The following is a 72,089-nucleotide window of genomic DNA, read 5'->3' as shown; positions in this document are numbered from 1 at the left end:
CAGGAAAAATGGGAAGGATTACAGTAATATCTCTCAAATACTATGAATGTAAAATCACAAATATTGATTTTTAACCCAGACTGGGAATTCATGTCATCCCCTTCACACCGATAATTAGTATTATTTCTTCCACTAGATATTGTTGCTTCTTCCTTCATGCTGCTGTCATTTAATAATCTTGTTTACCTGCAGCCCTCTTCTCTTTTTCTTTTGATCTCCTCAATGCAGGGTACTAGCAATCTCTCCTCACATCTGGTGATTTAATCACCTGGAACTATCCCTTATGACAAGTCCAACAACGAGTTTATTGCTTGCATATTTGATGGTTTTGATGCTATACTAATGCTAAATATTGGTCAAAAATATTGGTTTTTTAACATACTTCAGTCTGTATATAGGACAACCTTCAATTCTAATGGCAATGCATTTTAAATTATTTCCATACCCTTATGTATATCCATAAATAATTACTACATTGCTGGCAGTGGCAAGATACAAAGACAGCACATGTTGTTGACAATAGCTACATAATTCACAAGTTTTTACTTTAGAAACTCCTTAAGCTTCTCTTAGCATTTTATATTACATAGGAAACATTTGCTATAATTCTTTCTCGGATTTTTCCTTCTAAAATTTCCTACCTTACATTTTCCCACAAGAAATGACAAAGCCCATGTGTTTAGTGGTTTCCAGTCTGTCCCAGCCACAACTGAACATCACTGAAATTATAGCTGTGTTTCCTATAATGCTTCCTGTTACCTTCTCTCCTTTGTCTGGTTTTGTACCACTTAAATTTTATGGCTGTTAAGTTCTTTTTACCAGCCTATTAAGAAAGAGAAAATTGCTCTGTTTATGACCCTAGGACCTATGATATTCCATTAGTGACCTCCATCTTTATCAAATCGCTTCAAATGCTGAATATTGCAAAGCTTTAATATATAACATACTAAGTTTTAGAAGCCTCTGTCGCCACCGAAGCTCCATAAGCGGATCTATACAGAAATCAGTGGTGGGGTTCCTCGGGGCACCAGCTCTGCTCTGACTGATTCCTCTGCTCCACAGCAGTGGTCAGAGCTACTCCTGAGGTCAATGGAGGGACCCAGGAACCTCTCAAGTGTGGTTCGTTTTGTGTCACACTGCTAAATCCGAACCCCATGTAATGACAAGTAACTTCAAATAAGTAAATTTGGTATTAAACACTAAACCTCCATATGTGAAATACCCAACGAACCCTTCAGAGAGTATTGGACTCGGACAATTACAGGTTCTCATATCCGGTAACATTTTGCTCTTTTCATTCTTTCCTTTTACTGTACCTCACCAGAACTGGCCTGGCTGCTCAACCTTCTTCAAATTCCTCATCTCTCAGGATGTTTGTTTTGAAATAATGATTGTATACAAATTCTTGGCAACAATGTCCCGGTCTACTATTATCGTCTATTAAATTCAAACTCAGTATTTTTATTTCTTAATTCTTCTTCTAGGATAACGTTTTTTATTACTGATAATGATAGGGGAAACATCAAGCAGCACAAACCAAGTATTAGCATCATTGTCTCTTGCCATCAGCTGATGACAAAACCATTTTCTGGCATCTGCCAATCTATCACAGTTCCATTCTTTGTTGAAAGACAAATTTAATTGTTCATCTTTTTCAACTTATGACTTTTTCTAGCACGTACATTTGAATTTTTCAGCGCACTTTTCACATCATAAAAAAAACCTCATCAGGAGCTCATTACTACATAACAACTATTAATACAAAAAATAAAAAAGTATTAACAGTCCCAGATCTTGCCAAACAACCCCCTTGTCAGATAAGAAATCTTAGTGGAGAAGAGACCTACAGTTGTATAAAAGAAATTTCTTTTCTTGCTCGTAAAGGTTTCTCTTAAAAATGTTCAAAGCATCTCTTCTTTTCTTGGAAATAAACTGTTCAACAAATAAAGTCTTCTGCCAGGAGCCAGGGAGCCAAATTCCCATTCCTCTGCCATTTACCTACTATATAATCTGAGTAAGTAATTTCACTGTGTTTCCTTTAAGGAAGACAGTTTGTTCAGTTTAAGGCTGGGAACAGGGTATAAGAAATTAAGGAATGCAAGCAAGAACTAGAAAAAGACAGACCTAATTGTTCAGTGCAGGGATGAAGGTGGGGTCAAGTCACATGCTTTGAGTTGTGTAAGTTTTAATGGATCATGTTTCTAGACCTGGCTGATAATTTTAGCCTTTTGTTCTCCTTTTGAACTTTCTCCTGTAACTCATGTTGGAAAAGCAGATCTTCTTTTCCATTTATAGTTCTTGTCTAGACTAAATTTATGAAGAACTTTTCCTAAGACATTCCAGCTGACATAATTGATAAACTTTTACAGTACAAGGTAACAGGACTCAGCTACTCAGTGATGATATTTACCCAAATAATTTTTAATATGCCCTTTGAAAATGCACGGGTGAACACATTCTCATAGCAAAACTTAAAATTTTAAGCAAGGTATAAATTTGCCTGTCCTGCATAAAAATAACCACAACTTCACAAACCCAGCTGAGTTCTAGGCTATCTTTTGGTAACTCCCGGTTAGCAGGCTAACCAAGCATTTAATTTTGAAGTTCCATCAGCTGAATTATTTATATACATACACGATTTCTGTATAAATAATTTTCAATTATACATACATAAAATCTGATGTTTGTGAGGCCACCTCTCTACTCTGTCCCTGATTTTTACAGGATATGAAAATGAAAATATAATAACACATATGTATAAAGGTTTGCTAATCTTTTAAGTACTGACTGATCTTCATTAAAAAAGGAGAGTCACATGCAAAGGTCTTCCTTTCTAGAACTTCCTAAAATAGGCCAGCATTGGGGAAAAAAAGGCAAAAAATAAAGGCAAAAAAAAAAAGGAAAAAAAGAAAAAGAAAAAGAAAAAGGAAAAAAAATCCTTCTGACAATAAAATGAGGTAGTAAAAATTTAAACAGACAAAACCAACAGTCTTTAAGCTATTCCCTATGTTCTTGAAAATCATATACATAATCTGCAGCTTCTGAGGGATTAAAATGAAGAAATTAATAAGTATAGAAAGAAAAGAAAGCAGATTATAAGATTTCAATTCAAATTAAGCTGTACAGACACTTTCCAGACTTGCAAGATATAAAAAGAGAGCAAATCAATGTGTTGGATGTTTACTTGAGGCTGTGTTGTCAAACCTCTCCTCTGCGTCCCAGGTATGAGGTGGTGCATAACTGCATAAGGAGAGCTCAGCCACAATTCCTCCTTTGCTCCTGGGACTGCAAAGGCATTAATTTTCTCCCCCTTTTCCTGAACCTTGCATACGCTTCAGTCCATACTGCCTCTTGATATTCCTGCTAGCACACTGAGCAAGAAGCTAAAATATTATTTTTCTCACTGTCGATTCATCTTGGAGGAAGAACATCTAGTATAACCTGCGACTGAGATACACGGCAGGCTAAAGGGGGCTGCGCAGAGCAGAGCCTCGTTAGGCATTAGGCACAGTCTGGCCCTTACTTTTTGTTTCCTTTCCACACTAAAGATTACATAAACAATAATTATAATTATGTTGTTCTTGTTGCATGTGAGCCAATAGTCGCATGCAAAGCTTGCACCACAATTGAAAGTTGTTATTTTTCTATCTGGCCCTGGCAATCACTATCTCATTAAAGAAAGGAATTGTCTTGTTAGTTACACTGGAATGGGCCTCAAAACCAAACCTAAAGGATCAGTTTAATGTACCAGTATTATCTATTTTTCCCATTGTTTAGTATTAAAGCTATTTGTGTGGAAGGAAAGCATTTCCCTCTTCCTTCAGTCCTGTTTTTCCTACTACTTAATCCTGCAAGAAAGAACAATTTTTCTATTGGCAGTATCAGTCTATTGGCATAAGAAAAATAAAAATAAAAAGGGAGATAATGTTAGCAGTTTGACATAAAAAGTTTCTGTAACTGTGCAGGAGAAGATAAGTGTCATGGGGTGAAGCCTTTCTGAAAACACCCTCAGGTAGGTGACATCTTAGAATCATAGAATCATAGAATCATTAAGGTTGGAAAAGACCTCTAAGCTCATCGAGTCCAACCGTCAACCCAACACCACCATGCTCACTACACCATGTCCCTAAGTGCCTCATCTACACGTCTTTTAAATACCTCCAGGGATGGTGACTCCACCACTTCCCTGGGCAGCCTGTTCCAAGGCCTGACCACTCTTTCAGTAAAGAAATTTCTCCTCATGTCCAATCTAAACCTCCCTTGGCGCAACTTGAGGCCATTTCCTCTCGTCCTATCGCTGTTACTTGGGAGAAGAGACCAACCCCCACCTTGCTACAACCTCTTTTCAGGTAGTTGTAGAGCGCGATGAGGTCTCCCCTCACCTCCTCTTCTCCAGGCTAAACACCCCCAGTTCCCTCAGCCGCTCCTCATAAGGCTTGTGCTCCAGACCTTTCACCAGCTTCATTGCCCTACATCTTGACTACATCTGCCCCAGTCTAACTCATTGAAAGATACTGGTGTCTACTGGGAAAGCTACAAAGCAGAGATAATTGCAATGATGAAGCTTGCCCAAAAGCTCTGAACTATATCTGCCATGATGTAGGGATGTGCTGGAAAGAAACAGATGCACTGAATTGTTAACGTATTTAAGCCCTTGTAACACTTTTGGGGGAGGTCACTAGACAATGATAGTGATTCAGGTAGAAAGCTGGTAAAATAGTGAAATAGTGAAAACAGCAAATCCTCTTGAGGAATATCCATGCATGGTTTTCTGACATCTTTTTAATGGCTGAGTTGGCAGTGGGACCGTTACGTTCAGGGGCGAGGCCACCAGCAAGGATAAGACACGTCAAGCAGTGGATGTGAATGTCCTGGTCCCCTGGGTCCACGATGCTGGTCCTAACCAGGCTGGAGGAGCAGAGCCTGGGGTGGTGCGTGAACTGTGTAAATGTTGAGAATAAAAATCTTAGAACAGAAATTGTTATGCGCCAGCAGTAACCCATCCTGCTTTACAAATAAACTTTAAGTGAGTTGTTCTTACAGCAGTTTCCACCATGACAAAAATAAAATCCGTGTTTAAACAGTGATGAGTCTGATAATTAAGGAGAAGGGAAATTAAAAGTATGTGTTAAAGTTAAAATGATTAAGTAGGTATGTATGGAAGTTGAAGGTTTTAACCAGTGTGAAAATCTCTTTTAGAAGGCTAACGGAGGCACTGCTGTGGAAGCAGAATCTGTGGGATCATACTCAGTGTTTACTGTAAACTTTATCTTGACCATCTGCCACCACTAATCAGATGCAATTGGCACTTTTAGTTTGAAGGGAAACATACTCAAGACCTGAGATTCCTCCTGGATAGCAAGCATCTAAAAGTTTATCTACACACAACACTTCATTTGAATTTATTTACCTCTGAGTAAAACGATTAAGAATGAAGCATATGTTTTAGCAAACCACTGAATGAGTTCTAGGCGATAACATTAGAAACAATTTCCATTGGTGAAAATAAACCAGTGAAACAAATTCAGATTATGTTGAACAAGCAGGTTCTTTCCTAGCTGCAATATTGTGCCGGCTAACTTGGAGGCAGGTAAAACAGACTTCATCTCTCTCTCCTAACACTGGTTCAGGGTCTTACTTCCAAGAGTGTCAGAAATTCTATACTGAAACTAAATATCAAACCGCATGGTGATGATTCACCATTCTCCTGCTTCTATTTTCTGGGATTAGGCTTGAAATGCCAAAGTGGTAAGTGAAAAGCTTCTCTGATTCCATAACTAGCACACTATGTCTAGCTTATGTAACATTTTCCTACTCACTGCATTAAAAGACTACATTAATCTTTTATCATGAGAAGTATTTACTGTACCTGCATTTTTTTAATTTATTATGTATAATGCAGTTGTATCTCTTCACGAAAATGTGATATTTTAATCACACAGATAAGAGATATGGCATTTAGATTACTATTTCTTAGTTAGTTACCCTTGTTGCCTTCTTTCTGTCAGCTGTAGGTCTTACTTTGTCACAATATACGTGATAATTTTTTGATGGGAGGTTTGTCTGGTTGTTGGGGTTTTTTTTGTTCTTTTTTTTTTGTTCTTTTTTTCTGTATGAAAGCAAATGTTTTGAAGACCGAAAAATGTGAACAAACCTTTTGGAAAGAGATGGTCTGACTGGAACTGCAACTCAGCATTCCTCCTTGTGAGGTTATCTGTGATATAACACACAGAAAAAAAAGAAAGAAGCCAAAGGTGGGCTTAATCAGTGAAAAAAAGAGGATCATGAAACAGATTCATTCTTTCTACATAAAGAATATAAATTAAAAAAAAAAAATCAGCTAGGAGTTGACTAAGGAGCCATCCAATTACATTTCTATGGGTTTTCTTACAACCTATTGTTTGCAGATTCTAACTTATTTATTTATTTATTTATTTATTTGGTTATTGGGTATTATTTGAGAAAAAAGGTGGATTAGGATGAAAATAACAACGTGAGACTGCATTGCATCCACAAAAACAGCAATTTGAAATATTACAGCTTCATCCTTTTACAAGTGCTGCTCTTTCGGGAATACTTCCCCTGGACAGAAATAAGGCAGTTCCTCAACTAATGGAAAAGATACACTCTATAGCTGTTGCAAACCCTGAAGAATTGCACTTACCACACCACATTTTTAAATTTCTTTACTTAAACTTCTTGGAGAATATCAACATCACATCTGACAGGACACCACAGTCTTTCTTTCATCATCTACGGGAAAGAACTGTCTCTGTCTAAAGGTAGGGAAGGCTAAGACAGGAGCTGTGATTTTTTTGTTTGTTTGTTTGTTTTCCAAAAAGAAACTATTTGTGGGAAAAAAATACCTAATATTTTTAATTATTTTATTTTTTCTTATTTTGAATGGCATTTTTGGGCTGAATTAAGATGAAAACTTTATGAAAGACTACTGGAATTTAATGATGGTGTATTGTTCACTAAGGGTATTTATTTTTCCAAAAGGATGTCCTGACATTTATAATCAGACAAAGCTTTAAAAAAAGCAAAAAAAACAACAACAACAAAAAAGCAAGGTTTTCCTAATGAAGGATTGTTACTTTTAAGTGGAGGCACTAGAGGTTTAAAATTCACAAATATATATTAATGCCCTAAAAGAAAAGGAATAGGAGGTAGTAAACAATGAGGATTAGCAGGTTTTGATTGTATTTAATTTTATTTTGACATGTCTGGAATGCAGAAAAGATTTTAGAGGTCTAGAGCATACGAGAACAAATTCCAATTAAGAGAAGACCAGAAAGAGAGAAAATAGCATACAAGGCTCCAATCTAGATGAAGACTTTTTTTTTTTTTTAAATTGTATTTTTTTTTTTAAGCACAGCCCTTGAGGAAGTATATTCTAGTCTGTGCTACTTTTCAAATAAATGAATTTCCATATTTGAACTCAATACTTTGTCATGCAAGCATGAACAAACAGATCTTTTTGAATGGTGTGGAAGTATAAGCAAACATTTCCTAAATAATTATTGCCAAGTCCCTTTTGTACCAAATGTTAATCTTCACCAAAGAGATGTGATTTAGAAAAGGCAATTAAAAAATCCAGCAACGTAGGTTAATATTAATAGGAAAAATACTAATATAGTTGTTAAAAACTGCTGCAGCTTTTTAAACACTATATCTGGGAAAAAAAAAATCCCAGAAAGAATGTGCCGTCTTTTCCTTAACAACCATCAGGAGTGAGTATCAGTAATATAATTCTAGACCTAGATCAAGATTTCCATTCTAGTGCAATGGCTGTTAAGGAGAGGTGATACAATAGATGTACCCTTATTCGTCTCTCAGGGGCAATATTTCCTCAAAAACTGTGGTGGGGAAGCAGAAGCAGGCATCAACCAGCAAGATCAACCTGCTCCTCCTCACGCCTTTTGCCTGCACCAGCAGGATCAAGGAGATACCCCCACAGCCTTGACCTTCACCCACAGAGCCTTGTAGTCACTCCTGATGCACTCAAGGTCCCTCCACTGGCAGGACCCTCTGCAGAACCAGAGGTAGAGAAGGAGATTTACAGGTGTTACCAAAAGTAGGGAGTTTCCAGCCTTCCACATCTCAGGAGTTTCCATTTGTCAGCTGTCCCCTGCTTTTCTCCTTCTTAGCAACACAGGCTTCAGGTTCTTGGCCCTGTTGCATTTCTGCAAAGACCCTGTTGATCTCCTTGTTCATCCTCCCCAGCGATCACCACTTCTCACAGCTCCTTCACCTGGTGCATCAGCACCTTGACTAGAGTGCACCTCCCACAGATGAAGCCAGCACTGTCCCCAGTGAAGCCAGCCAGCACACCCTGCAGACAAGACCTGGACATCCACATCCTCTCTCAGGACCTCTTTCTGGTCAAGGTTTGTGGTGTGCTAAGGACACTCTGTGTCTCCAGCTCAGGTTGGCCACAACACACGGCACATCACTGTGCTACGCAGCCTTTGGTGGAGAAGGTGCAGGCTCTTCCTACCCAGACAGCAACGAGCAAGGCTCTCGTCTTGCTCAGCACACTGCAGGAGCGAGTCCTCACCCCCAGCAGCCACCAGACGTCCCTGAAGAAGAAGCCTGGAAACTCTGCAACAACTGCTGTGGCTCTGTGTGCTGCTCCCAGGCTTAATAATCAGACTTAATGATCTTAAAGTATTTCATGTGAGGTGCCTATCATATTAATCAATGTTTAACAAAGGCAAAAAGTGCTGCTCACTGAATATAAATACTTGCACAGAAAGATTTAGCATTTGTTTAGTGAGCTTAATTAAAAAGCTCTACTTGATGTGAGTGGTGCCCTTTTGAGGATCTAAACTCCTGGATAAAGAAATAAGCTGTTTTCCCTCCCTTAGAGCTTCCTTTTCTTCGTAAATGATGAGTGGTTTCAAAGATCAAAAAGTAAATTCTCATCTGCTGTCTTAATTTAAAAGCTATTTTAACATTCTGATAAGCCCAGGAGTTTTGGAAGGCTTCGTTTTGTTTGCCTCACTAGTCGATGAACAAACTTAGGTTAATTAACCGAAGTTAGATATCTCAGAAACAGCCATAGTCTTTGCATTTAGCACAGGAACATGAAAATTTACATAGGAAAGACCACATCCACATCCACTAATGATTAAACTGCTTTGTCTACTGTTTAATACAACTGACTAATTTCAATGAAGGTCAAGGTTGAGAGAAGGCGGCATTGTACTGCATTTAGATTTAATCACGTAGAATTTTAAAAATGGAAAGCATAATCAATAATCGAATTATGTGGAATTAAACTCTTCAGATAGAAGAGAATTTGAGAACATTTTCCCATAGCTGCAGCTAAGAAAGATCCTCAAGTTCTCTGAACAAAGACCACTTGATTACACTAAGCAAAGTTTCCGAATCTTTCTGACCGTGCAGTTTCTAGTATTATTTGCATACAATGTTTTGCATAAATACAAAACCTACACCTGTCTATGCCAAGCCTGTGATATGCAACAACAAAAAAAAAAAACAAAACCAAAACCAAAGTCTTTTCATGTCATGTGAATGAATTGTCCCATAGTGTCAGTTGTGTCAGTTGTCTGACTCTTATTTCGGGAATAAAGTTATAGGATATTAATGTCCAGGATTAAAGGCAACAATGTACTTGGTATTAAAAAAAATCCAGAAGTTATGGGGTAAATGAGGAAACTAAAACTCAGTAAGATTTATATTGGCAAAGAGTTTTACCATGGGTTTACACAAACAGACATGGCTGGAATTTCTACATCTCATTAGAAACTTCTCAGAAAGCCTTTTTGGAGATACTGATGACTTGTCTAAGGTGAAAGAAAGTAGAAAATCTGAAACTGTAAAGTATACAGACTGAACAATTGCAAAAGCAATTATGCCTTTAAAACGTTCTAGATGTTGACACAGATATTATTATAAAATCATAATAAAATAATAAATAATAATATAGTACTGCAGCAAAATAAATTAGTTTAAATCTATATTAATACCCTATATTTCAAAAGTATCAAGAGAACATTTAGATTTATCAAAGCTTACTTTTTCCCCACTGTTGGGTAATTAATTATTTATTTATTATTTATGGAGCCTTGCTATGAGAATTCTCAAATTTTCCTGGAATGGAAAATTATTTTAATCTGAGCTTAATTGGTTTTCTTTTTTTAGCTTAAGCTGCCAGCAGCATTTAGGGCTTACTTCTTCTCTTCATTAGGAAAAAGAATTTATGACAGTCAGGTATTTGGCATGGGTCCATTTAATTAAACATAATGCACAAAATTTCTATTTGTCTTAACACCAGAATAAAATAATTCTAGATGGTTCTTCTGTGCAAAATTCAAAGACCTTGTCAAAGTCCTTGTTATACCATCATTTACCTGTATGGAAGCTGACTAGCAACCCAAAAGGATTTTATGACCCATTGGTCAAATTCAAGTCTGCTTAATGTCAACTAACGTCCTCGTGAAAGGGAAAGTCAAACTCATAGACCAAAACCTTGATCCAAAGCCAGCTGAAGACACAACACTTTCCATCTCCATAGTGGACCTGGGAAATGCTTCCTATAGTATTACTGGGGGAGACTCTTAATGTCTGGTATTTTAAACCAGGTTTTGTCATAGAAAACGGTATTCGTGCAGCTGGATCTAGAGAACCATGAACAAGTCTGTGGCTTCATTTTCTAAACAGCTGTGTCATGGCAGCTACAAACTCACAGAGATTCCCTTTTCCAAAGAACTTATACAGGACATACACACTGAACTAAAACTAAAAGTGAGTAATAATTACTATTATTTTTGCAGCCATAGAAATGCGGCCTAGTTAAATTTCTTCAGGAATTTCATCCAAGCTTATACTGGAGTCTGAACCAAGAACTATAACTTTTCACTAACATTTTTTGGCACATCAATATACCCCTCCTTCCCTAACAGATATTTCAGACAACATAGACTATTTTGGAGATATTCAGATTACTGGAAATCGGTAATGACTCCCAGTTTTACTGATTACAGCAGTAGTAGATTTTCTTTTTTTTTTTTTTTTTTCTGCTCTCAGAAAGCTAACTATCCTCTCACAGCATGCTCAGGTTAATTTCTGTATTTTACTGTCAGGGTTCATTCTTGCTCATAAATGTTTTTTACCTCGTAAGCTTCCCGAGCAAAAAGGCTGAGTAAATAGGGATGGGTATATTCTCTTGGTGCTATCTTCAGTCTCAAAGTTGTACTGAAGAATAGGAAACTTCCAACATAGACAGCTAATCTCTTCCTGCCCCCTCCAAGGACACCGAAAAATAGACTGTCAAGCTTTGATTTATATTTGATTAAAAATGATGAATCAAAATGCAGACAGCTCTAACCCTATCCAGTCCCAGTTGCAGTTAGGAAAGCCTCCTCTCCTGATTAAAACAGAACATTTTGGTCCATTGTTGCTGAAACCAGTGAAATTATTAACCATCTTTCACTGGCTGGTTTTGGCTGCCATAGCTGTTCATTGGGACCGGAGGTAGCGGACGAAGGAGGGCTGGGAAGTCAACAGCTTCAGGCAGCCAGGTCAATTATAACGTGTCACTTGGAAGATTTGTTTTATTTTCTTGGTCACATAGCTAACAAATACCGATTTATCTTTATATTATTCTAGTGTATCTCAAATGCCACCCAGCATGACAATATCTTCCTTCTCACACCATAGCAAGAGATCTGTAAAAATCCACGGACTTCAGACCACCCACAGAACACAGATGTTCACTCCTTCTTGTAGTCAGCTCGCAAGCAGCCTCTGCAGGCAGATTGTACAAATTCTGACACAGTGCTAACACCCAAAATAGCACCAAAATTTTTTCATGTAAAAGGTACCTCTTTATGCCTCCTTTCAATCTGCTGCCTAATAATTTTACTTAATGCTCCCTGTTCTTGTATCAAGAGAAGTATGTTTTTCTCTATTTTTTTCCATCTGATTTTTTTATCCTATAATATTCCTTCATTTTTTTTTCTTTTTCTAGTTGAAGAGGCTAGTTTCTTTGATTCCTCTCTACGGATATCATTCAGTATCTTTGTCAACTCTTCTCACTCTTCTCTTCTAGTTCTACTATAGCTTTCCAAGAAGTGAAATCACTGTGTTTCAGACTCTCGTGTTAGCACCACGGCATAACTGTTAAGTTATGCAGGCAAATGACTATGCCCTGGCCTGAGTTTCAGCTAACTGAGCAGACCTTGGGAAACTACTGCAGCTGACATGAGAAATTGCTGGGCACAGCAGAAAAGAGAGAGAGGAGCTCAGAGGAGTTACAAAGAGCACCATGAGGGATGGCCAGACCTCACAGGTGGTGGAGGGGGGCTACGTGTGGGAGTGACAGCCAAGCTTCATAGCTAATTCGAGGTGAGCATTGGGAACCCTTCAGGGGTACGATCTTGCAAGGCCAACAGCTCCTGGGTAACTGTACCAGTGATACCATATAAGGCCAAGATGACCTTGGTAACAGTATCGTAAATACCAAATTTCAATGTATCAAAACTGAGATCGAATGGGAAGAAGTAATTAGGGGTGTGATACGGGAGACAAGGGTGGAGAAAGGGGGAGATGAAAATCAATGAGAGGGAGACAAAGCATGGCTAAATGCAGAGAAGAGGGATGAGAGGGGCCAGTGCTATGTGGTCAACCTGCTTGTCTGCCTGAGCCCTGCACCTCATCACTGCCATCGGCTCCATCTTCTTGTACATCCCAATTCTACGTATTTCCTGGGTGACCTCACTTTCTACCTGGGGAGGGGGGAAGAAGATCCCTAGGTCTGGGTGCCAGCAGCTGGTGGGACTGAGGTGCGGGGGTGTTTTCCCGGTGAACTTCAGTCATCTGTGTCCGTGTGCATGCGTGTGCTTGCATGCCTGAGCATGTTTCTCTCAGGATTACATGTTCATCCTTGCTCCTGGTCAGACCTGCAAAAATATATTTAAAAAAATACATAAGAACATTGAATCTCCTAAGATTGTCTTGTATTTTACAGAAGTTTGGAGAGTACTTAATGTGAATTCTATTCTAAAATGCTTACAGAGTCTGGAATGTTTGGCTGTTACAGAACATTAAAATGATGAACAAATAACAGCAACTATTGCAAATGATCCTTCATTCAGCAATGGATCTTGATGTACTTAACATCATGTTTCAGAATGATCTGTGAAAATTGTTATTGGTTAGATTGATGCCATTCTGGTTTTGCTGGTGAATAAACATTAAACAAAAAAACCCCAAACAAACAAAGAAACAAACAAACAAGGACTAATCTGATTCTCAAATGTTGGTGGCTAAAAGGAAAGACTAAAATAATGAGTCAGTTTTCAGTTTCCAAGTATGTACAACGTTACCTCAAATACACAAACATAAACATATAGGTCATAACCTTTATCCAAACTTATTTTTTCTTCTTCTGTGTACAAAACTGTATAGAACTGTCAAGCTTTACTCAGTAGAATACCAAAACTTTCAGTACTGAAAACTGAGGAAACTATTATAGAAGCATCAAAAACCTAAATTAGCTTTATCGATTCAGATCTGTAAAAAAAAGATTTGAAAAAAGTACCAAATGCTACAGTTTTAAATTTTTGTTACTATGTAACCACTTTGCTCTGCTGACTAGAAGAATACGGATATTGCCAAGCTATTCCTGCACTGTTGAAAAAGATATAGCTGCTAATCTGAGTGGCCCTTTTTTTTTCTGCTTTCTAAAGAGAGCTGTTACCAACTGTAACTTCTAGAGAAAAACTGTAAGACGATCAAGGAAATTAGACCTTTAGGCTTTCAGAAAAGAAGAATAAACCTGAAGGCATGGCCTCTGAAGCCGTCAAAAGTTGAACCTGTCTGCAAACAGGTACAGGTTTGCACATGGCTTGTACTATATGCAAACATATGATGTAGTTCTCTATACAGTCTTTCCCTGAAAAGGAGATGCATGGGGAAATTTCCTTTTTACTACCTCTTTCAAAAAAAAAAAAAAAAAAAAAATTTCTATTACTTCCTGAAGAAAGTCTAGTGCTTAGACAAGGAACAAGTGGTAGTCAGAATTAAATATGTAGACGTTATCTTATCATTAAAAATAGTCTGCTCCAAAATTTACAGCAAAAATCAAGGCCAGTTTTCCATTCTGTTCTCTCTTCTTAACTGACATATTAGTCTATTAGTTTAGCTCTCTTTTGTGGTAGGGGCCTAAAAAGATAGCTTTCAATTTTTTTATTAAAAATCACAAGCCAGTCCCAACAGGAATGGGTGCGGTTTTTTTAAGCTGTAGATAAGAAAAAAAAATAAGTAAAGATTTCTATTGAGCCCATTCCCTTCAGCACTCAGCAATGCTTCAGAATCCTGACACATCATCACCTCTCCAGCAGCATATAAAGATAGTGTGGTGATACTCTTTAATGCTATTCTCTACTCAACCTAATGAAGTATGTTTTGCTATTTATTTTCAGCAGAAGGAAAAGTGATGCTATAGGTATTATTTTTTTTTTTGGTAGTGTTCTTTATTGCACTACAGCTGCGATACGAAAATACTGCATTCTTCCTCTCCCCACAATGCCAGACCCCAGGGAATTGGTTATTAACTCTAAATGAGTATTGCAGGACTGCCTTAAAAGATTTCTGCTCTTAAATGTTGAGATGGAATGAAAATGGAGTGCTCCCGGGTGCCAAGAATTCCCACACAGCTGTGCTATGACTAGAGCAATGAGCAAGCTAGCTCTGAAGGTTTGTAGGGGGGATGCTATGACTTACATTTTAGCATCAGTTCACACAGTATGTACTTCCTGAGTCAGTAATATTACCTGCAATAACCAAATTTGGTTTTCATTTTAAGACTGAGATTATGAAAAAAACATCCTGTTGTAATTTTCACTCCAAATCACATATTTGTCCCTAGTAAAGTTGGAGGGAAATGAGCAAAAGCCCATAAACTTTGAAACTCATTTCATGTTCACTGAAAAATTGATATATTTTCTTGTAGCTTTGAAATAAGTATAGAGCAAACTTGGTGTTTATTGTATGACCTGAAATTAGATTCATTTTTGAAAGCTTTATTGCAAAAAATTATGCATTGCTATTTACAATACAATTGCTAAAATTCCTGGGAATAACAGATTGTCATTTTACAAGATTTTCTGAAAAGGCAATGACAGCACCAGAACTCTGCATGAGGCACGGTATCACTACAGCTTGTATGCATCAATAGGGATTGAAATAAGATCTCTTCAGTTCACACAGAATGCAAATGCATTGTCTTCTCATGGCATCCTTGATTTGAAAATTCCTATGGTCCTGTGTGTGTACACTTCATCCATGCTTATGAACTACCTTATTTACTCAGTGTTTGGCAACTATGTTTCTTCCTTTTTTGTTCCACAAAGGCCCAGCATCTTACCCGGGTTATAATACAATTTGTCTTCAAGTAATACTACAGGAGGAAGAGATCTTAATCTCAGATAATGTTATTGCAAATACTAGTGCTAGCTAATAAAAGAACATAATAAAACATGGATATCCGCAAGGAAGGACAATTTAGGTATCATTAAAACATTTAATTAAATGTAGTCATTTTGGTTAGTTTTTATCAGATTATAAAAATAAGATATATAGTTATTATATTCATATGCAATCTAATGAAAGTAATCCGAAAAACACAGAAACAGAACCCGGTATGTTCTTCAAACAGAATGTTTTGACCTTTTCCCAGTATAACTGAAAAGGGTCATAGAAACTAGCACACTATATTTTTTGACAAAAATATCAATGTAATTAAAAAAAATTATATCAGAAGTACTTTGACCCACTCCCATCCCTATCTGCATTCTACCGCAATGCCATTAGCTCTTAAAGACACTAACAGGTGCAGGAAAATATTAAATGTGACTATTACTGAAAAGAAATCTTGCAACTGTATTTTTTCTCTTCGCTTCCACGAATGTTTCTTTATTATCTACACATTTTTGTCAGTATTATACAATTTTATGGTGCAAACATGTTCTCGTCTCAGGTATATAACCCCTCCCTAGCATTGGCTACCAGCTGCAATCACAGAATTCTGGGGAAATCCAGGTAATTCTTTCATAGAATCATAGAATCATGGAATCATTAAGGTTGGAAAAGACCTCTGAGATCATAGAGTCCAACCACCAACCCAACACCCCCATGCCCACTAAACCATGTCCCTAAGTGCCTCATCTACACGTCTTTTAAATACTTCCAGGGATGGTGACTCAACCACTTCCCTCTCCTTGCATAGCAAAGCTAACATCAGCTTGTTACGATCCACCTCTTCTCCATTTTTTTTCTGCAATTTTAAAATTCATCTTTCTGGTACATCAAAAATATCAAGTGAGCAGTCAAGTATCACGAAAGCTGAAAACTACCCAAAGACCACAACTAATTTCTGTTAATAATGGTTAAAAGACCCTTTGGAAACATTTGCATTGATGTTTTTAGAAAACTATGTACTGGTATCCGAGTTTCTGTGTGTTCTAAGCACAATAATGGAAATTTCAAACAGGAAAAGGCGGTAAAATAATAAATGAAAATATACATGGTTACTTTCACACATAAAAAACCCAAAACAACTAACCAAAAAAACCCAAACCCTGAGTATTTCACTAGATGGTCAAACCGTATGTGTAATTTTAAGACTGCAATCATATCCCTCTAAGCGAGGGCCAGCCACCTCACACCAGTTTCACCTACCAGGTGGAACAAATCCCAGATGTAATGAAAAAGAAAATGTAACACAAAAGTACCAACTGAAACAGTTTTGTTATGTCTTATTAAACAAAAATCGGGTTAGCCAGGTTTCAGTATTTGTTAATCCTGGGTTTATCTAAAATATGTCAGGTTAACATGAAGACAAAAGTAACCTTCTTGACGTAACATTCCTGCTTCATGTTACTGTGTGAAGAATGGGAGGCCCTTTTTGAGTGGCTGACTAAATGTCTCTGCCATTCAGAATGGCAGAAGTGAAGGAAACTTAGGGCTTCCTCTTTTTGGAAACTGAGAGAGTGTCTTATTAACTGAAAACAGCATCTTTTGTAATTCAAATCTTTCTACCACATGTTCCAAATGTCTTTCACCAGAAAGAAGCATATCGTGCAATCAGAGCCTTAAAAAAATCAATGTCAGAGTAATTTTTGAGTCAAAAGTGTGTGCCAGGTTGAATACATATTTGATTAATTACTTGTATTTATAGTTTTTGTTGCATTTGATTTGATAGGCGTTTTTTTATGTCTGCATTTATATTTTGGATGCCTTATTAGTTTGTCTGTTGGGTATGCAAACAGAAAACATGGATTTCCAAGCTAGATTATTTATTTTACTTAAAGAAAACAAGAGCCCAATAGTGAAGAGACAACACATGATGAAGGATTGATCCATTGCTTCTAGTGGTTCCATTCTGGTTTGCCTGAAGTCTCTGTGGAAGAGAAAGGATGGTTACTTGCTAGTAAGTGGATATTCTTTGAGACTTTTTGTCCGTATGCGCAGTCACACTGTACAGATGAATATTCCCATGCACTGAAGGCAGAGAACTTCAGCTGCGGCTGAATTTCCTACATGCCACAAATGCTGTTAAGAGGCACAGTACCGCAGTCCACTCTCAAATCCTCTTATCATAGTATAAAGAATAATACATAGCAAAAGCAAGAGAGATTAGAAGCAGTAAGAAGAGGTTGAAGTGTGAACATGTTGGCAGCATGTCTCAAAAAACATCCCAATACTGCTTTCACTTTTTAGTGACTGTATACTGTCAAGATAAAGCTTGTTAATTGAGACCCCCAGGATCTGAGGCTCAGCCGATGGATCTGACCAGGAAAAAATACGTTTCAGCCTCTCCTGCTTCTTTTTTCTGGCTGGTGAATTAAAGAATACATTTTCCACATATATATTCTTCCACAAGAAAGGAAAGGCATCTGGTGAGTCCTTCACAGAGGAGAGACCATAAGGAGGAGAGAATTTATTTTCTTAGCTGGGGAAGACATGATGAGCAAAAACAGAGAAACAAATAAAAGGAAAGAAAACAGGAGAAAAAATCAAGGAATAGAAAATACAAAAAGGAAAAACCTCAAAGAATTATTAGGTCTGGAAGAGCCATAGAGGAAAAATTCCAACTCAGCAACATGGCTGAGAGAAATTGAAGACAGGATCAAACTCTTCACCCTTCGATTTTCGTGCAGAGGAGATGTGAGCTCCAAGGTACATTGCTAAGGGTGAACATCTCTCTCTGGAGTAGCTGGTCTATGAATACAAACCATGAGTAATAACTCAAAGACAATATTTAAGTATCTCTTATGCAAAAGAGCTTTTCTCTTCAGCTTTTTCACAGCTTTATCCCTTAAGAAAAAGAGCAGATTTCCTGTACATGTAGGTATATACACACGCATCAGGTAAAATAGATTAATAAGCATGTGACAGGCACACAACACTGCGCCTGGTGTTGACGAGCATCAACATTTAAGTGCCAGCTTGTCCTCGTACATAGTAGTTCTGATCGACACTTCAGATTTATCAAGGCATAAGTGATCCCTTCCAGGCAGAATCACTTTATGATACAGAGGCTGTGCAAGTGGCTGTGTGGAATTGAGGTGAGAAAATCACTGACTTTCTCAGCATGCTCCTCCTTCACGTTCAGCTCTCTAGGAACATGTTGTCTGCGAGAGACAGCAACATTGCTGGGAGCCACAGAAAATGAGAAGTTAAAACCGAAGGTAATAAGGAGAGCAAAAACGATGTTGCCCACAGGGTTTTCCTTGTGTAACATTGCCCACAGGCCAGTGAGGGCTGGGGACTGTTACTCTAAATTATAGGACACACAGATGTTCGACTTGATTCTTACCAGGGAAAAGACCTTTCTGGTCGGAGTTCAGTTGGAATAATTTATTAGTATCCCAATCAGCATGTTCACCCTAGGCAGTTATAAGCAGCTGCTTTGTATGTAATGAGTATTTAACTATACAAACAAATCTTTCCATCTGCAGTCATAAATAAATCTGCACCTACAGATGCCCAGTGTTGATCTGCTGTTAGCATAAATCAGAGAACCTCTCTTTATTTTGAAGGTAGCATCAGAGCTTTTCATTGGCATAACTAGAGTTAAGTTCTTCTATTTGTATAGTTCAAAGAGTAAATCAGCTCAGTAGCAGTCAAAAACAAACAGGGTGTTAAAAATTGAGCAAGTAATGGAGAGCATGCATGCAACATTATGCCACTAAGTCTGTATCAGAATTCTTGTCTGTTATGTGTAGCTTTGCTTTACAATCTCAGAAAAAAAGGTAATATAGCTTAAAGAGATGTGGAGACGGGCTGTGAGGGTGATGGCAATAGATTCAATTCTTTCAGACAGAGAGGGAAGGCTCCTCATCTAGAAAAGAAGTGCCAGGGGGTGAAATAGTCGGTGCTAGGAGGAGACAAAAAGGTCAAAATACAAAATCTGAGAACAGCAATTTAGCAATTTACAATATCATTGCAGCACATTTAAATACAGTAAGGGAAAATTAATCTTTTCTCAGGCTGCATAATGAAACTGTAGAAATCACTCTCAAAACATCCCATGGTATCTAATGCTCTAGGCAGGTTTGAAGAGCTAAAAGGAGAAGAAAAGAATGTCCTCTTGTCCAGCCAGTCTGATGACTAACAGTTTGCAGAGCCCCGAAGGGCTGAGTGTTACCTTACCTTCTTGTGTGCCTCCCGTCCAAAACAGAGTAGTGGGCTATCCAGATGTTTGTTCTCATTTGACAAAGCTTCTCAAATATTCTTACTTCACCTACTGAATTTCATTTGTCAAATAAACCCATAGTCCCCTTCACTATATACAGTACTTTAGATAAGTGAAAATTGAGTTTTATCTGAATTATTTTATAGTGTTTTGTTGTAGGCTTTTTTTAATTCTATTTTATTTCAGAAGGTCTAATTCCTTTCAACCACAGTATTTTAAACAAAACTGTTATTTAAATTACTGTGCCACAACCTCACAGTTGAAAGCATTATGATACTTGAACTATACAGTAAAATCTATGATTTTATCAGATTCTTTTTCTCAAGAATACAAATTGCTAATATTTACTAGCACAAGACTGCCAGTCAGACAATATATGAAATACTTCTGTCATTTTTATGGTCTGAAATGTGCAGAACATTCTATGGACTAAACACTGACTTCCTTATATTGACATAATAATATCAATAACAGGGAAAAAAAAAAAAGAGGGAGAAAAGCTTATATTGTAAAAAAAAAAAAATCTGAAAACGAAACATGAATAAGTAGAATCTTTAAAGTTAACAACTGGGATGATGAAAGAACAGCAACTTAATAGATTACCCAAGTAATTCGCTAAAATTTCTAACACTGTGCTCTATAGTACAATTTTCTAGAGTTTTTCTCCAGCCAAGTCTCAAAAGTAGAACAGAATAGAGTAGAATAGAATAGAATAGCAATAGAGGGCAAACCGCATCCTGGGGTGCACCAACGCAGCAGGGCCCGCCGGTCAGGGGAGGGGATTGTCCCGCTGCATTCGGCGTTGGCGCGGCCTCACCTTGTGTGCAGCGCCGGGCCCCACCATTTGAGAAGGATGGGAAGGTCCTTGAGTGCCCGCAGAGGAGGTGCCAGGGCTGGAAGGCATGTCCTGTGCGGAGCGGCTGAGGACGCTGGGCTTGTCGGGTTTGGAGAAAAGGAGGCTGAGGGCGACCCCATTGCTCTCCACAGCTTCCTGGGGAGGGGACATGGAGAGGAAGGTGCTGAGCTCTTCTCCCTGGGGTCCAGGGACAGGACGCCTGGGAATGGTTCACAGCTGCACCAGGGGAGGTTCAGACTGGATATTGGGAAACATTTCTTTACCAAGAGGGTGACCAAACCCTGGAACAGGCTTCCTAGAGAGGTGGTCGATGTCCCAAGCCTGTCAGTGTTTAAGAGACATTTGGACAATGCCCTTAATAATTCACTTTTACTTTTGGTCAGCCCTGAATTAGTTAGGCAGTTGGACTAGATGATCATTGTAGGTCCCTTCCAACTGAAATTATTCTATGTTATTCTATTCTCTTCTCTTCCATTCCATTCCATTCCATTCCATTCCATTCCATTCCATTCCATTCCATTCTATTCTTCTATTCAAACCTGTTTCTGTCATGTTATGTATGATTGGCAAGGTACCTCAAACAATCAGCCTTATTCAATAGTAGTTATAGGTCAGAATCTGCTCTAATCCTGGAAATTATAATTGGAGGGGCGTTGACTAGAAGAAAAACAAAAGAGAAAAGCAAAGAGCAACTGATGGCAGTTTATAAATAGTCTCAGGAAATGCATATTTTAATATGAGTAAATGCTATCTCCTTTGCTGAATGTGCATAACTAAATTCTATGGATTACCAAATAATCACCATTCTTTATTCACTTTCCTTTGAGACGCATTGTTCCATATTTCAGAGTTTCAGTTAAAAAGGAGTTGAATGCAACATAATAATATAGACTCAACATACAGTGATATCACCTTTTAAAAAATACTTTTAAAAATATATTTTGTTTCACAGTTAAGCCTACGACAAAACACAGATGATTACTTTTGCAAAACAAAACAAAACAAAGCACTTGGTTTTAACTGACTGTAAGATGCCACCATTGTCTACTCTTTAACAATGTAAAATTGAATTTAAAATCAACAAAAATGCAATGAAAGATGCTTTATGGTGGAAAGGGGCTTCTCTGTCAATAAGAATACAGCATTCAAATACATTTTTCAAAACAAATATTCATAGAAAAATATATTATCTGATGTGAGATTATTTTGGTTTATCTGTTTTGACTTTCTCCAGAGCACTGAGGTTTGTTACTGACTCTTAACCCCCTGAAGACTAGGTAATAAAGTGTATGGTACATGATAAAACACAGATACTGAAAGAAGATAATGAGTAAAATTATGTGTCTCAGCGGGCATGGTCTGAATTAGCATCGCTTTACTTATTAAGGCAATCTTTACTTACAAAGTCATGCGGATACTCAGGGTACCTAGAAGACTATCTTTAAACAGAAAATGCTTGGAAATCTATAACCAATTAAATAATTAGCATTTTCCTAATATATAGAGCCAAGGATGGTATCTATGGAAGAGGTACCATCCCTTATTATTACGTAGGATTCTTTACTAAAAATAACAGCAATTTCTGGTACCCCTTTTAAGCCCAGTTTCATCTTTCACAGCCCTTTGAGACGGGCACTAGAAGTTTTACATCCTCAACTGAAAAGAAAGAAGGGCACGAGCTACTCAGATATTTTATTTAAAAAAAAAAAAGAAAAAAAGGAGTACATAAAAATTCCAAATGTGTACACGATGTAAACGAGGCACTTTCATGTTCACACAGGCAGAACAAAACCAAAAAAGAATCCCTGCAGCAACAAATTCTCTGTCCTCTCATGTTAAAACTTAAAAAAGAAGTCAATCTTAGAGAAGCAAATTCACAAAAAAAATCTCCAAGTGCCCAGCTGTGTTCTTTTTTTCACAGAGCTGATCAAAATCCTCAGATAGAATAGAAAGCAGTAGTTCTCAGAAAGCAAGGCCCTGTTTCTCTGCTTTAACAGCAAAAAACAATGAGCATATTCCACCTGCTTTCTGTTCAACATCCATCCAAGTCTTCTCATGTCATCCAGTGGGGCCCCTAAAAAAACAGCGATGGCAATTTTAAAATAGTGATTCAATTTAGTTTTGGTCTTGCATTGTTTAAATCACGTGGAGTTTTACTACACGATACCAAATGAACAATTTCTTGTTCCTTTAGTGGACCATGTTTCAACATGAAGAAGATATATACATACCCAGAGTTTTCCTGGCTTTGAAGAGCTTTCATGTAAAGTTTTTCTGTAAATGAAATTGTGGGAGATTGCTCATCCATTACAGATTGCTTTGAGGAGTATGACACTCATATTTATGTTCTGTGGGGTTTAAAATTTGCATTTTTCTTTGTACATTTTTTTGCTTACATGGAATATACATTTTTGTGTATATATTTATATATTTTTTGTATATATATATTTTTATATATATTTGGATTTCCCCTCCCAAATCAGAATGAACAAGAAGTCTTCCTTTAGTAGCTAAACTTAGTAGCAAGCCACATGTAAAATATATACTGTATATCCCAGGGGTCCTGCGTAATATTTTCTTGATAAATAATACCTTCTTATAAAGAAAAAAAAGCTAAATATAAGAATGTCCTCCAATTATTCTAATAGGTAAATAGGCCTCAGAAGCATTCACATCTGCCATAGAAACTATAAAAGCTGATGCAATAGCTCTGTTCATTAGATTGCTATTAATTCCTGTACAAATTTTAGAAAACAAGCATAAATGAAAAAAAAAAATCCAATGAGACAATATTGTTCAGGAAGAGAGTGTTAAAAATGTAAAAAAATATATTTACACTAAATAAGGTTTTCTTAGATGAGGTTAAGTCTAGGCTTACTCAGACTTATTTCTAGATCACGTTCATCATTTTTTCTATACTGTTTCAGGGCTACAGAATGAAACCTTTAAACAAGGGTTGACATTAACAGATGACAGAGCCCCAGTGAAATATCAGAAGTGCTCTTTGAGCTGTGCTGCTTGATACAGGCAGCCTGGCCCGCTAAAGCAGAAAGCTGGAACAAAACCCCAACCTCACAGGGACATATGCATGGAACAATAACCAAAAGCCCCAAAGTGCTTCCTAATAAGATTGCATGCATCAAAAAAAAAGATGTATTCTGATCCTTTTCATTTTATCAATTACCACTTAACATGTCTATGGTCCAGCATAAGCTGTAAATACGCAGATTGAAGAAAAATGTATGTATAATCTCCTTGACTTTCCACTCAAAGCTGAAGACCTGAGCATGTGATTTAAGTGTGTGCACAAACCAGATACAGAAAAAATAACTTTGCGGTTTGGGGTTTTTTTTGTACTATTATGGGTCTATTTTAATACCTGAAAAACTTTCATAAACCTCTACCTAACATACATGAAATTTACTTAAATGTACCAGCTGAGTTCTTTTCAATAAAAAATTAGAACTATTAAAGTCTGCCATTATGTGCTGAAAATGCCTGACGGTTCCTTGTTCTTTTATTCTTACTTCTAAATTGGGAGGGAGGGACTGTATCTCTTTTTTTATAATTTTCTGCTGTTAACAGAATGTTTACAATTTATTCTTAATTAACCACAAAATGATTCTGTAATCAGTGGCAAAGTTCAAAACTGTAGTAAGTGAGCCTTTTGTGAGTGTATTTTTAAATGAGTTCATTGTGTTTTTTTCTCAAGTTTTCTATATTTTGCAAAAGTGTAGAAAGCTGAAGAGTTTCAGCATACTCTTGACGATATGATATATCAAGTCAATGCAAGCAAACAGTTAAAAGGAAGAAATAGTAAGGTTTCCATGCATTTATTTAATTTCTAAAGCATTTGTCCGTAATAATCAAAATAATTCTATGCATGTCTTTAAAAATATGGATGGTCCTTCTGAAAAATAAACCTACTGACACAGGCTGCGGTAACTTATTTACATCAAATAGCCTGCAACACCAGGGTCAGTCTGTCACTGGGCTTCTTAATGGTTTCCACGTTCCTGTATAGGAAAAGTCTTAGTCTGGACTAAAGAACGGCTTTAACATCATGGCTCAATTGCTTTAATAGGTGGGCCTATAACAAAGAACCAGTATATCTATCAGACGTAGACACAGATGTGACACTAGAGTCATGAATGACGTTATACAGTCTTGGAAAAAGATAGAAAAATTAGAATTAGATAGAAGGAAGCATTTTCCAAGGCATGAAGGATATGTTCCTAAACCACTTAGAAACGCCCAAAATCTGTATACGAGTGTTTTAAAAAGCAAAGTTATGGTCAGTGTTGGCAGCTCTGACTAGCATGCAGCTGAGAATTGGAAAGCACCAAGAAAAAATGCACTATAGCAGAGAGAGGACTTTTTGCTTGACAGATAGGGAGAGTTAAAAAAAAAACAGAACAGCTCTTTTCATTCTCTCTCTCTGAAGGTCTATGTACAATTGATTGGCCAGGCTAGGACGCGTCACCTGGAACTGGCTGAAAATCATCCAGGCTGCATTAAAAATGAAGTAAGCAGACAATTATCAGGTGTATGTGTTAGTGTGAATTTATATGAAAAATATTCAATATTTCCTTCCTGAGACATGTTAATAAATTTTGGCTGAACTAAAAAATAATTAGTGCATTTTTTCTTGTTTTCTGCACTTTCAGAATACTGCACAATGGTGATCATTCATAACGGTCTGAACAAACCTGCAGCAAAATGCAGATGGCACCTGCAGCAAAATGCAGATGGTGCAGTTGATAAACTAGAGGGAAGGGATACCATCCAGAGGGACCCTGACAGGACCCTGAGGAGTGGGCCCATGAGAACCTCATGAAGGTCCACAGGCCAAGTGCAAGGTCCTGCACGTGGGCAGGGGCAATCCTCAATGTCAATAGAGACTGGGGGATGAATGGACTGAGAGCAGCTCTGCAAAGAAGGACGTGGGGATACCGGTGAATGAAAAATTGGACGTGAGCCGGCAATGTGCACTTGCAGCCCAGAAGGCCAATCGTATCCTGGGCTGCATGAAAAGCAGTGTGTCCAGCAGGTCAAGGGATGTGATTCTCGCCTTCTACTCTGCTCTGGTAAGACCCCACCTGCAGTACTGCGTCCAGCTCTGGAGTCCTCAGCACAAGGGCCTGTTGGAGCAGGTCCAGACAAGGGCCACAAAAAGGATCATAGGGCTGGAATATCTCTCCACAGGCTTTGAGCAACCTGATCTAGCGACAGATGTCCCTGCCCATGGCGGGAGGGTTGGACTAGATGAACTTTGAAGGTCCTTTCCAACCCAAACGTTCTATGATTCTGTGATTCTAAAATCCTCCATTGTTTGCGGTGTGTTTGTGCCGTCACTCATCCAACATCTACTGTTACACAATACTTGTGTAACGTAGCTCTTACCATGCACTATTTTCTCCTCCAGAATCCTAAAGGTACTTTCTCCCTTCACTAAAACCCACACACTTCATGTCATATAGCGTCACAAGCACCAGAAATGAATGGGCAACCAGATGCAAGAAGTTTCAGCTCAAAGTGTTTTTTTTCCATCTTTTTAATAATTTTGCTTAGGAAGTCCTCCACAGCAACCAGCTGGTATTGCCAGTGGCTTAGAAAACTTAAACTGTGTATGTATTCAAATAAGAATCAACAGGGGTAAATATTCAAATAAGACTCAACTAAAGGAGTCCAAATGCATTCTTGAGACAGAAGCCATTATAAGCAAGCTTAATAAAAATAAAAGCATATTTTGAAAAAAAAAAAAAAAAGGACTGGCACATTAATAGAAAGAATAGCCTTTGGCAAGGGCAAGGCGTCTGAAACAACTTAATAACAAAATTCATGGGGTGTTTAATGAACCCTGTGTTTTGTGATATAAGGAAAAAAGTACAGAAGTGTTAAATGGAGCTTGCAGCTGTTTTGCAGATTTCTCCAAGCTTCAATTATTAAAAATCTGGAAGGCTGAGGGGAGGGACAGCTGAAGAAAAAAGTTTAAGCATTAAACGTAACATTTAAAAAAAAGTCAACTGCAAAATATCCATCATCATGCACTACAAAGGATTGGTTACTGAACGGCTTGTTTTCTGTGGTTACATTTTGAAAACCTTTTATAAACCGAAAGGAATACCACCCTTAGAAAAAAGGGATATGCTAGCTTACGCTTCACGCGGTGCTCGTCACCGTGACTCACAGTCACCGCCATGCTTCCACGCTCTGGATGCGGGAGCGCAGCTGAGCAACGCTTTGCCCAGAGGACGGTTTTCCCATCCCCTCCTCAGCCCGATTGCCACAGGCAACCACCTCCTTTTCCCCTTCCCAGTAACACACACACACAGAGCGGAAACATGGCTGGCCATACTGGCTGGTCGGGACTCTGCTTTGCTCCTGGGGCACAGGCACACCCTCACTGTCTTAATTCATGTCCATGCTCACATCCACAGGGTGGTCAGCCCCTAGAGTTGACCTTAATCCTGCCCAGCGTATTAAATACCCATAACTTGGGCTCCTTTTCATCCAGTGTCAGCTCCAAATTTGAGTATTTCCAGATCCTGGTTTCCTCCTCCATGCCAGCTAGTCCAGATCGAAGTTTGCTGGTGAATCACACACACACAGATAAACAGGGTATAAAATCAAGAAAAATTTAAAACTTAAAGCGTTTTTTCATGTCGTTAACCAGATATCCTTACGAACCAGATGTCCTTGCCATCCATATACCCTTACATTCCAGATACCCTTAGACAGTGTACATCTCTGTGCTGACAACTTTCAGTTACTTCAACAGTATTATTCTTCCACTGCAGGCTCATCATGTTTAATGCATTACACCTGCTATTCATGAATATTTTACTGTGTCATTTTTATGAGTAGTAAACACTGTAAAGAAGAAAGCCCAGAGGAAACCTCTCACAACCTGCAGCTGCAAAAATGCAAGCTTCCCTAACTGCTGCGCCTTTATACCTGTAACTCTACCACGCAGGCAATGTCTGGGTTAATATTTGCAGTTATTCCTAAACCTTTCTGCCCAGATTACCAACATATGCACTGTGTGTGCTAGTGGTTTTTTTTCAGGAAAAAAGATCTTTCATTCCTTAAATTCACTATCAATTGTATTCTTCTACAAATAAAAAGCCACATCGTTGGGTAATAAAAATGGATGCAGTGCCATTGAATTTAACAGAGATATATTGACTGAGAACACGAGATCTTTGTGGCAAGGTTTTCCACTTGATAGATTGAAATAATATTAAAATGTCTGTTATAATACAGTATTTTCATGGTATTCCTCTAAGCTACGGTTTGGGAGTAGCTATCCAAAGCTGGCTGTCTACTGTGTCTAATCTCAAGCTACACGCATTAATCCCATTTTTTTGCATATTTTTCCCATTGATCCCATAATTCTGCACAAAGCACATTTGTCAGTTTACATGTCCATATGGAATATAAGATTCAGTTTATACAGAGGCTTCATTTTGAGATTTGCACTTTACCCAATTTAGCATGAAAGTATTTTCTCCTACTAACAAATGTTAGATTGGAAAGAAACGTTATGCAATAAAATCAAGGGAAAAATGCCAAATCTGCAGGAATTTTGCAACATGAATATATTTAAAATTGACTAAAAAATAACTGCAACATTTATACCCTCAACTTGCAAGTATGGAAATAAACTTGAACTTAGAACCAAACAGCTTCTGCCTTCAAGGAGTCTGACATTTGCATCCCTAATAGTCCCGAGATTTCTAACATAAAATCAAAACATCCCTATCTGTACATTGAAAAGCGGAGATATAAATATAAATATATGTATATGTCTGTTTATATATGCATTAGTTAGAAACATTTTTAACTACCTACAGCCTATGGCAAGACAGAATTTTTACATGGGTATTTACAGAGAGCTGCAAAATGTGTCAGCACAGATGTAATGCTGATCTGTTTCATGCTTAATAATCATATTTAAATAACTGGTTATTTCCTAAATAGCATTTTCCTAAGAGCCTTTTCAGTGTAGTAATGTGTCTAGCAGCGTTAAAGGTTATTACCCAGAAGAACTTGTGAAGTATATAAGATAAATAAAAAAATGAATATTAAACATTTGCAGCAGCAACATAGCAGCAACATAATCATCCAATTGATTTCACTGAGTATTTTTGAAAGTCTCGGTACAATACTTTTTTTCAAAGATTTTTCTCCTGCTATTTTCCTATGAAAAGCCATTTTGTAAAATGAAGCCATGAAGCTCTATGGTTACTTCCTATAACTTTTTAGGTTAAATGATCTCAAGTAAAATGAAGATTGCTATTTATTTTGGGCTTCATCCTTGATGTGGCTCCTAGATCAGGTGAGATCGACTAATGTACTATTCATTTTACATGCACTTATTAGAAACAGTCCAATGAGCCCTCAGTGAAGGTTAATATTGACTTTGGAGAAAGTTGGGACTAACCCGTGCAGAGCCGGCGCACTCTGTGTTGGAGGAACTGCCTGATTAACAACCCAGTTCGAAACTCAGCGTGATTGAAAGCTACACAATTTCCTGACCGTTTGGAATAAAATGGGGAGAGATCACCAGGGTTTGCCAAGAGATAACCAAACATCTGCCTAAAACCAAAGCCTAAACCAATCCTGAAGGTCCAGGGGAAGCATATAGAGCACCCCGTGACAGGAAAGCTCAGAAACAGCGTGTGGATGTGTTGCACGCACAGATCTGTGAATAACCTGCCGTGCAAAAGAGAGGATGGCAGTACAAGGGAGAGGAAAAGTTCATCCCTGTGAGAGGCGATGTAGGGGTGCATACAGACGTGCCTGTGTGCCTGTATATTTATGTATAATACCCTGTATATCAAGCTCAAGGAGATGGTTATATTTATGGTGTTTTGCAGTTCTGTCACGCCTCCATTGCCCTTGCCCTCCAGTGTGAAAGTGAATTAAAACCTGAAATCCTAAAGGTGTGTCCAGAGTTTGCACTCCTCACCCTGGCAGTTTTATCTTCTAAAATGCCTACATATTTTTTAAAAGTAGAACAAGAACAATAAGATCAACATTAGATGACAAGGAGAAAATTAGTTTCAGAAATGAGATCCTTCTAAGAATTCTGGACAAAGAAATGTTTTAATCAACTCAATATTTTCAATTTGACATGTAATTAAACGCTGCATTTCAATTTAGGCCTAATTAACTTTTCTTCTTTTTTTTTTATCAATTAAAAAATGAAAACACTACTTTAAAATGAAAGGGTCTGTTTCATTTAGAAAATGCTGAAATTAAACATTTGACACAAAAAACCTCTTTTCCCGTATGAAATTAATGACTGAATTTTATCTATGTTTATTAATAGCTTTGTTCATGCAAAATATACTTTTCAATGAGCTTAATAATCTTCAAAAAATTGTGCCCACCTCTACACAGTGTCACTCTACCTCTTCTCAAGAAGCTTGCATTGCCTCTGCTCAAATTGACTGAAGTTGTGCCACCATTATCTGGGGCTACATATATGAAAAATAGTGCTTTAAAAATTATTCATGTCTGAGATATTATTTGGAAAATAAACCTAAGCCAACACAAGTATAAAAGTTTTTTTTGCCATTTATACATTTCCTAGAGACAGTTTGATGTAAACATCAGATTCTGCAGGCTGGAGTCAGGGACCTGTAAGTGCACAAATACATCAGTAGCTTATCGATGTACCCAAGGATCAGAGCAGTTTTCAGCACTCTGAAAGCTGATGGCAAGTTCTGTCTGCACTTTGAAATTGCAGCATTATAAACTAATTCAGATTTGGTCTATTTCATGGTAAATATTTATAGCACAGTGCTAGGACAAGATTCCTAGAAAAATTACATCAGAGTTTTAAAATGCTATTTGCAAAAGATGCAAACAGACTTCCACCCCACCCCCCAAAAAAAACCCTCCAAAAACCAAAAAAACAACCAACACAAACCCACAAAGGACGTAGATCAAGCACTCGGTGATCTGTCCTTGTTGTTAAAATCAATGGAGAAGAGATTATTTTTTTCCAAGCCTTCCATGAAGGTTATACCAGCTCATACCAATCAAATAATGACATACTAAGCTCTGGTTTGCACTAATATTTTACACTGTTGTGGTCCTTTGTTTCTTTGTTACCTCATTATGTAAACTTACCTGGGTGTGTGAAAATAATCAGGAATCCTAGATTCTGCTATTGTGCTGGCCCACACTCTCAAATGAGGAAACAACTATGAACCTGGAAGAACTTGGATGTCATATGCCAACCCATTTCTTGTAGAAAAGGAGTTTCTTAGGGAAATTGTAAAAAAAAATTGAAATTTAAGGATAATGAACTTGTGTTTATATGGCACTGTAGGGAATCAGTCATTTAAACTACCAGACCCTCTGGCATAGAGTACAAGAGAGGCTGCTAATTAACAGTAGCTGGTTATTAATCACACTTCTCCCCTCTTCATTCATTCCAAGAAGAGCTTGCACTACAAGTACTCTCCTTAGTTTGAGAAGAGCAGCTGTATCTATTCCCATGTATTCGAACAGACAGATGTTAGGAGGACTTTAATTTTCATACATTCGCCTGAAAAAAGGTCTTATTGTTACAGTGTCAATCTTAAGACTAATGCTTCTTAAGTGATACCTCTGCTCCAGCATTGAAAATAGAGCACTTGAGCATTCCCAGGTATGGTACTTTATAAATTCATTATAGGTAAATGTAAATTAATGTACGTGGGAAGACAAACATAAAATTATGATTGGCTCTAAGCTGATTGCTCAAGAGCATGATATTAGTGTTGTGATAGGCAGGCCCACAAGGAGGTCATCTCAATAGAGTGAAAAGTCAGACAAAATGTTAGAAATTATTAGGGAGGGGAAAAAGAGCAAAATAATGTAAGCTATTGTGCCACTTTTAAATCCAAGTCTTATGAATATCTTAAATATTATCATAAAATCACAGAATTGCTGACGTTGGAAGGCACCTCTGGAAGACATCTATTCCAAATGCCTGGTCAGGAAGGGTCAGCTAAAGCAGGTGACCCAGGATGGTGTTCAGTAGAGTTTTGAATATCTCCAAGGATGGTGAATCCACAGCCTCTCTGGGCAACCCAAGGCAGTGTTTGATCCCTCTCACGGTAATAAATAAATAAATAAACAAACAAAATTTCTTATCTTTAAATGGAATTTCCTGTATTTCATTTTGGACCCACTGCCTCATGTCCTGTCACTGGACACTGCTGAGAGAGCCTGGCTCTCCCTCTTTTACACCCTCCCATTGGGTATTTATACATATGGATAAGATCCCCCCAAGCCACCCCTTCTCCTGGCTCTCTCAGCATCTCCTCATGCCCAGCCCTAGACACAGCACTCCAGATGTGGCCTCACCAGCGCTAAGCAAGGATCACCTCCTTGAGCTTCTGGCAATGCTCTGCTGGTTGAAAACAGTTAAAGGTTAGCATAGTAATAGGAAGAAATGTCACATATGTTGGTGTTATCCTTCTCACGCATGAGGGACATCTTCTCTCTCAGCCCCTGAACACTGTGGTAAAAGTGATAGTAGATAGGCAGACCGTTGTTTTCACCTTGCAAGGCCATTTCCGCGTTCAGATGACTTCCAAAACACTTTGCAGCATTAGGGAGCATACTCGGGCCTAATTTTATCCATTGCTGAAATACAGCAAATGATTGTTAGTCCATAGGCACACAGATCAACAGGTTAGGACAAGATCTGAAGAATAGCTAATTCTTACACTGCTAATGATCAAAATAAAAAGCACCTCCAAAACAGTAAGATTATTACCTTTTTTATGTTATGCTATTAACCTCATTAAACTCAAAGACAGAAAATTATCTGTTCATGAAAACTGTAATTTTCAAATGTGTTATCTCCTTTCTTCTTCAGATTAAGTATTGTCTTATTTAATACAATATAATTGTATGGTACAATTTATTTCAGCTTTCATTTGATAGACATGTTACTGCTGTGGGTCAATATAAGTCTTAATTCTAGAATTGCTATTAAAATTGATAGCAGACACCAACTAACCTCATATAAGCAAAAAACACAGCTGGAAGTTTGTGGGAATGTGGTACACATATCCATGTTAACTCTACAAAGTATACTGCCACGGTGTTACTATGCTGAATCCAAGCAAAAAAGCGCTCCTTAAGGGCTTTAAAAAATTATAGAGTAAAAATTAAAGTTATAGTGCTTGAAATTTATCATGTTCTTATTTTATCTTTCTTTGGTTCATTCCCCTTCCTTTTCTTCTGAAGGAACATATACCCATAACTTTTATCCCTTTGTTTTCAAAAGGAACTCAGATTCATTTTGTTTGGCAAGTCTTTCCAATTCACTATAAAGTTTGTTAACATACCCTGACATTCCTTAACAAGGAAATCTATTTAATCTTTCAGCACACTTTTTTTTTTCTGATTCAGATCCTTCTGTTCATCCAGAGAAATACAGGAATATTTCTTAGTTAAAAGTTTAGCCCGTTCAAGGTTTTCACTGGCACAGATCTATCCCTCAGCTGGTTGATGCCAGTTAAACCATGCATTGAAGAATTTTTTGACCTTTTGCAGAACAGAACTTCAAAACCACCACCATCTGCCACATAAAAGTCTAAATCACACTATACTTAGGGGAAAAAAAAGAAGAAAAATAGAAGTAATGAGGTCTCAAAAAGGATAAATAAAAGTTACTTTCAACTGAAGAAACTGTACTTTTCTTGATTTGAATATCAGGTCTGTAATCAGTGGGAGCTAAGATCAATGGGAGTTATTTGGCTGACACTAATGAGTTAATCGTGCAGCAGTTCATGCAGAAAGGCACAAAGAAGGGGACAGGAACACTGTTCAGACCATCATACACAATCTCAGCAGTAGCGGTGATGCTCCACAGTCCCCAGCAGCCCCTGGAGTGACCATCCTTGCAACATTGGAGGCCTTGACCCAGATGGAGGTCCTGAAGGAAGACAGCTCTGCAAGTCTCAAACTGCAGGGAGCACCTTGGGCCTGGGACACACGGTCTTCTAGCCTGCAGGAGGTGTGCAGTTGTCAAGGGGCTGTGTTTCTAAGAGAAGGAGCTGCAGGAGCAGGTCAGGAGACCGCACAGAATCAGAGGTAATGAGAAAGAGATCAACTGGATCTTCTCTGAAACCTTGTAGCTTCAAGAGTGCAAACATCCAGGTGAAGCTGTGAGGCAGGCAGAGCCTGTGCCTATCAGGTTGCAAAGTGGAAAATTCCACCGTGGCAAAGGCCGGAATGGAAGCCTGTGACTTCTGGCACCAGGAGGAAGGCTCCTGCTCCACCTGAAGGCTTTGCAATTATGGAATAGTTTCACCACCATCAGCTGATGAAAACCTGGGAGCACTGCTGAATGGAGCATCTCTGTCAGCTGAGCCTGAGCCACTCAGGGGCACTGGCGGCAGGGGGGAAGCAGCAACTGTTAGTATGGGAGACTGCAGGGCACAAGGGATGCCCTCTCCCAACCCTATCATCGAGGGAGGTTTACTTCTTGCCCGGCGCTCACAGCTGAGAAGTAGTGAAGAGGTTGCCGTGGCTAGTCTGACTCTTGGACTATGATCTCCTATTGCTCTTCCATGCCGGCACCAGCGATACTGCCAGGGGAGGGCTGGAAAGTATCAAGCTTAACCACATTGCTCTGGAGGTGATAGTCAAGGACAGGGTCATGTCTCCCTAATCCTGATAGTGAGAGGGATGTGCTTGAGGATGACTGGACAACCCTGGAGGTCAAATCATTGCACAACTGATGGTGGCAACAGTGTTTTGGTTTCTACGACCAGTCGTCTTTGAAGACTGACAGCTGCATGTAAGAGACAGATCCGCCTGACAAAGTGGGGCGAAAATACCTTTGTCAAAAGATTGGCCCATCTGGAAAGGAGACCTCTAAACTAGGAACTGGGAAATCAGCATGACTCATTGCCTCTCTGAAGTGCCTTTACACGATTACATGCAGCATGAAGAACAAACAGGAGGAATTGGAGGTCTATGTGCATTTATAGGGCTACAATCTCCTTGAGATAATGGAAGTGTAGTGGGATAACTCACATGCCTGGAGCACTGCAATGGATAGATGGAGGTCCATGGGCAAGGGCAGGCCAGGAAGGCAAGGGAATGCATGGAGCTCTGCCTTGAAACAGCTGATGAGCCAGCTCAGAGCTTATAGGTCAGGAGTAGAGGGCAGACCGACACAGGCAATGTTGTGGTGACTGTCTGCTACAGACCATTTGATTGGGAAGAAGTAGATGAGACCTTCTTCGGACAATTGGAAGAAGCCTCATGTTTGAAGGAATTCCAACAGGAATCTCATGAAATTCAACAGAGGGAAATGCTAAGTTCTGCCCTTGGGGAGGAATAAATCCATGCTCTAGTGCACGCTGGGGACCACGTGGCTGGAAAGCAGCTTTGCAGAGAAGGACCTGGGGGTCCTGGTGGACACCAAAACTGAATATGAGCCAGCAGTGTGCCCTCATGGCAAAGGCAGTTAATAGCCTCCTGGGCTGCGTTTGGAAGAGCACAGCCAGAAGGTCAAGGGAAGTGATCCTTCCCCTTTATGCAGCACTAATGAAGACACAGCTGGAGTGATGTGTCCAGTGCTGGGCTCTGCAAGATAAAGAGGGACATGGACTTACTGAGGTGAGTCCAGCAAAGGATTTTATTTGATGCTGCTTTAAGGAAGGACGGTTGGACTAAACAATCTCCAGGGGTCCTTTCCAACCTCAACTATTCTATGATCCTGTTATTCTGTAATGCTATATTCTCCATCAAAACTTTCAAAGTAGCATCTGATGTGGAAAAAAAAACCTTGAATGTGCAAAATTTTGTTAGGTGGAGCACCAAGCATTTTCCTATAAAGAGCTATAAAATGCCTGATAATAACTCTTGCGTACTAAAAGCATGTGAATGTTTTAAATATTTTGATGAAAGCATCTGTGAGTGTCCAATGCTTCCATTAATAGCAATTCCTTCAAACTAATAAGTGGAATGAATTACAATGAAATAAGCATCAAAGTGAATTTAAAAATATGAGCACATTGACAACAGATGTTCTTTCAAGGGTGAGAGCTCCTGGTCCACAAACCATTAAATCAATGAAACTTTTAAGTGAAATTTAGGAATGACATCAGTTAAATAGTGTCCCGCAAAATATATTTCACATTCTTTTTAGTAATTACAAGACATCCATCACTTCTGAATCTTCTTGCCAACAAATTGCATAAAGTTCACTAGATTCTCCAACCTGCATTACTGTACTGGTATCACATTTCTCTTTTAGATAATTTCTGTTGCTTATCTTAAGGATGTGCTGCCGAGCCGTTATTCACACATTTTGCTACTATAAAAAACAACAATGTGCAGACAAGTTTTGCACTTCTTTCTGAAGGCAGTGAGACTGGGGCCTGATCTCAATTTATGGTGGTAAAAAATTTATATTCTAGTGCCAAATACTTTAAAAGCCTTGCACTTGGTCAGCTCTGGAGCTCTTAGCAATTCCAGTTGTTACAGTGCTATTTGAAAAATAAGCATTTAGTCATCACACATTAATATGGGTACTGAATGTCTGGTCCAAGACTATAAGGAACCAATGTATAGCAATAAATCATAAAGATGAGCAGTAAAGTCCTCTCCTCCAAAGGTTACAATATCAATAAAAAACCTGAAAGTGACAAATGTATAAATATTCATGAAAACATCTGCTTCCAACATAGAATTAATTTTTATTTACAATTATATTAAAGTTTTCTGAGTTATTTTAACACTACCCTTTTCCAGCTGCATCTCTCATACAGGGGAGAGACATTATTTCCCTGAGATAAGCAGACAAAGGTGGATGAAGTAATTGGATTGCAATTATTGTGCTGTAGAGATTATAGAAACCAGAATATTGCATGCATTATACACACATGCATAAGTATTGTTGCAAACCATATTCACCCGTGAGAATCAATTGTAGACTCAGCTTCATAATATTTAAGACTATTTCTTGTAGATGTTTGTTTGTTTAGACTTCTGTGATCTCTGCACTTAGCATTACTCCTCCCTCAAATACAGAAGCAGAAGCTATCTAATCATCTATAACTGATCAAAAAAAAAATCTGCAGGTCATGGTTGCATCACTCTGGAGGCCTATTCCTTCATCTTCCTGCTGATTATTCCCTCTCAGATAAATTTGGGGTAGCAGGAAGAAAGGATGACTGATTCAGCAAGGACAGTACCTGTACTCCATTCTTTCTGCATCTAATGAGGTCAGGCAAATGTTCTTTCAATAATGCCCCCTTAGGTAAATAAGAAATAATCCTATATTTATATCCCACCGAAATAAACTGGAATTCTTCCTTTTACTTCAGCTGTGTTGAATCTGGCCTTTATTTCCTTTCCCCATACACCTACATGCAGTAGTCCACTAGCAACAGAACTGCTTCGTGGGGTTAGCACAGGACGGGTACATGTTCCACCTGGTGGAGAAAGGCTACATGAAATTGCCAAAAGATAGCCTTGTGCACAGAGGGAAGTTCTCAGGTGATCTTACAGGGAAGGAAAAATTTATAGTAAAAGTCCTGGCTTAAATCAGAAAATCAAGCATGTTTTTAAATAATAATGATGCTAAGGGGTAATTAGGTTTGGGGAGGTTTTGGTAAATAATGTTTAAATAATAATATTTAAAAATTCTGCAAACATATCTACCGGGAATATTTATTTCTCTATTTGCTTTTCTTTTCAAGTGAGTAGAGTTAAAAGCAGTGAGTAAAGTAAAAGAAACAGAGTAAGTTTATGAAACTGCCTATGGCCTAAACCTATCACAAAAAGTACATAACCTATTCACGGCTGCAAAGCAATGAAGCAATGGAAGCAATACAAATTAGTTCTTCATTACTATAAACTTTTCAGGAATAATCAGGGACTGTCAAAGAAGCTGCAATTATTTACAAATCTGAGGGTCTTTCTGTTTCCAGCAATGAAATTTATGTAACAACTTTCTGTGCTATTTCACTTTGATTGCCTTCACCAGTTCTACACTTTATCCTCAAATAAAGTGTTGTTAAATTAAGCAGATAAATTCAAATATGAAAATGATGCAATGTCAGAGAAAGGTCTTTGGCACATATTTCTTACTCTCTATTTTTAAACAACAAACCAGCATCGATACTTACTATCAGTCTCCATACTTTGTAATATTGATTTTTGCTTTGCAGTACCTATGGTGGTGGGTTGACCTTGGCCGGCTCTCAGATGCTCACCCAGCCGCTCTTCACTCCCTCTCCTCAACAGGACAGGGAGAGAAAATAAGACAAAAAAGCCCGTAGGTTGAGATAAAGACAGGGAGATCGTTTATCAGTTACCTTCACGAGCAAAACAGACTTGACTTGGGGAAAATTGATTTAATTTATTGACAATTAAAATAGGTTTGGAGAGTGAAAAACAAAGACAAAAAATAAAACAGCTTCTACGCACCCCGCCCTTTTTCTTCCCCTGAGGTTTAACTCAATTCCTTCATTCCCAGCTCCTCTACCTCCTCCCCCAGCAGCACGGGGGGTGGGGACGGGGGCGTTACGCTCCGTCTGTAACAGCTCCTCTCTGCCGCTCCTCTCCCCCCGCGTTTTTCCCCTGCTCCAGCCTGGGTCCTCTCCACAGGCCGCAGACCTTCAGGGTAAACCTGCTCCTGCGCGGGCTCTCCCTGGGCTGCGGGAAAATGCCCGCTCCAGGGGCTGCGGGGGAATCCCCGCTCCAGAGCCTGCAGCACCCCCCGCCCCCCTCTGCTCCCACCCGGCTGTGGCGGGGGCCATCTCACACCCGTCCTCGCGCCTCACCCCGCTCTGCTGCGCTCTGCCCTTCCGTACGCACATCTTGCCCAGGGTGCCACCAGTGCGGCTGACGGCCCAGCCGGGGGCCATCGCGGACCTGGCTGGAACCGGCTGGAACTGGCTGGAACCGGATGGAACTGGCTGGAACTGGCTGGAACCGGATGGAACCGGATGGAACCAGCTGGAACCAGATGGAAATGGCTGGAACCGGATGGAAATGGCTGGAACCGGCTCGAACTGGCTGGAACCGGATGGAACTGGCTGGAACTGGCTGGAACTGGACGGAACCGGTTGGAACTGGCTGGAACCGTCTGGAACTGGCTGGAACCAGATGGAACTGGCTGGAACCGGCTGGAACTGGCTGGAACCGGCTGGAACTGGCTGGAACTGGCTGGAACTGGCTGGAACCGGCTGGGACTGGTCACTTCTGGCTTGGGGCGGCCCCTGCTCTCCTCTCACAGAGGCCACCCTGCAGCCCCCCGCTGCCGATACCTCGACACGAAACCCCACGCACAGCCACAGAAATATTTGCACATATTTGCAGAGAATATTTGCACATTTTTAAGTTCCGAATGGCTTGGATAACCATTAGGCTTTGCCTGCCAGACAAATTAAATTATAGTTTATATTTGTTTGCCACAGAATGAACATACAGTTTCTATATTAAAAAAAATATGAAGACATTAAGCAAAACTGAACTTTCCAGGTTCAGGAAAATTAAAGATTAAACTATGCTTTTTATTACACTTTTTATTATTTTTTTATCACTAGCTAAAAAGATAATGCATCCCCAAAGTATTACCAAAAGACTTGAAAAGGCCTCCTATCATGGAAAATATGACCATGTCTACTGGCTTATCCTTTTTCTCTCTACTAAAATAGGTAGGTTTTCTATTTAATTTGTATTAGTGATAACCTCCCCACTAAAATCTAGGTTAAGCAAAGAAGAAGAAAAATCCCCTATGTTTTGGTATATTAAAACAGGTTTTTACCTTTGTCTAATATGGGTCAGATTAGCATAGTTCTACATAAGCAAGTTTTAATTACCTGAAATGCTAAATTAATAGTTTTCAGCAGTTTTATAAAGGGTGTTCCATATGATTTAAACAAATACTTATTTATTTAGATCAAAGAAAGCAAAGATATTTGGACAAATTTTAATTATACAAAACATATTTGTATTTCTAAACCAAAGCCACTTCTATTGAATGTTGTTTAAAAATGCATTATTCTCATCCAAAACCCTATCAGTTCCCAAAAAGCTTAAAAAAAACCCTTTTTACTTTGTTTTCTAACTCATACCACAGAAAACCATGATAAAATGACCTTGTGGCTGACACTTTATTCATTTTTTACACTTGTCACTTAAACCACTTGCTCATGTGTTCAGTGTTACTTATGACATACAAATAATCGCCAAAAGCTAATACTCAGATAAAAGCTATAAGGAAGGGGCCAACATACATTACACCAGTTTAAATTATACACCCTTGATCAATCTTCAGGCTGGCATTAATTTAGGGCTCAGAAACCTCCTGAGCTCAATGTGTTTTATACATAATTGATATTTCTCAGAGGACTTTTCATCCATTACTTTGTTCAGCTTCTTCTTGAGCCCCTGTACAAGTGTGTCATCTGTGACATCCTTTGGCGAGAATGCCAGCACTTCTGTGGCATTGCGTGTTTTCCGCGTTATGTAGCATGGGCTGGCTTTGAAACGAACACCTCGTGCGGTAGCCCTCATGCCAGTCAGTCCTCTCATACTTCTCCCCGCTGGTCTGAGCTAAGAGCTACTGACGTCAGAGCATTTTCAAGGAAGGTGGCAAACGAGGAGGGCACATGCCTTTATAGTCATGGTTCCTAGCCAATCAAGGAGATCGTGCTATAGTCAATGGTCTTTCCATCTCAGCTCTCATATATTCCTGAGGAAGAAGGGAAGCAGACACCAAGTTATGCAGATCCTTAGCTGGTTATAAATAGTGCAAATGAAATACCATATTAGAAAATGTTGAAAATGGCTTAGGCTACAAGCCACCATATGTCTACTGGGTTACAAATGTAGCTAAAATCTGTGGTGTAGATAAGACCTACAAGCAGAAAGCAAGTAATCCATCAAGATATTATTTAAATTAAAAAATTTAAAATAAAAGTATGAGCAGAAATATGCAATATTACATTCTACTGTTTCACAATTAATAATTTCTATGCACCTCATAACAATTGAGCCAGTATTATTATAGAATTAATTATTTCATTCTAGCTCAGAGTTAGTACAGCCAACTTGAGGCTTCTCAGCCAGATATGAAAAGCAAGTTGCTGTCCACAGCAAACAGGCTGTGTAAGGGGGGAGTTCAGAAGGGTTGTTGGAGTGGAGTTGTCATCAGGACTGTGTCAGGAGAAAAATTTCCCTCTGAATCACATCTTGGCTCTCTCCTGCCTTCTAGAGTCCTTCTTCCAGTTGATTTTGCTCTACTGGGATCCAGAGATGCACCCTCTTATCACCGATGCAATCCTCTTCCTACCCAGCATCCACAAAAGGCATCACCTGATTTTCCTTTCTTTTTCAAGACCTTCTTTTCACTTCCTTGTGAGAAGTAGGAAGGGGAAGAAGCTTGGTCTATGGCTGTCACCACGAGGGAAGGGAAACAGTCGAAACTGCAGAAAGTAGCAGAGAGGAAAAGGCATTCTTCTGCCACTACTGCTAGAGGTGGATTGAGGTGGTTTCTATGACTGCTGCAAAGAGCTGACCTCTAAGTAATGACTGCCTGATATGCATCAGGAGGACAAACCAGACTCAGGCAGACCAGATCAGTCTCCTCAGCTGCTGGCAGAGATGCTCTGCCACCCACTGTTAGCTGCCATTCAAGGCAGATGCCTGTTCAGCCTACGAGTTGAACCAGCAACTGAAAGAGTTTAAGTAAAAAAAGGGCCTCTCCATACTTTTTCACCTTGTATGTGCTACTACTAGTAGGAATCAATAAAAATAATGAGAAAGAGACATGGATATATTGTATGTTCTAGAATATATTTCTGTGCAAGATACTTAAGCCCCTGATTACAGCAATGAACACACAGCAATGCAAGCTAAACTGTGTTTTCACGGTACCAATTTCAGGTCAAGGGTAAAACATTAATTTCTCTGTGCTTGGGATTGTTCACTGGTTCAAGCTTTGCTCAGTTCAATCACTGTGGACTAGTACTTTATTCAGGGTCAAATTCTAATTTCTCTAGGAATGTTAAATTATGTCTTTCACTGTGATCTTGTAGTTGATGGAGCAATATAAGGAATTAAATTTTACTTGATATGAGAAAACTTCAGGAATAAACTTCTCATTACAGTGATTCATCCTTAATGTTTTTCTGAAGAAATAAGGTACAGAAATCCTCAGGAAAAAAAAAGAAAGAAAAAGTATGGAAAGATATGACATATGATTAAAGGGATGTTACTATAAACTCTACCCTTTTTTTTGTGTTGGTCTCTTTATACTATGTCGTAAAGAATGTCTGAGGAATTACAATGTGTTTATAACTAAGGGTACTAGTCCATTATATCTACGTGCATAATATTAAGGCATCTTCAAGGAAAAGTGGCCCTGAAAGAATGCTGTAGTATAGGTATACAAAGTAATTCAAGAAAAAACAAACCAACAAAGGAAACAAACAAACAAACAAACAACTGTAATCTGTCTAATGTACTATAAGCAGGAATTGTCCCTTCAACCTTTCCTATTTTCAGTACTTGTGCACAACTTAGCTTTTTCTTCACTTGTTGATTTTAATTCAAGTGTGAAACTAATGGATGAACTAGAAAGCCTCTGTTATGGTAAGAGAAATAGATGTAACACCTTTCTATTTACCAAGAACAGCCAGCTTGTTATTGAGGAGTGAATTGACTATTATGCTATTCTGGCAAACATAAAGAGACATTTAAAAGGTATAATACCAGCTGCCCAGATAAATTCAACACGATGCAGCATTTTTTCATCTGGTGTTGTACATCTGTTTTCAGTATCTCATCTAGCACATTCTCCTGCTGAAATAAAGACACAAAGAGACATAGATTGAGCATTAGTGGCAGGCAGAGTTCATCCTACTGCTTCTGGATAAGATCCTGACAATGAACAGTAATAGACCAAACCATCTCAGTCTCAGCTGAAAATACCATTAATATAGTCTGTTGCTAGACACTATGAGAAGTAAGGTTGCTGCATTAAAAAAAAAAAGTCTGCTTCATGCAGAGGAAAAGTTTTTTTTATGTTATTGCTACTTTGGTTTTAGTATCTGTTCTTCAGTAAAAATAAAGATATCTTTATGAAGTAAAATTAAAATAAGTTACAGTCTAAACAAATCACCATCACTTTCCAGTTCCTCTGTTAATTATGTCCCAGTGAGGAAAGCATGATGATTAGCAGAATTATTTGTATGGGGAAAACGTGCAAAGATCTTTCATGTTGACTACTGTAAGAAAGCTTCCCAACAAGGAGAGTGAATAGAAAGTTTAAGTAAAATTCATATATATCAGTTGAATACTGTTGGAAAAATAGTGTAGAGCATGACATATGACATTAGTTAATATTGCTACACAAATGGACAATAATGGCTTCCTCTTGTTCTAAAAAAAACCAAACAAACAACAAAAAACACAAATAAATCAACATTAGCAAAATATAAATTCAATATAGAGAAGAGTACATATGGATATAGAATTTGATTCTATATTTTTAATACACTGTACTTCTTAATGATTTGTCAAGTAACCTAAAAGCTTGTGGATGCTCACTCTTAACTTGTAACAACCAAATCTCCTCAAAGGCTTCCCTTTCAAGGCCTTTTTTCCTAATTCAGGCCTATGAGAACCCCTTAAAAAGAATAAATATGTGAGAAGAGGACTGCTTTCTTGGGAAAAAAACATAAAGCAAAGCAGAAATAAAATAAATACTGAAATGTTAGTTCATTTTCATTGCTATACTTCTTCCACAAAAAGAAAAACATCTAGGCAAAGGTTTGATGACAAGCAAGCATGATTTATTTCAACTTTTTAACAGGAATCCTTAACAAAGATCCTTAAGTATATCATATGCTAGGCTAAAATGTATTTCATTTTCAATTATTTGAATAAAGCTTTTTTTTCCCTATAAATATGGTCTTAGTATTGTACATATATAATTTGGTCTGTCATGTTCTGCAGGAGCAGAGATACATATCAACAATGTATGACAAAACAATGGTAAAAAATATTATGAATTCATGGAAAAGAAAATATATCACCATTGTTCTGCAACTTTTACCTTTTTCAGTAGAAACCCAGAACAATTTTCACAGTGGGAACTTAGCAAATCTACAGGATGCTTAAGCACTTGCTCTTTTAGAGCGTCAATCAATGTACTTAAATATTTTTCAGAGCAACAGTGGAATAGAATACAAATTAAATTGACTGTGTTGGAAACACAATACAAGTGAGCGGTCACATTACATCGCAGCAAGTATTTCATAGAATTTCTGCTACTTTTCTGAGTGCAGTTTATTAAGCTATGTGACAGCTAGCACAGCTGGCCAGAACTGCTCCTTGGCTGTGCATCCTCTCTGCCAACCACTAAAGTAGCAAGGAAGGATAAGCCTTTTCAGTGTATCTAAAAATACTATTACCACAGCATCTGAGCATTTCAGAATTATTAATATATTTCTTTACCTCAGAATCAATATTGCTCCCTGTTTGAAAGTAAAGAATAGTAAGAACAATAAAAAAAAAGACAAGCCTAGAGAGAAATTTTATAAAGATAAAATGTTATGACACTCGTTTTCAAAGGTGATACTGGGACTTAAACAAACTAAGCTCTAATGATGCTTAAATTCTGTAGTCATACGTGACAATAGGATTTAGATGGCTGAGTTCAGGTGGCTTCAAAAGCTTTAGGATTCTTCATAATCTTGAGGATGCTCAGAAAAAAGGAGGTAGAAGATGGAACTGAATCATTGTTTACAAGGCTAGAGGATTTGCTAGTGCAGCACAGCACAAATAATCTGTTGAAGCAAGCAGCACTCTTTTTCTTTCTTCTTTTTTTTTTTGTTCAGATAAATGTTCTAACTGCTGCAACATCCTTTTTCATTATTTTGGTAGCCCATTTTCAATTCTAAGCAATGACAATGTCTTAGTATTTTTACCAGATGTATGCAAAAGAATGGGGAAGTTCAAGTTCATCCAGAGACATCCAAATCTGGCAAAATAAAATAGCCTGACATGGTTATAGGTGAGGAGTAAGTAATTGAAACACTTCATATTCAGGAGCTATTTTCCTCACCTTAAAAGAAACAAACAAAGACAACCAAAATACTGCAAGAGAAGTTTTAAAGTGTAAAATTTGATGATGGCTTTTTATATAAGACTTCTTTTTATATAAAAAGCTTAGCTATTTCAGTATTTAATTTTTTATGATGTACTCTCATCTTACATGAAATTACTGTCGATATTTAACTCATTGGAAGTGCTGACTCTCTCAGCTGGAGTACTAACTGCTTTTTTCCCATCTTGCAAGATTAAAATGAAAAAATTAACCTAATGAATCATCTGATATTTACTAGCTTGCAGCATAGCACCATATATTCTTTTAGAATTTTTTTTTTTTTTAATATATGAGCAAGATGGCTATTTTGTGGGTGTTAAAATAGAGTTTAACCACTCACCTGGCGTGCAAGACCAATGTGTAAAGTGGTTAAACTTCTTTTACCATCCTTCAGTAGCGCAGGAACAACAGAAGGTAAAGGTGTTATGTTCTCCAAACTCACCTAGTTTTGATTCAGTTTTGCTTCCATACCCAGTGAAATGATGGCTGAGTGCTTTCTGAATATGTTGTACTTGCATGACAAGTAGGGCCATGGTATCTGCTGTCACAGAAGGTCCATCTGGCCTGTGAAAATGGGTGTGTAAGTGCTATTGCAAACAATTTGGCCACAATACTCTTCGTCTTTTCTTTCACTCCTGAATGATTACAGACCTAGGACTCCTGCGATCTAGAATTCAAAAACTGCAGCGACCCAAATTAATTAATGAGAAACCAAAAATTATTTCTGAAAGGAAATAATGAAAATGTTGATTGTTTTTTTATCTCAATGAAACAATTTTTATTTTAGCAGGATTAAATAAAAAATGTTTTTCTTTTAAGGAAAAAGAAATGGGGATGAAGAGAAAAGAGAGAAACTAGGCATAATCTTAGTCATATCACCTGTTAGGTAATATTTATCTTCAGCTTATGGTATGAAATTTAGTTTTAAATGTCCTTCAGAGGAAATGAGATTAGCACTCATTTCTATAACCTCATTAGGCACATAATGAGATTACTACTTCTATTTCCACAAGCTAAGGAATTACATCTGTCTTTTGCATATGTTCTTTGAGTTCTTGTTTGCAAAACAAGTAGGAAGTAAAATCTAAATATTTTCTAACTACATAAATTTATCTTTTTTTACTATGAGGGAAAGAGTATCTTCTTTAAATATCTTGATGTCAAAAGCTATTAAATGAATATAGGCTTACCCTGAAGAAGGTGAGTTACTAGCAGACTGACAGTGAAAATTAATCCATGCATTTGTATTTAAACAGAAACTGATTAAGCAGACATTTTCAAAAATAAAGAATGGACTATAAAGCAGGTCTCAAAACAGGAAAAAGGCAAGTATGACAAGAAAAAGAAAAGCAACACATAACTCAGTCACTGTGATATAAAAAAACCCCACCCATTTATCACAGCATTGTATGGGCCTATGAGAGCAGGAATTCCAATTACAATTCTTTGTGTACTTTTATTATAGGGTATTACATTTATTAAAATTACCCATATACAAATTTTTATTTTAAAAAACATTTGTTTATTTTATAAGTATGGGTTTAGAATGGAGTTAGTTGAAAGGACAGATGAGTTTTGTGAACTCATAAAAAGAGTTTAAAACTGTGGGGTTTGCATATGTCTAAAAATTGAGATAGATAACGTGGATGTAAAACAGCACTGTCTTTGCTTCGTATCAGTTGAAGATATAGCACAATTAATTGTCTCTAAAACGTCTCATGTAAGCCTACTGCCTTAATGATAATGTATTTTTTATGCACTTGGCATCTTCCACTTTTCACTTTTTTCCCTGTGTATTTGGTACAAAGTGCCTGAAAAACCTGCACAAATTATATTCAGCAAATGCAGCCACTGACCAGAATATAGCATTCTAATTAATACTCATTAATTAGTTTTTCATTTGCTCTCTATACCCCTGGCCAAGGAAGTAGTAATCCTCCTAATCCTCCTCCAATAGCCATGTCCTACCAATCCATCTTCTATGAAGTATGGCAGTGCAGGATTTTATTTCAGCATTCAAACCAAAATGAACTTAAAAATCAGTCAGAAGAGGTTTTTCTAACCTGAAATCTCTGCCCAATATCCCTGTCTTTTATTGCTTTAACTGACCATTTATAACTACATTGGTGTCAAAGCAGTAGGCTCAAGAGATTAATGACTTGTATGTTGCTCAAGCTTACCTTTGAAGTAACAAAAGCTAATATACTTGCTATACAGTGAAAAAAAATGCAGAAATCCCGCTCAGGGATGGGCAAGCTCCCTTAAAATAGTCAGCATCTATGAAGACACTCTGTCCTGATATGAACACATTATAAATCGTGACAATATTGTAGAGAGAAATCCTTAATAGACATAGAGGCAAGTGAGATATATTGTATATACATGCCACAAAAGCAAAAGGATAGCATTCTAGAGACGGCAGAAGATGCATTTCACAGGTTGTGATTTTTGGGAGGCTTTGCAGCACGAGCAATTAATTGCTCTGTATTCCTGGGTCAAAGTTTGTGAGACATGCAGATCAAAGTCAATCAGCTGTGTGTCTTTTGCCAGTCTTCTCCTTCGTGGCTTTCAAATCACAACACATCAAAGGATTGACAGATCTAGATGTGTCTATTGTCTTCTGTTATCAGCTGGTTTTGCTACGCAACAATGTCCTCTCCTCACAGTTATCTCAGGGAAGTGGGATGGGAATCGTGTGAAATTAGCACAGCTTATGCAAAACATCAGCATTATTGGCCAGCATTTTTCCCTTGATCTTGAGAGCTGTCTTGAATCAGACAATACGATGAGAAAAAATATGGGCACAGAAAACTGAAAATCATGTAAAAAGATTAATCTGTACTCAAGGACGGTAAGCAGATGCAGAACAATCAGATTCGATCATAAAAGAATTAGTCATCATAATGAAAGACAACAATAAAATTGACTGTCCTTTGGATAATTCTTTGGCTAAGCAAAAGATTTTGATGAAGAAAACATTTTTCCTGAGAACTATACTGCTCTTTTTAACAATCCAGGAAGCATCAGAAATTATGAAACTACACTGTATAGATTGTTGGCTACAATAAAGGCATCTCTAGGAAAGTTTGTTTTCATTTCATTATGTTAAATATATGTATATGTTTCAGTGAGGCCGCTAAAACACAGGAAAAATCTGTTGTATCATGGCATTTTTTTTCCTTAAAATTAGTATTTATAGAAGTCCTGTTTTAGCGTCATAAGTCATAAGAACACTTATGACTGTAGTTTTCAAAATCTATATGCAGTATGGAATAAAGAAAACAAAAATTACATGCTATAGCTGATCAGCGTGTCAGCTCGTTATAAAGATACATCTAAATATTTCTTAGGTTTTTATTCCAAACCAGGCATGAGTTGTATATAGATATGGGAAAAATAGAACACTTTACTGTGTCTTACATTATTTTCCTGTGATAATCTTCATTGTTATTGGTGTGGCTTCTACGTCACCATAATACTTTTTTTTCCCAATACAATATTGTAAGTCAGTACTGAATATAAAACTCTGTTATAGCACCAAGTGAGAATATTTGTCTTACTGTTAGAGCAAATTAGAGTAATTAGGCTGTTGTAGTACTAGAACCAGGAAGTAATTTTTTGATAAAACTTTCTTGTGGAAAGGAAGTGTTTCCTGAAATCCTAAAGCATTCCCAGAAAATGTTTTGGTTTGCACTAACTGGTGCCAAAATAGGCAGGGTTAACCACATAGTTCCTTGCCACTGCATCTGTTAAACTCCCCATTGCCTTTTTTAAAAGTAGTCCCAAGATACTGATTGCCTCAGAAAGTTCAATGCTCCCAGAATTTCCAATAAAGAGCCAGAAAACTGTAAAGTTCTGTCGTAGTGTGAGCACTAACTTTAGAAAATTAAAACCCCCGAAGACTCAGGACTGAAATGGGCTCTGAGCAATTCTTGTTTCTGTGCTGTAGAGCTGAAACCCAGCAGTACCAGGTTTTTCAGGCTCGAGTAGGGTATCCCCCACACTGCATACTGCGAGGAGAAATATCGCTCTGGAGAGATGCATGAGCTACCAGTAAGTCAGGGGTAGCCTCTAAGTCATTTAAGAAAGTCAAAATAAATATTTGCTAAATTCCTAGACCGTCCTTCCTAAGGAGATTTGTGAACTAAAACCTCTCTTCCGAGTACAAAAATTTTTTTGTGGCACAGAGAATCATAGTTTCAAATACAACCAAGTATATTTTTTCCAAGCCCAAGGCTGGCTATTGTCTGTGTGGATGACAGCAATTCGGAAATGATCTAGAAACTGTCAATCCCAAGTCTCTCCTCAGACTCATAGTAGATAGTTACCCAAACTTCCTAAAGGAGAGCTTACAGTAAAGTAAAGGTAGAAGTTCCTTAAGAGTCAGAAACTCTGTTACTTTTTTCCTTAAATTCAATAAGGAACTATGTTGAAAGTTTTTCTTCGAGCAAATTGAAAGGCATCCCTCTCAGGGCTTCAGCAGTTCAGTAGCATAATCTTTGACCTTTTATTTCATGAAGAAATTCAGTGCAGATTTTTTAGGAATAAATGAATCACAACTCTGCTCTGATTATTTTTGTCAGAAAAGTGTTCCTGTGTTTTAACATAGGTGGCAATTTGCTCCTTGAGGAAAAAGCAAAACATATTACGAGATACCCACAAATTTGAAATGATCTGTTTGGGGAATAACACATCTTCTGAGCTCAGCTGTATATTTCTTACTCATGATGAGTATGTGTGAAGTTCTTTAATCAGTGTATTTCACATATACTTTTGTTCAGCTCTGCTTTAGATGGTTAAATATGTAGTTGGGGGTTTTTTGTTTGGTTGTTGTTTTTTATTTTTATTCCATATTTTATTCATAATCACTAGTGCTGGAATCCACTAGAAAAGGAAAAAAAAAAAAAAACAAACTGAAAATTATTGCTATTGGAAATATTTTTTTTTTTACATAATCATTGTGCATTTTATTCTGAGTTTTATACATCTCTAGGTGGTAAGAAAGCATGAATAACAGGAGAATGAAATTCTTTTTTGGAATACAAGGCTGCTGCTTCTGGCTAACTCCAGGACATACATAGTTCATAAGACATAAGACTAAGGAGCCAGCCTTAGGTGAATTACTAGATGTTGCCCTTTTCCATAGCAACTTTAAAGAAAATAATTGAGAATCACAGCGGGTGGAATCCACAGTGGTTGGACAGATAAGGGCACCCCTCAGAGCTAAAAGACACAATAGCAGATGCCTGGAACTGTACATGATATACCAAAGCAGAGGGCTATTTCACTCATAAACATAGAAGCATACTAAGCAGGATTAAAAATATTAGCTTGTAATAATAACTGCTAGAGTAATATCAGCTTGTTTTGAACTCAAGCGCACAAATACAGCATAACTGGTGAATAATATCTAGGCTTTTTTTTTACCTAATGGTCCAGTAAATATATTTTGCCATTGCTAGGAAATGGCCTCAGATCTTATACTAACTGTGCCTAATGCTAACTGTGCATGGCTCCAGTCCTGGCCTGTTAGGCTTGTTATCAACTTGCAGTGTGAAATCTTGCAAAAACTTGCTTGTTATCATGTCTCGTGTTACAATGTGCAGCTTAACTGTTGGACAACAGCAAACACCTTAAAAATATGGGCACAGAGTCAAAACAGAAGCCCAGAACTAGAACCAGGTCCGTTACTGGGTTGCATTGAAGAAATGCAATCTTGAGAACTGCAAAAAGTGTTTTTTACGCATGCCAAAAAAAAAAATAGAAGAGCTAAGAGAAAACACAAACAAACAGCTAAGGAACATGGTAAGGCAGCTGCCCTGGCCTGGGAAACTCACACACGCCAGCACTGGGCAGTGCTCCCCAGAGTCTGGGGAGCAGAAGCCAAGGGTTAAGAACCATCTAAAGACTGAATCATCTTGTGAAGGAGACAATCTCAAACTGGGAAGGGAGGGAGAGGAAAGAGGTTGTTCACTGCAGTTTTGGCTTCCTTCATCAATGAGCCATTGAGCCTGATCACTTTGACCTCAGCAACTAAAGCCATCCAGAATGGCAGCAGCCCTAAGTGGAAAACACAGGGCCAGCTGCTTCTGATACCTTCTCTGATGGCCTTTGTTCCTCTTTACCTGTTCCCAGACCACTGTATCTATACTTTAATTGCAGAAGTGAAATTGGAGAAGGAAACTTTATTCTGTTGCCCGAAGTCCTGATTTTCCAGTCTTCATCCTCTACTCCTTTGAGGATAGTCTTTAGCTCTCCACCCTTCCTCACATCACAGGACTCAAACTCTTGGCTCTGCAGGCTCTCTGTGAAGACCTTGTAGATCTCCTTTTTAACCTCCCTGATGTTATGCAGTCTTCTCACCTCCTCTCATGCTCCTTCACCTGATGACCGAGCACCTCAGCAACAGCACACCTCCCACAGGCAAGATGATTTTTGTCCCTAGCACAAGGGAGAGTTGCCAGGGACAACTTGCAGTCCAAGACCTGCAGTCTCTCTGGAGCTCTGTCTGCACTGAGACCTCACATATGCCAGGAATATTTGTTCCAGCCAGATACAAAACCATGTGCATGGACACCATTGTTGTGCAACCTCTAGCAGTCTCACACAATCTCGAGCAGAGTTTCTGGGCCTTTCTCAACAACTGTTTTTTGCACTGTGGGAGCTTCTGCTACCGGTTAGATCCCCAGGATCCCTAGGATCCGCTGTAGCGGATCCCCAGGCTACAGCTGAAGAAGTGCTCAACACGCTGATCAGCTGTCAGTTGAAGAGGTGTCAGTTGAAGACAATGCAAGCCCTTACTCTCCAAGCTAGAAACCGCTTCCTGTTAGGGCTGACAAAAGCAAAATCCCCCAGAAGCTGCCCTCCACAGCAGCAAGTCGCCAGAAGATGATTCCTGAGAAATTGTTTCCTGAAGAAAAAGTCTGAAAGCTGCTGCAATAACTGCTATGTCTCTGACAGCTGCCGCGCTGTGCTCTGCTTGCTACAAGATCCAAACAATTTTTCCTACCTCAGCTACAGGGAGTAGTTGCAAGTACGCTTTTTTAATTTTTTGCATTAAATAAAAATTGTCCGTTACCATTTTAGCCTATGTCAAGAATGCAGGCCATTCCTGCCTCTCCTTATCCAAAAGGTTTATATTTGCAGAAAGGAAAGAGTTGAAATACCTAATCTGAGTTTATATCAATGAAAAGACCAGGATTTAATGACTGAATCATTTTAATGAGCTTTGGATCTGACCACTCACTCAATGAAAATGTTACACAGTGGGATGCTTATATGAATTTAGAGCCTCTTGCTATGAGCATCGAAACTCCCCTTCTACAAATTCCTGAGATTAAATCTCTCTCCTGTCTTTACTTTCATATTAGAAAGAAGGAATCAAGTACATATTTCAAAATTCAAATTGCTGTAAACTAAGCAAAATGGTTTGGCTGTAGTAGAAGCCTTTTGCAAAAACTGTCTCTCTCTCTATTACACAAATAAGACAATCAGTGACAGATAAATCTCTCAGAATAAAGGGTTATTTAAATTCCCAAAAGATGCTGCTCTAACGTGGGAGAGAAAAAGAAAGTGGGTAGTTAAAATGCAAAATTGAAGCCTTCACGTAATCATTCCTAAAGACAAATTTATCTGAAAAACATCTTGTGAAGATAGTGAAATTTTCCAGAGACTTGCTTCAAAGTGTGGTGAATCGTTGAAAGGAGAAAAAAAAAATATGGAACTATAAATACAAAACAATTAGTTTGTGCTAGGGTATTTTCTAGAGATTTTTTCCAGATAGAAGAAATAACTTAAAATTCATGTATATGACACTCATCATATTTTATTATAAAGGAAGGAAGATGAGGTTGACAATCTTATCAAACACTTACTAAAATAAATTAAAATAAGGCTCAATACCACGTAAAGATGGAAAAGAAGGACTTAAAGCATAAAAGAGCAGTCATGCTCTGAAGTTGACTGGAAAACTGAGTTCACAAATTAAACATTATGACTTACAATATTAAGAAGTCGAAAAATGGACTGTGATTGATGGAGTCCTTAATTAAGACAAATAGGATTCTATGTTAGCAAAAGCTTCAGTTTCCTAAATAACAGTCTTACATCCCCAATGGAAGAGAATATTTTAAGAACCTGGAAATAAAATTAAATTTCATCTAAATTAGATAGCAGCATTTATTTATTTTCTTTCCCTCATATTCACAATGATACAGCACAACTTCTGCTTTAACCTTCCAGGACCCACATGGATTTAGTTCAAGCTTAACTTCAAGCCTATGATCTGGTTTTAATTCTGATTTGGCAGACTGAAGACAATAGCGGCTTGCCTTTTGTCCCAAGAGAAACAAAATCATAACATTTAAGCTCTACCTACTCTAATCTGATTGAAGAATATGAGTTAGAATTTCAACAGCTTCTCCAGATTTCTGCAAAATAATTGGTCTAGACATACTCAACTTATAACTATCTAGGAAGTGTAAGAATATATGTGCCTCTATTCATCTTGGACAATCTATTTGTTTATTTCTAAGGGTAAAAAATAAGACTCAGTGCATCTCAGTATAGTACTTTAGTATACAGAGTGAAGTAATCCCCTTCAATGTAAAGTAAAGCCATTCTTCATTTTTGAGACAATTATGCAAAGAGAAAGATTCTTGTCAAAGAATCCTATTACTCTAGAAAAACAGGAACCCTGAAAATAAATCTAAACCAAAAACAACCTAAAAGGAATGGACAACTATTGCTATTCTGAGGCTGGACTAGAAGGATCACGTAAGGATTTTCACAGAACCACAGAACGGCTGAGGTTGGAAGTCATCTTGTCCAACCCCCCTGCTCAAGTAGAGACACCTAGAGCCAGTTGCCCAGGACCATGTCCAGATGGCTTTTGAATACCTCTAAGGATGGAGACTCCACAACCTCCCCGAGCAACCTGTGCTAATGCTCAGTCACCCTCACAGTAAGATAGTGTTTCCTGATGTGTTTCAGATGGAAAACTCCCATGTTTCAGTTTGTGCCCATTGCTTCTTGTCCTGTCACTGGACACAATTTAACAGAAAGGATTTGTTTTGGGATCAGAATTAGGAACCTATTTGTAAAAACAAGTTAAACTTCTCATAAAAAATATCTGATGAGGTTTTATTCTCAAAAAATATTAAACACAGTTTGACTTAAATCTCATTTCATGGAACCATATTTTAAGTGAGTCTGGGGGGGGGATAGTTAAAAAAATAATGAGGAACATTATGAGTTCATTCAACTGTTTCAATTTATTAATTAGGTGTCATAGTTGATTGCAGTAGGTTCAGGATGTTCTGTGTTCCTCACACTGAAACTTCTAATGAAACAATAATTTTAATTATCTTTTTCTGCATTGCTGCACTGATTTCTGTACAAACCTATGGACATAAAGCCAATTTTTAAAATATAGATAAATATATTATTTTATATGTATGTGTGTGTGTATGTATGTGTGTGTATAATTGATTTGATTTCCAACATAATTTCAATTACAGAAAGATGCACTGGCAGATATCTCAAAGTCTCAGTGTGTCTAGAATACAGCCGGCATTTCTTCCACCCCTCTCCCCATGAACCTGGAATTACACAGACACTTCCTCCCTATCTAAATCATTTAACATCGTGGAAAGAAACAAAGCTTTGTTTGTCATGATAGCCAGAATCTTACAACTTCTTGATTTCTCCTACTATAGCTAATTAATGATTTTTTTTTTTTTAAAAAGGTGGTAATTTTGTGAATTCTTTGTCCTCTGCTTCTAGTCCTGCAAATCATAGAAGCATTCTTTTCTCTTCACCCTCTTCCCATGACCTATCATCTTTTCTCTAAGTGTAATTGTCAGAAATCTAATATCCAAGCAGATGGAGCTCCTGCAATGTTTGAAATTCACTCTACAGTTATGCTAAGTGACAGTTTCACCTGAGTGAAAATAAAACAGCTTCACACCATCTGATTCTGGCTAATGTGACAGTCCTTACTTTAAAGTGAATTAACGTGAAGTTTCTTACATCACAGGAATCAAAATTAGGACCTAGAGAAAGGGTAATGGTAATTTCATACATTACAGATGCAGAAAGAAAAAGATATTTCATTACCCTTTTACACAAAACAGAAGCTACCCTGGACTGAAACCAGAATTCAAAGCAGTGCCAAGAGCTGGAAATCTGGTCCAATGAAGGGGTTTAGTAGATATCTAGCCAAATGTACATTAAAAAAACAATCCCAGATGTAGTTGTAGACAAAAGAAAATGTGTCAGATAGCTTTTAAAATACTCAGTTTTGACTTCCTTTGATGATTAAGGTAATTGTATGTAATAAGAGAGAAAAAGTGGAATAGGACTTTTTGGTTTTTTGTAGTAGTACTTTATCTGGGAAATGATAGCTGATTGGTATGCATTCAGTGAAAGATGGCAGTAAAATTGTGAGGATGACCTCCATCTTACATTACTGAAACAAGGAAAATAAAAACTACAAACTACAAAAACCTAACTAACAAAACTCGTATTGAGACCAAATAGGATGAAGGCTGAGGAGATATTTTGGGCTAGAAAAATTATAGATAAAAAGCTATTTAAAAAACAGATTTCATTCTATGTGAAACACTGCCACTTAAGATTTCTGAAAACTAAAATCTGAATTTTTTCCAAATTCAGTGGCTACTCTGAATTGATTCAGTACTATCAAAAATGTCATTACACAAAATGACAAATAGTTTTTTTTAAAATATTTCAGCTTTTTCATGTATACATATATATTGTCAAAATTTTTTAGACTAAATACTAATAATGCCATATAGCATCTGCAAACACAGTCTGATAAAATTGACATTTTTATGTTGATGTGCAATCTAAAAAAAAGCTGAGACAAACAGACCTTTTTTATTATCAAAATACTGAAAGGAAACAAATAAAACTACATTTTTAGAATTTTTTCCTGTTGTATATGTTAAAGCAAATCTAGTTCCTAAAAAATTTTGGTTTTAATGAAATTCCTTTTTCAAACTAAAATATCTTCTGTTGAAAAGTATATTTTTCAACCATGTTTTGGTTATCAGAATATAGGTTCCCACTGTTGACAAGATACTCAAAACATACCCTGTTGATTCCTGCATATTCATTTAAGTCAGTAAATACTACATTTCATTGTCAGATTGCTCCAGTCAACAAAATAGGTGGGTACACTCCTCTGTCTACACAAAAAATAAAAGAAAAAGATATCAACATATTTATTCTGGGGTGATAAGCAACTGAAATAAATAAATAGGAGTTAAATTAGTGCTTCAGATTCCTTCAATTACACTTCCTGTAGTGTAGTTCATAATCAAAATGCATCATTTTGATGACTTTAAAGCAGAAATAACTAAACTCACTGAACTACAGGAACCCCATATTGAGTCTGGGGAGCTGACCATAAACAGGTTCAGAAACATAGCATGTGTGGCATGAAACAGAGCTTATTGTTCTTTACAATTCATGATAAATGTGCTAAAACACATTAACAAGACATTTTTTGGAGAGATTCTAAAAGTCAGCAAAAGTCAAACTATTCACAGTACTGATTGGATTTAAGTGCCTGACTTCTGCTTGTTCCTTCTGAAGATTCCTTTCCCTATCTTACACTCAGAAAAACTATATTCCTTTACGGTAGATATTTCACGTTCCTTAACTACGACATGATTTCTTAGGCTAAGATAAATTGACAGAATTACATTGAAAATTATCATAGAAAAAAAAAAGTATGCAAAAATTTGGGACTGAGGCTTCCGTACGATACATAAGGAAAATACCCCATTGATCGGCACGGCTATAGTTTTCAATATTAATATCATCATAATGCTCTTCTCAGATGCTGAGAAAAGCTAGCTGCAACCTTTTCTGTAAAAAATAATCTAAAAGAAATATGCTTTCTATTTATTTAGTTAGTTATTTTATGATGATGATGATTTGGTGATTCATTTTTCCTGATTCACATTCGTTCCTCTCTAGAGAGAGAGAAAAAAAAAAATTGTAGTAGGCAATTATGACTTAAGTCTGCCCTGTGGAAAAGTGGTCCTCTTTCTCAACTTGTAATTTAGCTAATGTCGTTGTAAGATGGTCTTTTCAATATATTTACCATTACATATTTTCATTTTACATACATATATATAACCACTCTGTTAAATTCTTGTATTCTGTGAGACCTTGTGATGAGTACCGTTGTCTTTATCTGCTATATATCAAAACGCGCTTAAAAAAAATTTTTTTTTCTCCTCATTTCATTGAAAATCTCCTATGACATACTCACATTCAATTATTTTTTGTTTGTCCTGGTCTTCTTGGGAGCACTCTTTCTAATTGCCAAACATCCTGCAATGGAGCATTGTACAGAGATCCTTTCAAAAGCTCCAAATAGATTGTTTATGAAAGTTTATAAACTCAATAAGTTCATATAGTGCAGTACAAAGACAGCAGTTTAGGTTTTGCTTGACCTAGTGGGACATGCTTTTCAGTAGAGCAAATGAGTTGATACACATCGCTGCACTGGTCTAACTATATGGTTTTCAGTTCTTCAGTCTGAGAAGGGACAGTGCTGGCTTTCATAGCATTATCCTATGTTCCCTGTACATTCAAAAGGAAAACATCCTATGCTGTTGTGGTATCAGTTTTCTTCCAGGAGTAATGCTGTTTTCCTGTACTAAGAAGGATACATCCATTTTCACATCATGCAGTCCCATTGTTTGAAAGGAATGATTTACATTGAGGAGTAAAGGAATATATTGCTGACCAATACATATTATTTAGGTTTGGTATTAATAAGCTAAATCAAACCAAAAGCAGTTCCTTACAGATAGCGTAGCTCTACATACGAAAACACGTGATATACAGGACATATTGGAAGAGTTCTTCTGGAATTTCTGTAAGAAATAATATGAATGAATTCACATGGATGTTTTTCAATCCATGGATGTGGCTCTAGCCAGTGTCACAGGATTTTACTTATATATGTATTTATCTCTAAAGCTAGAACCTACCCATGTACTCTGCTAATGATTTATCATTTTAAGCAGTTTAAAATATTTCCTCCTAAAGCTTTTCAAATAATTTTCATATACAGATTTTAATTCATTTGAATTTCCTTGGGTTGTTTGAACATTTGCTTTTCTGTTAATAGAAATATAAAAGTGTGTATAGGAACAGAGAATGAAAAGTGTGATTTGACAAGAGAGACCATAAAAACTCCTAAGGACAGGGCAAATATAACATATAAATAGTATAAGCACCTTTTCTATGAACAAAAGCATTAACTTTTTCTTTAAAGCTGTAATAATTTATCATGTAAGTCTGCTTGTGACTCTATTATCCCATTGATATATGAAGGAGGTGCACATTAAAATCTCATTAATACTCTGTGCCATTGATAAAATAGATCCTTTTAGCTTACAAATCATTGAAAGCAAAACCAGTCATGCTTCATAGCCTCACTGTGGAAAACATCATTATTTTGTAGTGTTCAACAGAAAGTGCTGTGCAAACAAGAAATGAAATAAAGGCCATTGCACTGAAACACCGTAAAGTGTAAGAATGGGCAGAAAAGCCACATGACTGTATACACATGGAGGATTTTGTAAAACACTACCATATTATCCTGTGCTACAAGAGGCTTGTCATCAGGTTTTTATGTCTTTTGTAATCTAACCCTACAACAGCAAGTCTGCATATGTTATACAAATTGGGAAGACACCAATTCTAGTCATTAAAAATTACATCATTCTAAACTTTGATTCAATTCTGCCAAAGATAAGGTAATAGAAGGAGTATTTCTGGTGATGTTGTGTAGACAAGTCTGATTCAGTAATAATTTTCTTCTCTTGGATATCTGTGAAGACACTATTGTTAAATTGAAAGGAGTTTTGATGAAGCCCTGAAAGAAACAGAATGCACATAGATAACTTTTTTGAATAAATGAGCAGAACAGGAGACAACGGATCTAAGAAGTGTTTAAGTAAAGAAAAAAAACACATACAAGGGAAAAAAGAAGAGATAAAAGCTGCACCATGGGGGCCTTCACAGGCTGCAGTGTGGATATCTGCTCTGGCATGGTCTTCTTCATGGACTGCAGGGAAATACCTGCTCCACCGTGGACTTCTCCACGGGCTGCAGGGCAGTGTCTGCTCTGGTGCCTGGAGTACCTCCTCCTCTTTCTTCTTCACCGACTTTGGTGTTATTAGTGCTGTTTCTCACTTTCCCTCACTTCTCTGCCTATGCTATGCTTTTGCCCTTTCTTAAACATGTTTTCTCAGGGGTGCCACCAGCATCACTGATGGCTCAGCTGGGGCTGTGCTGGGGCTGTTGTGGAGCCGGCTGGAGACAGCTGGTACAACTGGAACTGGCTGTGCCTGGCACGGCGCAGCCCCTGGTCTCCTCTCACGGAGGCTCCTGCAGCACTCCCCCGCCAACACCTTGCCACCCACACCCAATATACCAGTCACATCTTGAAAACCAAGGACAAAGATGACACAGTATTTCTGACAACCTGTTCCAATGCTTAATTAGCATCATAGTGACTTTTCTTCCCCTTTATATCAAATTGGAACAACCCTTGTTTCAGTTTATGCCTGTTTTCTCTTGTTCTCCTGCTATGCACCTCAGAAAAGAACTTGCCTCTATTTTCTCATTCTTCAAGCAGGATGTGATCAAAGATTGTTTAATAGACTGAAGGAAGGCTTACTACTCCATTTTTCACCAGATCATTCCTCCGCCCTTTTTTAAGGTGGGTGCACCATTTGCCTTTCCCCATCATCTTTGACCTTCTCCGTACAACCTGTAAGAAATGACGAAGAGCGATGATAGTTGCAGTGACAGCAGCCATCTTTCTCACAGTGCTTGGATGCCATCTGGCTTCTTGTAGGGCTTCTGAAGAGATCCCTGCTTGAGTAGATCCTCTTCCACCGCTGGCAGCTCCTCTCCTCCTGAACCCTGTCTCTAGGCACAAAAGTCTTTTAGGAGACCTTGTAAGTGAGTACCAAAGCAAAGGCATTTATTACCTCTGTCTTCTCTATGGCACTAAATCACCCTCCCCATTCAGCAGCAAACCCATATTTTTCTTATTCATCCTTCTACTGCGATGGAGGGGTAATAGCTCTTCTTCTTGCCCTTGAAACCCTTACAAATTTCATCTCTAGTTGAGCTCTGTTTTTTCTAACATTATCGCTTCATATTCATGTATTTCTGTATCTCTTCTCTGTCACCTGCCCTCACGTCCATCTCTTGTATGTCAACCTCCTTTTACATTAGAGCTCAGTCCGGATTCCCTGGTCAACCAAGCCTTGTGATACATCTACTCGATTGAGTGAATATTGGGATGCAGCAAAGATGGAAGGAAGCAAAGGCATGTAAAGTTTTTTAAGTATATTTGGTAAACAATTTTCTGTCTAAAATTGCAAAATATTTTTCAGTAGAGGAATCTATTCTTCAACCTCTTTCTTGCTGTGCAAAAATAATTCATTTTCAAAATTAGTTAAAGACTGACACCCCACAAGCTACATTTCAGTCCACAGTGGAACTTTTCTATTCTAATGAATATCTTTGAATCCCATTAATTTTGCAATAGCTATTTCCGAAGGTCACTTTAGTCAACAGTTGAAACGTTAGCAATCTATGAGGTAGAAATAACAACTTTAACAAAGAGAGGCAGAGAAGAGGTTGAAGTCTAGCAATCCCTTCTTATTGCTTTATCACTAAAATTACTCAAAACAAGACGGTGCCTTGTTTTGGTTTTCAATTAGAGGGCTTATATTTAGAATCGCACTTCAGCATTTTTCATTAAATTTGGAACATTGACTTCACTTGGAGACCTTTCAAGCCTTTCACTCAGTTATCCATCAAGCTATACAACATGGAGTTGTCAGACAAAGCATGTAATGACTAAAATTTTCAAAAAAACAGATGTTAATGTCTCTTGACAAGGAAATATTTTCTTATCACAAAATTATGAGATGCCTTTAGGGCTGTTAGTGAGACATAAACAACATTCATCAAACTTGATTCCTTTTTCTTCTGATGCAGGAGCTGCACAGGTTGCTCTCCTTTCTGTTCAATATCCTTAGAACAGCTATATGTTAATTCATAATTAACATTATAGTAATAATATAAAATGGCAAAACAATAATTTTAATAATTAAAATTGAGAATACACTGTGGTTTTTTGGGGGGTGTGTGTGTTCTGTTTTGCTTTCTTTTGTGGCAAGGGTTTTTTACCACTGGAATAACCCACCTAATGAAATTTAGATGTAGCTGGAGCTTTTAAACTAAGACTGTTTTTTTTTCTAAAAGATCTGGTCTTGCTTCACTGCAGTTTATCATTCTTAGTAATGCTCCCTTACATAGCTAGGGAATACAAATCCCTTCACTCTAAAAATCACTGGGTAAAATTCTAATGGCTGCTTGTTATGCAGGAAGTCAGATTAGAAAGTCATAGGTTTAGTCAGTTTTAAACTGGGAAAATACAACTTTGTTCTTACACATGAATTTCCCTAAACAGTGATTGTCTCCTTAAAAAAAAAAAAAAAAAAAAAAAAGGAAGTGGTTTTAGAATCAAAGAATGAAGAATAAATTATATTCTACCTCTAGTATCAGGACTACTTCATTCTTGGGAACAACTTAGTGAAATTTAATAGCTTGTGATTCAGAGGAAATCAAACTAGATTTTTTTTTTTAATAATTTCTACTGATTTATGATTGATTATGACTGAGCAAATTCTGTGTCTCAGTTTTGCCAGCTGAACAGACTGAAAGGAGTAATTCATCATAACGCATTCCTACGGAAACATTGAAGCTTCCAGGGATGGTTTTATAATTATTTTGTTTGATTAATTATGTGTGAGCCAGGAGGTATACATAAACTTATTTAAGATCCAGCCAGTTTTGTTTCAGGACACTATCGGCAACAGGCTCAGTTGTTCTGATTCCTTTATCCTACAGTAAAACTTTCTAGAGGGCTGCATGCAGAGACTACTGCCCTCGAACTGTGATCCATCTTGTTTTTTCACTGATCTACATGCTGCTGAAGCTTCACTGCTCTTGCACTGGAACTAAAATTTCCTTCAATGTGTCTATGTGTTCTCCACTTACACCTCCAGATGCAGTGCGGCAGAACCTAAGCCTATGCCATTTGGGAATGTTACAAAGGTTTTACCCAATAAAACTGGGGAACTTGAAACAGCAAGTTGTTGAACTTAAATATTACAGACTTCTTTTTCTGATGTAGTATAATTTCAGTTCTGAATTAAATAAATGCATTTCAACAAAAACTTTAATTTCTCCGATCGAGATATATTGTGGCAATTAGCTACCATAATGAACAGAGACAAGTACAGAGTCATAGCATCCCAGAGGAAAATCTGAGAAACCCAGCCCATTCCCATTTATCCTTATGTAAGGTAAATGAATGACATATTTTAGAGGTTGTCATTGTAATCCTAATAATGACTTAATGTATTTTGTCTTCATTATAATACCTACAGGCATTTTTGAACAGGAATGTCATATCAAAAGAAAATACAATGCTCTTTTTCAGGTTTTAATCCTCTTGCAAGAAGTGTCCTTTATTACAAGCCTAGTTTTAGAATTTTAATTCTGACTGTAAAGGATTTCAATAGATTCCACCTCTGCTCTTTTTTACAGGCACAATTCACTTTCAACCAATTTTTGGAGGAAGGTATTTTCAAGATCTAAGCTAATAAAAAAAATGGACCCTTTTTCACTGACACTTCAGTATTCTTTAAAGTCTCTATGATAGTGTGAGGAAAACATTTAACTACAGAAAGGTTTGCCCCTGCATGATGGTGGAAAAAAGGAGTTAAAACCTCAAGTTCTCAATACCAGAGCAACATGATCCAGATGTAATTTAGAGTGAAATGTATTCTAACATTAATATCTAACTTCTTTCCCCAGCTTCTCTACCAAGATGTTTTACAACATATGTGGGTATTTCACAAAGTTTACATCTGTTTTATCCTCTGAGCACTGAACAGATCTTGGTTTTAGATCTCAGCTTAGGATTTCTTAGTGTTATGTATGGTAGTCCTGTGCAGTAATTTAACTGAGGCAAAGCTTGCAGCAAAAATCCTTGGACTCAGAGCTTGGTTTTATTTAGGCATCCATCCCTCATTATTTGACAATTACCAAAAAAAAATACACATTCAATATAATAACCCAGCACCACCACTCTACTTCTCAGAAATAAAATTCTAATTTTCTTTGAAATCATCTTATTACTGGCCATACAACAGTACAAGCTAATAAAAGAGCACAATATTTTATAAAGGGAATTGGGCTTATAAGAGTTTCATACGACATATTCTTCTATGACTTCCTAGTGAGTAATAAATAAAATGTGTTCACACAAGACTTAAAAAATGGTCACACAGAATTGGGTATGTGGCAGTGAGTGAATAACGTCAAGTCCACATCAGCAGTAGTAAGCAACTAATATGGAACAACATATGCAGAATTAACTGAAGTTCAATTATCTACATTAAAATGACTCTTAGGAACAATGGAGAGTGACACAATATTAAAAAAGACGAAAATTATCCATATGTGGCTTTTGGAAAACAAGAAGTCCGTATAAATAATGAGAAATTAGCATCTAAATCATTATATGACCGTGCTTTGCTGAGAGATTTTTCCTGGTAGGATTTTGCCTTTGCTAAGCTACCTTTCTTTTAGAGGAAGAATTTTTGTCTTTCCTTATTTGATCCCAACTGTCATCTTGAGCAAAACAAAATAAAATAGCATAGCTCTATTGAATAATACACAGCATAAAGTAGCTCATGGTTTTTCCTACATATTCACAAACTAAATTGTTCATCATGTAAAGATGTATTTAAATGTTGGGACTTCTGTATTGTGACTGTGGGAAAGGAAAAATACAGGAAAGCAACAATGAAAGACGACCGTAAATAAGTCTTACTTTTCAATTTTTTAAAAAAACATGTCATTTCTCTAGTGCTTCTGTTATGCCCAAATTAACAGTCATTCACACTCAAGAAATAACATGACTTTGGGCAATTTTTATCTATCTCTAATCAATGAGTTTGCATTCAGATGACATGGCTGAAACAATTTGACTGTTACTAGTCCCACCAAAAGAGATGAGTTTTCTTCCCTGACATTTTTCTGCTCATGTCAACATAAGTCCTACTTGCCACTCACCAGGTTTGGTACTCATCTGACACTTCAGTGAACCAATTAAATGCACTACTTAGCTTTCTTGTTTTGTTTTGTTTTCCTCAGGTAGTTGTCTTCTAGATTAGTAATTTAAATCAGTTCACTAAAAATTGAAATGAGTACTAGAGCTAGCACAAGTGAGGCTGCAGGAGTATGTTACACGCACAAATCATGTTATGAGGAAAAGGGAACAGTTATGAGCAAAAGGGAACATACCATGTGTATGAAGCTAAGAATTTGCTGCTGGCCTAAAGTTCTTAACAACTTAATGAGTATACAGGCAGTTGTTATGACTACAGAAAAACCTCATTACAATGCAGTTAAAATAATTATACAGAAAGCCTTCCTAGAACCTATGTCTTTTTAGTGTTATGTTCACCCTTCTCTGTCTCGGTGGGTCCTATGGCTGACACTCAAGAAGAACAGAGAAGGATGAAAACAGGCCTTTACTGTCCTGAAGTCTATGTTAGAAGGGTTATATTCTTCATGGGTCTGTTGTTCGTTTGGGTGGTATGTACTGGGGGGGGGGTCTTGGTCTTGGGCAGCAAGGCAGCAGTGGGAGGGACCTCACTGACAAGGGACACATTTCCACAGGAGGACCTAAACGAGAAGAACAGAGCAGGTTCTGTGAGGGTAGTTGGAGTCAGTGCCAATCCATAGTGATACGGCTGGTCCACAGCCAAGCTTCAGTCTATCAGAGATGTCTTCAAACACAGGCAGCCACTGATGGGGTGAGTGGGTGCTCCGAGACCCAACAGGTCAAAAGCTGAACAATAATATTCCCAACTTCAGTTCACATCATTGGTGCCTTTTTAGTTCTTTCTTACAAAAGATAACTCAGCAGTTCTAACTAAATAAGAGTTGGCTGTGAAATGGCTAGGCTTTAACCCTTAGCTGTTCCTTATTAGCTTCTCCAGAGCAGCAGTGGTATAAATTCTCCCAGCTCACTTCAGTGCAAAACCAAACAATGTATGCTAAGCCATTGCTAACAGTAATTTCAGTAATTTCTGCTAACTGGTTTGATTTTAGACTGGGAGAAGTTAGGTTTGTTTATATAGTAAGTTACAAATAAAGACACGTTTGGAGGATGATGTGCAGACCTGAATTCTAAATATGGCGTTTAAGGGCACATGCTATGGACTGAACACTTGGTGCTGCTAAAGACTATTACTTTCCATTGTGCTTAATTAATTGCTAAAGCTATTAACCAATTAAAAGCCTAGAAAAGACACATGACAGAAGAAAGTCGATATAAACATGACTAGGAATTGATTAAATGCATGGAGAAAAAGAGGAGTCCAAGATTGCTTGGATTCATGCTGATATAAACTTGAGGTGAAGCAGGAGAGGTAAACTTCTCCTACTTGCTGTGTAAGGGTTGTTACACGCAATAGTGCATTGAAGAAATGTGAGAAACAAATCTGCTATCAAGCTGGAAGGCAGAATATGATTGAGTACACGGGGTTCTTGGATGAGATGGAACTAGAAACCAGCTCTCAACCACCCAACATGACCTTTGGTGGAGTTGTTACACCCTCAGGTGCCAGAATATACACACATGAGTGCATGCGCACATACAAACACATATACACATACATGGGTAATACGCCATTCACCAGCATATAGCATGAGTTCAACCCGAGCAAACTGAACATAAGCTACTACATTATTTTCCAAGTGATTTCGGATCACTTTCTATTTAATAGCATTTCAGGATTTCTTGAATACCAATGCTGACTAGTGAGACCCAAAGGCCAAAGGCAAATGAGAAAGGGAAATGATAGAAAGAGCAACCAACATTAGGTTTTTGGGTGATTTTGGCAACGTATTCCTAAGTATTTGAAATATTTAGGAACATTATCTTTAGTAGTTCCACACAATTGCCTTAACTTGGATTGAAAGCCACTAGACATCCAAATCCTGCACGGGATGAGTAAATATATATTGCATACACATACTATATAATCTCAGGTACTTTCATTGTGCAAACAGGACACATAACAATCTATATTCAATTTATTTATAGCTAAGGTTAATCAGTTTGGTACATAATGAAAAGGATTATTGACAGAAGTGGTGATTTCTGCTATTTCTTGAAAATTAAGTCAGCATGCAAATTTCCTAAATGACATTCAGGTCATTCTCCTATAATGTAGAGAGCTTGTTCATAGACAAGCTAAGAAAGGAAGAAGCAAAATGCTGTTCATCAAACAGAAAATTATCCAAAATGCTTTGAAATTAGTGTAATACATTATGTTAAGTTTGCATGGGTTGAACTCATGCTCTGTGCAGGTGGATGACTTATTATATGTATATGTGTATGTCTGTGTGCCTCTGTGTGCACTTGTGTCTGTGTGTACCAGAAATTTTCTATTATGCAAACCAGATGTACAAGTTAATTTTTGCATGTTTACAAGAATTCTACAAAATAAAATTCTACCATAGCAGCAGGAGCTCTTTTAAATACACATTCTAAAAGGCATGCACGGTTAACTTTAGGCAGAAACATTAAACCTCCTTATGGAAACAGAATTAGTAATTAGTAGGAAATAGTGAAGACTGAGATTCTTTGTATCTTTCTATTCAAAGTCCATTAACAGCTTAAGCTTATTTTCTAAATTCAAAGTAATGAAAATAGTTCAATAAGCAATGAAGTCTGAATGCATTAAAGTAGAATCACATCTGTTTTCTACAAATCTTAATGAATAGACCTAACCCCCCCCCCAAAAAAAAAGAAAGACAAAAGGGAAGAAAACTTGCTGCATTCTGTCTTTTCTAATTAATGTAAATGCAGAGGATAATGTTCTTGTGTTTTTATACAGGAACTTAGGTGAGCAATCATTATGAAAGACTCAGCACCTCATTGACTGCAAATGTGAATAGTATTGTGCAACAAGCTGTACTGAACAAAACTGGCTTTAAGCAAGTCCTCAATTTTTATGTCACTGATTTCTATGTTCTGAATTTAAAAATAAATCTCAACCTCCACTCTGTTAGTCCTGAAGAACATGAACAAGATGACAGGAATAGTTTTGGCAATAAGCATCAACCAGGTTATCCATTAAATATTCCAGCAGTTCTACAAGTCATGTTAAGCCTTTGGTTATAATCATGTAAAAATTTCCCATGGCTTCCCTGTTTGTAGCTCACAACATCAGTAAACATCACTTTTGTAACCATACAAAAAGAACAAAGCACAGATTACTTTTTCTGCATATGATGACTTCAAAATAATTGTAAGAATGAAAACACTAAAAATGTTATTCAGAGTTGACTGGGAATGGTCTTTTTGATGCTGTTGTATTTATTTGGAGTCATATCTGCAGTGAGTTCTGTTAAGATCACTTTTACCTTTAGCATAATTTTTTTTTCTTTTCACTTTACACATAGGGAGAAGACTGATCCAGGAGAAATAAGGACCTTTTTTTTTTAAAATAATCTTTTCCTGAGTTTCCTCAGAAAGTACAGTATCTCATATAGCTTTTTAATCTGTACTGCAAGAATAGATATTATCAATTTTTTTTTTAAGATAAATGCATATGCTTGTCTTTATTTCTTCTTCTGCTGGCTCAACCTACCTGAAACAGGACATGGATTATGCCTCCATCTCCTCCTTTATCTCTTGGTGTGGGGAGAGCAGCGGTAAGAACTTCTCTACTGAGTAGTCCTTCTGCCAAGAAAGCCTAAGATACATTTCATACAGCAGTGCAATTTGTAAAGGACTACACCGAAAACACATGTACGAAAAAAAACCCCAACCAACTTATCAGGGATGAGTTGTGTGTAAAGCTTGTCCATTTGAAGACTGGTACTACGTGGGACAAATATCAGAGGAAGCCCAATGTTTCCTCATGATTGTCAATGAGCTGTTCTGTAAATCGGAGTGTCTATGACACCTCCTATAACTGAAACTCTTTCTACCTTCTCCTGCATTCTTTAATACAGTGTATTATGAAATGCAGGCACATTTCTGTGCATATGTAGTTTATACTGTTTCTGCAGTGAGACAACCCATCATAAGTCAGTTGAGGTTCCTTTTCAAACCTAGCATACAGCATATTTAGAAAGAGACAAAGGGACAGTTGTTCCCAACTCCCTTTTGCAGTAAGTAGGGACCAATCATAGATTACCATGACCACATCCTCCAAAATCCTGTTCATTTAAAATGTTAGGTCAAGTGTTTCAACGTTTGAAAATATTTCTCTTTGCTCCTTTAATTTTTTATGCAATAACAGGAAGACATGTAACCAGGATCAATTCTCTCTTTGAATCCCTAAAATTCTATTAATAGGCCAATCTCTACATGAACATGTAATGTTTCAAAATGTAATTTAGCAATATACTGGAGGAGTAGTCCAAATTGTAATTTCCTTCTAAGAACGTTGCTTAATGTGTTAAAGATACCTAAGACCCAAATACGTAAAAGACAATAGAGAAACCTAAGGTCAAATTTAGGTGGAATGTATGCAACTAACTCCAAGAATATGTAATTCAAAACATGGCACAGCAGCTCGTTTCCTGATCAGCCAATATGAAACAAAGCCAGAGAAAGCTCATGTCTGTCTGTACCCATCCAAATAGGTCTACCTTAATTCTCTTATGTTTGTCTAGAAAATTTGTGCTTGGTCTTTAGAAAGATATATGTTAATTAGTAGTATAAGGAGAGAAAAAGAATAAGAGCATTTGCTTCTGTCTCAGGTGTTTCAGCCATACAAAGACAATCCTGAGTTTCTTTTTCATAGTGCTCATTAGCAATTTTTTAGGCATATTAATCCCTACATTCAGACTTGCACTATGGCCTCTCAGATTTTCTACATTTACTACCTAAATCTCTACACGTTGAATTTTATTAGTTAATTCGCAACATGTGTTGTCATTCGTAGGCTGGAAGCCTCAGATGATGTTAATTCCCTTGTGGAAGGCACTTAATATTGTATCAGTAACTAGTAGGACTCTGCCATTCAAATTCACAAAAGTAAGAGAATAGGAGCTAGCATCATGGAATGTCAAAAATTATGTTGTAGAGAAATTTTCTTTTGTGATCTACCTTGCTTGCTTTGAGGTTTTACAAAGCATTATTCCTACCTGGCCATTAAAGAAAATGATAAAAGATAAATAGAACTCTCAGAAAGAAAATGCAATAGGAAATGTAAGTTTTAAAAAGAAACCTTAAAAATTCCAAGAATTTATGTGCTTTTTCTCACCATCCATTTAATGTAATTCCTGTCAATTTTGTTTAAGAAATGTTTTAATTATACTTCACAGAAAACATATGGACACCCAAAATTGGAATTTTTGCAATGTTATTTAGAAAGACACAGAAAATAATCCTTTCTATAACAGATGCATGAACTTTTTAAATTACAATGATTTAAGAAGTATACAAATGCAGTTATTTTATAAAATATTTTATGTTTTATATTTATTTTGTAAAATAAACAGTACCTGAAGCTGCTGGAGGAAACAATTCTTCAGAACTAGTGCCTCCTGAATTTATGCTCACAAGAAAGCTCTATCAACATTCATAATTAAATCACAATTACTGAAACAACGGACTACTTACGGACTAAGATATTCCTCAAAATGAATAACCAGAACTGCTTCTTTGTGAAGACGCAAACTGCAGTGGTTGTCACAGATAAAGTGAAACATTATGAAATGACACGCACAAAAGTCTTTTCCTATGAAACACGGATATTTTACTTATAATCTAATAATAGATAAGAATGGGACCTGGAAGAGTTATGAAGCTGGTATTAGTTATGAAAGAAGAACAAGGTGCAGAGTGTGTCAGCAAACAAAATACAAAAATGATGCCAAACAGACCTAAGAGTGAGAAGGAAGATGCAACATCAATACCCTACCTATTCCACCAAGGATTCGAGATACTGAAGACTTGTCAGTATCCCATCTTTCCTTCACCAGACTAAGCCATCAGCTCTGGGACCTAGTGAGGCAGTGGACAGGTAAGCATAAAATGAGAAAAAGTAGTAGATACTAGGAAGTTTGTTTGTATAGTTTGATCTGAAGATAATTTGAAACATTGAGGGTTAGTATCATTGTAACTGGATGTACTGATTTTGGCTGGCATAGAGTTAATTTTTTTAATAGTAGCTCGTATGGTGCTTGTTTTGGATTTGTGATGGAAACAGCATTGGTAACACACCAATATTTTCATTCCTGCTGAGCAGTGCTTACACAGAGTCAAGGTCTTTTCTGCTTCTCACCCCACCCCACCAGCAAGCAGGCTGGGGGTGCGCAAGGAGTTGGGGGGAACATAGCTGGGACAGCTGACCCCAATGACCAAAGGGATATTCCATACCATATGACATATGCCCAAAAGTAAATACTTGCACATTAGATGCATACTATCAAGAACAATTCATTAGGACAACACAAATTAACAGTAACTTCTCTGCTATCTTATTTCCCAACAGTCCTACAGCACACCAAAGGTCAGATCAGATTTGTTATGCTGCAAAGTGCAATCAGATCCATAATCTTGCAGGTTCATTTCTCGCTATATCATAGTAGCATTGCACACATAACACGTGGACCTGCTTGTGCTTTCTTTCATGTTATGTGCACACTTGCCACCATGTGATGGCAAAAGGATTGGTGAATTTCTTTAAGAGGCTATGTGGTCAATCTGGCCAAAATATTGAGAATGCTTCTCATAGCACTTTATTTTGATAGCAAAATAAGACTGGCAATTTTTTCTTTTGTTTTTTTTTTCTTCATTCATGAAGTTGTTCTTACTTTAGGTAGAACCTAGTTTGGAATTAAACAATTCATATTCTCCCAGGGAAACTGCGCGTGCTTTACTGCACGTCTGGTTCCCCACCGTCACCAGGGGAAAGTAGTGCCGGTGCTCTACACCACTTGATAACCCAAATTTTCAGCACACTTACACAGGGGAAGTCAGGAGCCATTCCAGCATTCAGGGCATTGGCATCATCACTGGCCTCTCAGCACAAAGGCTGCTTAGAGAGCAGCCAATTAATTTCCTTCTAAAGACTCCCTGGGAGTAAAATCCACCACTCTCCCCATCATCTCTGGGATAGCTGACAGGCGCAGCGGCAATAACCAGACAAGGTGTTTTGAAGCAAAGTAGCACGTGCTGCGTCTAGAAAAGAAGCCTGTATTCTTCCACTCCGGTAACTTCATTGGTACCAGGTAAAAGGCTTTCTCTGATTGTGGATGTGGCATAAAACACAGTCCGTAAAAGTGAACTTGGATTAAGGGATCAGTATGTATAGCCCTGAAGTTCAAAGGATTTTGATTTCTTTTTTGGGGATACAGCTAATATTTAATAAAAACAGACATGAAACAAAACAAACAGTAAGTGGCCCGTCAGAAAGTTCTGCTTACTACCAGGAAGATGTGGGGAATTTCCCTTACTTCTGTCTGTCACATTTTTTTAGGTATAATTGTTATGTAGCCAGATGGAAACCTGGTCATTTCATCTCCAAATCTGTGGACTTGTTTTCTCGCGTACTCCCTTGCCTATTTTTAATCAATATAACAGCAACATATAAATACTTTTTCTAATTTTTTGTGTCTATTTGCTTTATTGATTAAAGACTAATTGTGAAAGGCACAGTAGTGAAGTGAGCCAGCCATTTCTGGATCACCATTGCTTTAGACTCTTTTTAAAATGAAAGGAGTGCCCCCTAGCAGTTTTTTTGTCCTAGTTCAAAGAGGATTTGGAGACACATGTCTTGCTTCTCTTTGGCCCTTGGCTAGCACTAATCCTTTTCATAAGGACGACCAAGAAAGCTGACAGCTAATCAATTATTTACTTTGTCCTTAACTTGTTATGCTCTGAGGAATTTAGCATGTCAATCAGTGAAAAATGATCCACTAACAGCTTTCATTTACCCATTTGTCTTAAACTCAACAGACTCAAAAACTACATTCCATGCAGTGTCACTTTGAAAGCCCTGATTCCATATCTCGAGGGTTTTTTAGGGGGAAAAAAGTGTTTTATGAGACTGAATGCATTTTAAGTGCAAGAACAGGAAAGTTTATAACTTGTAATATATACATAAATATACAGTCTGATAGCTATCACCAGACTAACTCAGAAGCAGCTCCACTGAAGTCAAATGAATGGTGCAACA

This window comes from Calonectris borealis, chromosome 8 (assembly GCF_964195595.1).
Source record: "Calonectris borealis chromosome 8, bCalBor7.hap1.2, whole genome shotgun sequence".
Classification (NCBI taxonomy): Eukaryota; Metazoa; Chordata; class Aves; order Procellariiformes; family Procellariidae; genus Calonectris; species Calonectris borealis.
Note: the sequence above shows the minus strand (reverse complement) of the source record.